The sequence below is a fragment of the Cyclopterus lumpus genome, chromosome 11, assembly GCF_009769545.1.
Source record: "Cyclopterus lumpus isolate fCycLum1 chromosome 11, fCycLum1.pri, whole genome shotgun sequence".
NCBI classification, from domain to species: Eukaryota; Metazoa; Chordata; class Actinopteri; order Perciformes; family Cyclopteridae; genus Cyclopterus; species Cyclopterus lumpus.
In genome coordinates, this window is record NC_046976.1 from 2,100,768 (window position 1) to 2,162,355 (window position 61,588).

Below are 61,588 nucleotides of genomic sequence, written 5' to 3' on the forward strand. Positions count from 1 at the left end.
GCTTGCGTCCCGAGACAAACCTCCGCTTTCGTCTCCTTCGACCTTCTTCTCGCCTCCTCAGTTCCTCTTGAATGCATTCAGTGCTTCACTAGTTTGTCTGCAAATGATATCTTTCTTACTTTTTGTATTTGTATCCACATGGAAGCTTCCCAGTACAACCACAGTCAGATCTGTCGTTCGGGGAAGCAGCTACAGCTGGAGCATCTGCGGGTGGTGGGCCTTGCTCAAAGGCACCTCAGTTGTGTTTGTAATGGTAGGCACTGATGTTGCTCTTTCTTTACCCGGATATATCCCTCCCCCTGTGAGTCTGAGGGTTGAACTGGCCCACTCTCCAGTGTGTGTGTGTGTGTGTGTGTCTGCATGGTGACATAGTGACTAAACTAGAAAAGCCCTATATAAATGCATACATGTTTAACATGTAGCCTGTAACTCCATCAACAACATTAACAGTGTAGGCGAGCACAGTTGGTGATTGGGTGTGTTTTACTACAAAGCTATTTGGGGCCTGTAGTTTGAACACAGTTGCTTTACTAACTAGAAGGGCACTCCAAGGCCCTTCTCTATAGGATTCTATCAGGATGGGTTCGGCCTTGGCCCATGTTACTCCCTTCCACCAAATTTCATGACATTTGGACCAGTTTCTTACCTGCTGGGAATCAAACCGACCGGAAAAGATTTTATTTTATTTATTTATTTATTTTTTGAACTTTTTATTTTGCATTTTCAACTAAACAGAGCAATCCTTGACATTTAAATACATAGACACAACAAAACAAACATCGTACACTCAAAGCAGTAGTATCAGTATCCATAGTCCATCCCACAGCAAGTACAAATGCCAATCTCCACCTACTTGAACATCGACATCCACAAATACCCCCACTCATATACAACCATCCATATCGGCATCCACCCATACATGACCATCCATATCCACCTACCCACACATACACCACACACACACACACACACACACACCCACACACACACACACACAAACACTTAAAAACATTTTAGAGGTAATAATTCTACTTGGATCATTTGAAAGGCTCAAGCGCTCAATCCCCCAACACTGCTTATTGGGAAAAATATATTTGGGGCACTTAATCTAACCCTTTCCTCTTTCACACTCTTACTGCACTCGACCCTCTTTCTACCATCTCCCAGGTGTCTTCTTCTCCCAGCATGCTCTCTGAGCTCTCTTCCCTCCTCGGGGTAGCTTCGTCTCCATCCCCTCAGGCTTCTCTCTGCCCCGCTACTGTACCCAGAGCGGGAGGGCCCCGGTCTCAGCAGCTTCCTGTCTCACAAAAGACCCCTCTGTTTCCCTTCTCTGTGTTTCCTCCGCTGCCACCCCACCCCCTTCCTCAACACCCCTGTGGTACATTCCCTCCCTCTCCCCCGGTGCATTCCTTATTGACCTCGGCCGACTGAGGAGTCCCTCCGGCAGCTCCGGGGTCTCTGAGAGTGGAGCTGAGCCTCCACTGATCTGGAGGGTTCCCGTACAGGAGAAGTCAGTCCATTTGTAGAATACACCAAGTACCACGGGTTCAAGCTCTTTTAAATATTCACTGCATGGTCCCATAAACAAGCTCTTTATTCGCCACATCACCTGCCAGCATGGAGGTCTGTTGGAGAAATAGCTCAGTTGACATCAGGCTTAATGGTTGGAAACTGGCAGCCTGCACACCAGTTAGTGGACGTATATCCAATGTTTGATGTGTCACAGTGAGATGGATTCTGTTCTCTCTTGACCAAGAGGATTCGAGGCTGCTGTTCTCAGTCGCTGTATGTCTGTGTGTCTCTGTGCGTATACAGAAAACAGGCCTATTGCTAGATTAGAAGCAGAATTTATATGCTTTTAAATTGTATTTCTAACCTGAATTTGTTGTACCTATCCCACAGATACAGAGGTATGCTTAATGGTATAAAACTGATTATAATTTTAGAGCACAAATAAAGCTTTCCTGAGTGTATTGACAATAGAATCATTACCACCATGCTAACAACAGGGCAGCCATTGTAATCCTACTGTCACACTGCTGTCCCCCTGATGCCACACACTGCTGACTGCAGCCTCCTCCACCACAATGCATCACGCCGTGGAAAGGGATGACTTCCATCTACTGCTCATGTGTTGTAATGCGGGGCAATTAGTTTTCCTCTCACAATCCTTACCGTTTTTTTTTTTTTGAGAACTTCCACGATACGGTCAGTTCCTTAACATCAGAAATGATTTTCCTTTAGCATCCTTAATTCTTATTCAAGTGGACTTAATAATTAATATCGGTCAGCTGTGTCACTCCAACGGCAAAATGAGCTCTGCCTCGACCTCACAGCGTCCAGCTGACTGGACCGGGTTACGGCCTCTGTCCCTCCACCGTGACACCGGCTGAATACCTTTAATGCTCCACATACCTTCTCCTCTTTCACACTGTTCTCAGACTCCTCTCCCTCTAAAAATCAACGAGGGGCTCCTTCTTAACGACACAATTTATTCTTACAGCTTGTGATGAGTTCAACCTCACCCAGTTGTGTTCTTGAGTCAAGTTCATCCCCATTCATTTGGCACATTGTTTCTTTATGATTTTCACGCGGCTGTAGAGAATGAAGCTGCGCTCTGTCCAAAGATGAGCGGGTCAGGTGGACTCGAGAGTCTGTTGGTATGGATCAACCCAGTGATGGACACGTTATGTCCAAGATACCCACCCCCTAATGACTAATATCTGGTATGATCCCAAGGAAGTCCTAGACAGAGCAGTTCTCGCAGGGCGCTGTACATGAATACCTCCTCAGAAGATACTTGTCTGACCTCTAGTCAGCTACATACTGATGTGTTATTGTCGGTAAAGTTGCATTAAGACTGTTACAAGTGCTGGAGGTGATCAGGGTGGATTTCTCATGGTCAGAGCTGTACACAGAGATGTGAATCCACCTTCCACACGTGCACTGATGTGGTGTGAAGTACCGTTTTAGGACAGTTAAAGGTCCCATGAAGGCAGTTTCCTTCTTAAGTTTGGTGTTCAAACAAGTTAATAAGGCAGGACTCTACATAGTGAGGGACCTTTTGAGCTGAAAAGGCAGTTGGCTGGACCCTGACCTGAGCTGTTGAGGATTCCTCATCGTCATGTAGTGGTGCAGGTGTAGATAAAGATGAAGATATTTGTAATATCTTTGAGCCATTCGTTGACGCTGTCGACCACAACCCAGGTGACCAGGTGCTTTGTCGACACATCTGAGAAGCCGTCGTTGCAACCTGTTGAGGTCCATTCAGGACTCGGCAGATGGATGAACCGTCCGTCAATCAAACTCCAGAGAAGAGCACCAACATCTTTCCCATGGAGAAAAGCCTTCAGGGTCGTTCTTTGCTCTTCTCTCAATGACAGTTGGAGACGCCATTGTTGCTTTGAACCTACAGTCGCCTCTTTGTGTCGTCTCACACACGCCTAAGCCACGCCCCTAGCTGCCCATAGCTCCTCGACACAATTACTTGAGGCCTGACCGGGCGGGTGAACGTCCACAGCTCTGAGGAGCCATCTGGATCAGCATTCACGCTTTGTTTCTCGGTTTTGGATGTGTCGATCATTTTGTCTTGGTCCATAAAAAGGGAAACATGTCACGTATATTCGATCAATATAACCAGGGCGACACGCTAACAACACAGAAAGGGTGTTTTTCATTCAATTAGTGACTTCAGTGCCACCTTTAAACGGTGTGACAGCTGCTGAGCTGACTGCCTTTGTGGAAAAAGCTGCGTCGCCGAGGTCCCGCCCTGAGTTTTAGTCAGTAGGTCAGCCAGCGAGGCTTCTGTCCATCCGCCCGTCCACGTTTCCCTCCCCACCTCGGTTTCTTTTTTTCTTCTTCTGGAATCTCCGTGTGTAAATAGCGTTTGATCCCACCTCCCTCCCTTTTGCTCCCTCTCTCTTTCTCCCTCCCCTCACCTCCGTCCTCTCCCTCCTTCTTTATCAATGGCCCTCATTCATTCCCTCTCACCCTCTGCATGCCTGTGTGCCCCCCACCACCAGCTCTCTGCCCACCCATCCTCCCCTCACCTCTCTCTCTCTCTCTCTCTCTATTCATTCCTGTGATTTTTCCTGCCTGTACCTTTCCACGGACCCCTCCTCCCTCTCCCCCTTCCCTCCCAGGCAGCAGTTTCCTCAAACCTTCATTCGAGTCCTATCTCTCTCTGCCATCTTTGGCTGCCTCATTATTGGGGATCTTGGTATTTAGATGCAGATCTAGATGTGGTTTTTTTTCAGGCTTAAGCAATATTAATTGGCATTTATGAGAAACAAATGTGAATTTCCTGTTCTTGTGGGGATGCCAGGTACAATTTCTATGCTATTTCAGTGTTGGTCAGAAATGGATCTTATCTGATTTTATTGTGGTGAATTTATGTTTTTAACAAATAAATATAGTGTAAATGAAAGCATATTCTCCGCTTTGTGGTTCGTGCTGTATCCCCAGTCTTTCTAGTTCTAATTGCCTTTTAGTAGTCCAGTCATTATGCGCCATCTGGGCAATTACATTCTAACGGTGAGTAATTGTGCTAAATTGAGTGAATCCTGGAGTTCACCTATTGCTATTTTAAACGTCAAAGGGAGAGGAAGCTGTCTTCAAACTCCCCCCCCCCCCCCCCCCCCCGCCCCCCCCACAAAAAAAAAGAGAATTGCTAAGCGCTGAAAGACACTAATGAGGCGCGTACACTAGAACAATGCTGAGAATGAGAGAGTAGGGAACGCACATGCGTTTTTGGTTTTGGTTTTACTTTGTAGGAATATGGAACGACTTTTGTCATCTGCTGCGTGCTCGTGTACAAACTGTCACACAAACACACTGTTGTACATCAGTTGGCAGACAAATGAGCTCACCCCACACAGAAGCACACGCCCACTTAGGTGTGCCCCCCCCCCACTCCATCGCTCTGCCCCTTAGTCAGCCCTTGTCCTCCATCATCCCTCCTCCCTCATCCCTCCTCCCTCCTCTCCTTGCCTATTTCGAGGTATGTGGTTAGCTGGGTGTGTTCGGTGGCTGGATTCAAAATCTCTTTTTAAGTTCCCTTTTTTTCTCTTTTTCATTTTACCTGACTGCACACCTCCAGCGGCGTCAGCTGGCCGGGCCGAGTGTGTATTCATGGCACACACTCTCTGACCCCACTGTTAGTGTCCAGAGCATCAGTCCACTCCCTTTCTCCGTTTCCTCCCAGGCGAGCCCCTGCTCTGATCTATTTCGGGGGGTGTTGTGGCTAGCAGGGTGTGAGTGTGTGTGCGCGTTTGCAGCCCTGCCCAGTAAAATACAGACTTTCCAAGGAAGTCGGCAATATAATATGGCCGCTTTATTGTAATTACAAGCTTCTCTATTTGGAAATAGCACACACCGAGAGGGAGCTGCCCACAGGCACTCGCTGGGTCCGTCTCCATTCTTGCTGTCCTTCTGCAGACGCCCCTCGGCCTCATCCGTCCCTGAAGTCTCTCTGGCTCGCGTTGACCCAGATGTCGCCACACCAGGCGGCTCTGATACAGCTGGACACGAGTCAGCCTTTGACATTGCAGCCAGTGGATGGAGTGCCAGAGATGAGTTTGGTGGGTGGCCACGTCTTATGGAGCTTCCCTGCAGGGAAACCTTGTGGGCTCTTGGTTCTTATAACCCTGAAATTACCGCCCAGCAAATTATAAGGCTTTATTAATTCAAATGTGGCTGACATTGAAGCTTAATGGTGTAATTGAAGGGTTCACATCTGTTCTGACCTGTTCCACCGATTTTCTCCTGGATCAGATGAGTGGAAGCACCTGCCATTTGATGTCAGGATATTTGACCCCCGTTGTAACATTTGAGCAGCCTCAGCTCCTGGTAAAGTGGTCACTTGGTTTGTTTGAGGGTGATGAACTCATACTGCTGGCGGGGGCATACCTGCAATTCCTGTCCTTTTGGAATGTGTGCTACCTCCATTATGCGAATGCTCAGCAGTTTGTGTGGATTGTAGCGTTGCTAAGGCAGGGCTGCTTTTGGTTAAGGGTGTGGGCCCTCGGGACGAAACACGCTGGATACCAAAACTGCACCAGACAAGATTTTGAAGCCAACTTCTTCCATCTTGCTTGCTTTAAAGGTGCATTGTGTAAGATCTGAAAAAGAATTATCAAACATTATCGGCAGAATGTGAAGAGGTCTGTGTTTTGTGTTGCCGAGATATCGACTGAAATTGGTGCGCTAACCAGCTAGCCCCGGGCCGCCCTGTCTTGGGTTAGGGTCCAGTCCGTCCTCAGTCCAACATGAGAGGACGTAGCGCTGCTCCGAGAGCTCGTCGGTCACGTCGAAGGTGTGGGGTCCGTGTACATTTTGATACTTTGTTCATTTGATAAAATCCAAAGTGGCATAAAACGAGAAAGACCTTCAGTTAGCGATTAGACGTAGCAACTCACACCCCAGCGTCGGGAGTCACAGCAGTCTGGTGGGTCACAGCAGTCTGGTCCGTGGGGGGTCAGGGCAGTTCCCTGGGATCAGACCTCCGGCCCGTAGCATTTGAGCTATGGGTTGTGAGAGATGCAGAAAAGGACGAAACGGAAATATTGTTTTACTAATTGTTTTCTTATTTCTGCCACTTTGGACTTACCAACTATCAAAGCAGACACGGACTGTCCAGTGCTTGTTAGTGGCCGTGAAGATTATAACATAGCAGTATTATTTTGAACGGCTCTCGGAATTTCAACAGTTTGGCCAAATGTTGTGTATTCTTGCCCTGCTGTTAGTGCATTGCTCTCCTGCTGTCCCTCCACGTGAAGCCGGTCACCACAGAGATGCTTCCTCCAGGTACAAGTTCGGACTTAACTGGTACTTTGTATAATATTGAGAGCTGCTGTGCAAAAAGCAAGTGCACTTCTTGTAATCAAGTTTGAGCATTGAGCCAACTATTTAATACATTAGTCATTAGACCCGCTCTACCCCCTGAGCCGTAGCATTAGTTTCCTAAGCATGATATAAGCATTATTGCCTCTTTTTAATTTGTTTCCTCCAGCTTGCCCTCCAAACTCCAAACGTCTAGTTGTGGACTGAATCCCCATCAAGTCTGGTCACCAAGAGGGACGCACAACGCACAACGCACAACGCACAACGCACAACACGTCAAAGCAAATGGAGGCAAGCCCCAGCATCAGATTGAGAACTAGCAGGCACCTGCTGTGAACCGGAAAATGTTTTATACACCGAGTTTAGCGTCACTTCTACCCGTGACTGTGTGGTTGTGACATCACATTACCAAAGTCTCTGCGTGGGTTGAGAGTTGTTATACTTTCACAGTATTTACAGAGCACCTAGTAGTCAAAAAACATGGAAATCCCAGGTTCTACAACACGGGACCTTTAAGTGGAGACACGCACACGTTGGCTTGATGAGAGTTGGACACTACAACTTTATATTGACCACACCTCCGCTTGGCTCTTTATATCATGCCTGCCTTAATGATAACAATATACACGCTTTATTTCTATCGCACAATTAATCCTTAAAATGCAACACACAGTCCTCCACATAAGTGATGGTGACAGATGTTGTTGAACCAAAAGAAAGATGCATACAATGAAATAGGGTACAAAAAGATATTAAAAGTTAGGTCAACACAACAAAGGAGACACACACACACTCTCTCTCTCTCTCTCTCTTTCTAACCCTGGTGATTACAGTCCTTGAACATGAATCTTTGATTTTAAGTGGATAAAAACTGTACGTGCACACACATGCGAAGTCGAGCACCAACACAAACCACTGATGTCTCTTTTTACAACATGTGGCGTCTGCTTTCAGAGCACCAGGGGGAATGTTTCTTTTAAAACCCACTGTGTCCACAGTGTCCAGGAAGCGAAAATAAGAAGCCAGCGCCGCCGCAGCGAGGAGCGTTCTGGTGAAAATAAAGAAGCTCCGAGACCGCGTGTAAGGAAGATAGTCCTTCTAGGACAAAGTCTGGGTCTGCATTGTTTGTATTCCATTTTATGGAATGAAATGCTGTGTTACTCTCTGATTTATTATCTGTTCATTCTTGTTGACCTCCTCTCTCCTTTTAGTTTTTTTTTGGGTACTCCATAAAAGTGATTTTGTATGTTTTTTTGATTTTCTATATTCTCTCTGTGGTTTTTTCATATATAGGCATGCAAGCTGCCTAAGCCCTATTCCCCTTCTGATTCCTGATGGGTAATTGCTAGATGCAGCAGCCAACCGCTCCTTCTCATTCTAAGTACATCCAGGCTCACCCTATAGTTTCTTATGAGAGGGCACCACACTTTCCTGCTCTCGGCAGCCTTTTAGACGCAGATGGAACATGGCCGTCCTACTTCAAGCGTCCTCTCTTCTTTATCTGGAGCACACATACACATGTATTCCGTGGATGGAGATGGTGGAGGGCGGCATCTCCTGAGCACACGGGTCCGAACATAAATAAACTACACAACGTATTCAAAGGAAGAAACCTGGAGGCAAAATATGATGCTGATCTCCTTCAATGTGTCCGCCTTTAAATCACAAAACAACTAGTGAATGTAGAATCACTCAAAATATGTTTATAATCAATAAAAAACCTGCAAAACTTACTGAACTTGTTCTGCTCGCACTAGCAGCTCTACAAGATCACTGCACTGTTTCTTTAAATGATGTCTCCATTCAGCCAACACATGATTAAACACTAGAATTATTACTACTATTTTTTTTTATATTACTACAAAGTGGTATACGGGTCGGTCTACTCGTTGTCGTCCTTGAGCTCATTAGCTCAACCTGGTTTTTCTCCCCTGATCGGTTCTCGTCACTGTATTTTATAGCAGCTGGTTATCGTGTTGAAGCCGCTGATTGTTATTATGGGATGCCTGCCAGTCCTTCGCTGTCTGATTAATGCTCCAGGGTCCCAGAGGTCTAGTTCCTAATGTGCACTCGTAGCATGTTTGTGTTTAGTCTGCCCGGCGACAGCGCTGTAAGTGAGGTCCTGCGTCTTCTCCCAGTACGTCTCACATGTTCAGAACTGGCAACCCAAATGCCCCATTACACTATTCATCCATTTCAGGGATGATGCACTTCACAGAAACTTGAATTGTGTATGTAGTGTGATGAGCTGACAGACGTCGGCAGAAACAAGATGTCTGAAACTGTCCAAAGTTTAAACTCCTGGGTTTGTAATGTTGAACGTTTACCACAGTTTTACATTGATGACATTTTTCTTTTCGACCTCTCACATTTTAGTTTTCTGTTACGAATGAAAGAGTGAATCATTTAATGAATGAGTGTTTATTTCCAGGTCCGGTGTCACATGACCCATCCCTCCCTGTAGTTTATCAGAAACATTAACAACATGCATGTTAAGCCGCCACCATCTAGTCTCCGAACAGAAAGGTCCACATAACAGCTGTGTGTCACTACAACCTGCAGCCGGTGTACAAGAGCTGCGACTTAATAACTCAAATATGAATGAAAGGAGACATTGACCGCTTTCACCAGCAGGACGAGTGTCTCCGAACCGTTATGACAATACATGGGAATACATTATCGTTGGTTCAAAAACCCAGATGGGTGTCCATGTTGAGGTAAAGGCTGGCAGAGCTACAGAAGAGAAGTGTTGCATTATGTTTGTCCCTTTAAGCGTCTTCGTCTGTTATCTATCCTTCATCACAATATGTTTTGATTTAATATGCGATAAAGAAAAAACATTCCTTTTTTTTTTAATAGGTTTTCTTGTACTTTTGCTACAAAGCAAGAATGATAGCAAGGGGAGTGATCATGGAAATACCACAGAATGCAAACACATGCCCCTAGGAGGGGGGGGGGGGGGGGGGGGGGGGGGGGGGGGGGGGGGGGGGGGGGGGGGGGGGGGGGGGGGGGGGGGGCAATAGAGCATCAAGGGATAATTACGGTTAATTGCTGTTTTGTGGATGTGGAGTCTGCAATGAAAGAAAGTGACTAACCACGGCCTTTAAGACGATAGGAACCTTTACGAGGCAGACGGCTGGGCTCAGAGGAGAGCTTTGACATCCACGAGATGCTATCGAGTGTTTATGACAGGTGATATGAAAGCCTCTTGGAAACGATGAAAGGAATGTCTACTGCTAGTGTGCACGACTAGTTTAAAGTGTACGTCCCTGTGTTCTGATGTCGCCTTCCGGGATTTGTTTTCCCCCTAAAAGTGAGGCATGCATGTGAGAACTGTACAATGCAATATGAGACCAACTATTGTAATGAACCGAAGCTCGTGGTGTTCAGGTTGTTGGTGGACTTTACTTCATTATCTTGTTGAGCAGCATTTCTTACGGACTTGACTGGTTCCTGGTTGATTTTCCACGTGTTCCTTATCGTCAATAACACCCCAAAGAGCTGATCCGACTAACATGCACTGCCCTGGTGTCCCAACACGGCTAACTTTTAAAGGTGATCAGCTTTTGGCTGCCGAAACTCCAAATATTAAGTCGCCTTACATTTTGAGTAATTATAAATCTACACAGTTACGCTTCAGCTTAATAAATGAACTGTGGCATAAAAGAATAAAAAATGTATTGCCGTAACCAATCAAAACTCTCCATGGTTTGTGTTTTATCTGATACGTTACAGGACTTAAAGTGTCCTCCGTATCTTCCCGGTGGATAAAGAGCGGTGGTGCAGCCGTTGTCACGTTCTTCACAGATCCCTCAGAAACGAGTCCAGCTGTTGTCCATCCGTTCTCTCCTTTTCAAAGGTCTTCTGGACCGAGTCTTGGATTGTGGGTCCCTCAAGGGACACCAGCATCAGCCTGTCCATCATCTCTCCTTTCAGAGACGACCTGCAGTCCGTCTGGATTAATCCTGAGACGGCTGAAGTGCACGTTTTGCTATTTGCTGTCCTTATATTTAATATTCTAAATATTATACAATGAATATATTATATGAATATTATATTATATATTATACTAATATGCCATTGGCAACCTGGCAGTCTTTGCTGTCGAGTCCTGATATATCGAGTCCCTCTGTGCCACAGAGCTTCCAGTGTTGTTCAAAAAGCTGAATCCCATGTGAGTAACACGGTTGGGTCACATGTTGCTTGAATATGAAATACATGCACCATAGTATACATTTTTGTTGTGTCAATCCTACGTGCACCATCCTGCTGCCGTAAATCCACTCCAAGTTGTCTACAGAGCCTGATTTATTAAATATAATATGTTATATTTTATTCCTAAAAACGTGACAAAAAGGGCTGTATATAGCCATTTATGGAGTTATACAAAGAGATATCCAAAATTACCTCTGTAAAAACTTGACCCTCCCCCTGCACCTGAGCTGCCGCTGCAAAACAAGGCCACGTGGGGCTGCCCAATCAGGACCAGAGATGTCCTCCAAGGACGGGGAAAAGGGGCGTGGTGAGTTGTGCGGACCGAAGCCTGATTGGCTGGCCGAACTCTCACTCTTCCCCAACGTGCACAGCGCGGTGAGCCCTGCTGCTGTCTCCAGAGAGCGTTCACCTGGACGGCTCCTCGTGCTTCACAAAGGCTTCTCATTGCCACAAAATCAAAGACAAGAAAGTGTAGAAGAAGAAAAGGTAAAGAACATCTCACTCGCATTGTTTAGAGAGAATCAGACAGAAACACGGTTTCACTCACTCACTCTCTCACTCTCTTTCAATGAAAAACAAAGACGCAATTGTTGTGTGTGAGGTGAACTATTTGTAAAGGTTTATGTGTCATTAAAACAGTCAGCTCACACTCTCAGATGTTGAGGACTTTGTGCGCAATTACGCACGCCCTCCGACTCTCTCTCCCTCTTTTGCCATCCACTCTCTCTCTTTCTCTCTCCACACACACTCTCTCTCTCTCTCTCTCTCTCTCTCTCTCTCTCTCTCTCTCTCCCCCCGTGGGAGTAAGTGTGTAAGTAAAGAAGGGAAGAGGTAAAGAGAGAGAAGGGAGAGAGAGCGTGATTCCAGGTCTCTCTCTGCTGCTCTCTCCACTTTGGGTACTCGAACCCAGTCTGACTAAATGGGGCTCTAGCACTAAGGGGTTAAACGTTAAAATAAAATATATTTATTCACCCCGAAACCCCCTTTAGTGTTTAGGTTGTATGCATTAAGACAGACAGACAGACGTCGGTAACCCATCAAGGAAAGTCTCAGGGAGAGAGGCAGAGACGTCTCCAGAGGCGTGCCTTTTTTTGTGTCTGTTGCCTCGCAGAAGCTTCAGTCGGATCCCTGTCGTCGGCTGGCTCTCTGCAGAGGATAACTTCCACCATATCCTACATTTACAGCTCCACCACGCCGGCAAACTACTGCAACACTATGGATACTGGAGACTGTCCCTTCCGGAAGAAACGGAGACCATGGCGCATGGACTTCTCATCCTTCGCCTGGGTCACCGTGATGCTTGTCGTGTGCCAAGCGACTGTGATTCGGGCAGGTAAGACGGCCCCTCTTATTTGTAGTTGTGATGTTTATTGTGCGTTTGGTCCCCTTTTGGGTCTTTTTCTCAGATTCAAACCTCTTCATCTACGCTGTATGCCTGGAGTCCCCGTGCGTAAAACCTCATCCATTTTTGGACAAGTGCGCACCTGACATGCTTCTCTATGTTTTCGTGGCCAACCATTGCCCCACAATATTCAATTATGTCAATCTTTTGTGGGGGGTTTCTTGTACATTTAGAAGTTGATCTGCTTAATTTCAGTCAAATTCCAAAAGCATCACAGGGCGACTTGTGTGTTGTTTCCTTCGGGCCCGATGTGACCATGGTACCGAACAAATGGACATTGACACGGAAGTGTCCGAAATAAACCTATGATCTAAAGGTCCGTCCCATAAAAACAAACGAAGAAAAATAATGATGCCAACATCCGTTCGTTTGGTTTTTATTTGTGTATTGAAAAAGTAATGTTTCTTATCGGGTAGCCTTAACACCCCCTGTCCGATGATGGATGTCACAGCGAGGGAACAGAGTTCTAAAGTTATATTTATGGATTGTTGCTGTAGAAAAACATACAAGCGTGTTATTGTGTTTTTGAATAAAAGTGTTTTGGTCGCTTCTTTGGACCTCCTTCCCTCAGCTGTCTCCCTGTCCGTGCGTGCGCGCGCCGCCTGCTGACAGGTGTCATCTACTGTGCGAATATGTCAGGCATCCACGTGCTTTTTTTTAACGTGCGTGTCATTCTGAACAATCTGTCCAATGTTGACTTTTCCAGTTTATCTTTCTATGAACTTAATTTCACTCCCAAGACTCCTGCTGACGGTGCCCTTCTGTGGCCCCCTCCCACGCGCATGCAGGGGGCCATGGGTTCGGACGGTGCACACCGCTGCCTCGGCTTTTAAGCGACTAAACGTCCCGTTTTTTAAATGAGAACTATACTATTTAAGTTGTGTTGCTCTGTGTTGCAACTGGACGTCGTCCTGTGGGTGACGTGGGCTGCCAGCCGCGTGAGGTTGGCTGGGTGTGAACCAGTTCAGCCTGTGCACCAGTCCATCCATCACTGCCTCTCGTCCACGGAGTCTGAATTTGTAGGATGGGACAATAAGCCCATGGAAAGTTGATTTTCCGATTTTCAAAAACAATACAAACAATCTAATGTTTGTATTGTTTTTAATAGTGACGACAACGAGAAGTACATTGATAGTAAGAAGAGTTTGGTTGAGAACATCTTCCCAGTAAGAATCCCCGCAGGTGAAGGAGAGCAGTCCGCCGAAAGTAAATGATCTGAATTGGCTGCAGTTCGCTGGCAGGCCGCTAGAGGTCTCGTCTTACTTTGAACACAGAAGATCCATTCATTCATCTGATTGGTTCGGATCTCACTCGATGCGGAATGAACGCGGCACGCCGTGGAAATCAATCAAACGAAAGATGAATATGGTTCGGGAGGTTTTAATCAATCTTTTTTTAAAGATTCATTTGTGATTTGTTTTCGACTTCTGAAGCTAGTTGGAAGATGTTTTTTCTAACGATAATATGAGGATGCACATGTTGACCAGGTTGAGTTGACACACAGTTGACACGCAGTGGGCTTTTGTTTTTATAAACGTGCTTTAGAGCTTTAGTGGACAGATGGCTCTTTATTCCTCATTGGGAGAGCTTGCGGACCGAGGGGGCTCGTGGGCATCAGGTGCCCCCTCCATGTGTTCTTTGGCCCGGTTTCCACTTTCAGATCGCGAGAGGCGATTGCACCTTCCCGCCGTCTCCCGTGTGTATTTTGGAGGCGGAAGACTGAGACATTTTTTGCTTTCTATGAATAGGTTATGAATAGGTTATTATGCGGCGCAGCAGCGCGGGTCTGAAAGCGTCCAGTGTCTCCGTGTATGTGTGCGCTTTGTACAGTTGAGTTTGTGTATATGCGCCTGTAAGCTAAGGATGCCCCCTCCCCCCCCTCTCAGTTCGGGGTGTGGAAATGTATGCCACATGCATTTGAATGTGCCTCTGTGTGCAACACCTCGTGTAGGATAGTTATTACCCTAAAGGATACGCTAGAGGAGTATTCATATCTGATATTGTAAGAGTGACGCCAATTTTAAAAAAGGCCCGAGGCGCTGGCGGACCATTGTGTGCCCCACCCAAGCAGTGAAAGACCGATTTAGAGAAGAGAGTGGTCAGAATCTTTCATGTTTGTTCTCTGTTCCCTGGGAGAATGAAGGAGGAGGAGGAGGCACCCAGAGAGCAGGAGGCCTACAGAAGGGCATGAAAGCTGAGTGTTGTTCAAAGGAGAAGGAAAATCAGAGGGCAATATTTTCTTGACATGGATGTTCCTCAACTTCATTTCAAAGCTGAGCGCTCCTCAAAGGGCAGTCTGTCTGGGTTTGGCTAAACACAACCTCCCCCCCCCCCCCCCCCCCCCCCCCCCTCTACCTCTCTCTGCTGGTGAATAGAGCTCCTATCTGGCTGAGAGGTGGGCTATTGACAGCTCATGGCTGTGACTGCGTGGTGTTTCAGTCGGGCAGCTTTCACCTTGTCCCTTCGATTGTCTTTGTCATCACCACGGGCCCTTGTGGCTCTGGGGATCCACAGACAGTGGCGTGAGGGAGTTACATGCTGCTACGACAGGCCCGCACGGTGCAGTGCAGGCTAGGTCCCATATAAGAAGCACACAGACACAAACCATAAACATACAGCGCTCGTAGCTATTTACCTGTGAAATCATTCATTTGTAACAAACGTTAACATGAAACAGAAAGTATAAAGAAAGCAAAACACCCACATGGGTCTGAAGAGGTGGGGGAGGGGGACATGGATCGGTCAAACTAAATCCATTGTTTCACCCAGAAGACACGCACTTAAGTAACGCCACTCCCGTTTTTATTTGAACCCAAACCTCAAGCCTCCCCTAAACCCAACCAAGGGGCTTCCTGTGAAGTCGGAAGCTTATATTTCAAAAGGACTGTATGAAACGTGCCCCTGGACTTTTGTAGGAAAACGCATGAAATAATGAAATCATATCATATCAATCGTTGAATACGAATGCGTGCCATCGTTAGCTGTATTTACATTTGGCTATGGAATGAGTTATGAAAAGCTCTCTCTCTGTGCACGTGTTTCTGAGCATCAATGAAATGCAGAGAAGTAAGATGAAGAGCTGTGAGCTCTCTCTCTCCCTCTGTGTGTGTGTATGTGTGTGTGTGTGTGTGTGTGTGTATAATGACAGGCTGCCCATGTCGGAGTCACTGGTATTCGGTTGTGTGGGAGGATGCAGCGAACAGCTTTCTAATGTGTAACGTTAATCTGCGTCTCTTTTCCAGACATCCATGAGTCTGTTCTTTGAGAGATGTTTGAGACGGTTGTTTGATCGGGAAAGTACTTGGTTCTCTGTTTCATAACTTTGCTGTGAATATTGGATGTGGCCTGATGCAGCGGTCCCCAATCATGTACTAATATAAGTGACATGCAGTCTTCCCTTATTCTTCCCTGTTCTCTTGTACTCTGGCTAGACTCTAAGAGTTCAGACACCACTGTTTACTTTCATTAAAGATGTTTTATTAAATATCATATGCATTTGCTTGACGTAAAGACTCTTCCTCAAATGACCAAAGTGGGGTTTCTTTTGTGCACGTTTATCACCTATAAATGATGTGTAAAGTGTGTGCATCAGCAGTGACCAGTCTTCAGAGCATTATAATGAGATAGTCAGCAGTAGAATGTAACACCAGCTGAGCCTGAATAACGGTTGAGTCGCTGTGAGTGATGGTGTCGTGTAGCGAGTGCTTTATATTTAAGAGGCCGTGTGCAGACACTGTTGTTGGAGTGCAGTCCGAGCTGAGCCGGGAAGTCTGACTCACGCACAGGCGCCTGATAGTGGGTCCTAGTGTGTCCTGGTCCTGGCTCCGTAGGTCTCGTGGTGTCAGCAGCCACCCCCAGGTCCAAACTAAGAGGCCGCACAACACACGTTGGCCACGTCAGACCAGCACGGACCATGAAGGCTCCCGGGGGAGAGGACTTCTTGGACATGTGCTGGCAGCAGCTCCCCAATGGAGGGAGTAGAGAAACCCCATCAGGCTGATCCGTAGTGACGGATCCATTAGTGCCAATGCGTATTGGTGCTGATGGGAGCAGGTGTTAAACGATAGAAGCACCGGATCTCGTGGATCTTGACCTTCTGGTTCCCCTGTGGTGTTAATAATAATATTTCTGAATGGTTTCCCCTCGTCTGCATGTCCTGCCTTACTGTGTCCACGTTACTACGTTGTAGGACAGGCTGGCAGGGCAGACAGGGAAGACATTTGATATCGTAGAACAAAACCTTCACGTTTCTGAAGAACAACAGGCCTTATTTTAGGCATCTAAGCAAAAACTCATTCAATAAACATATTGACTTCTAAACGAGGGAAGTGGAAAGGCAGCACTCGTAGGTCTCACAATGAACTCCCTCGTCAGGTCTTCTGTTTGGAGAACAGCGTTTATGTTTGAATTGTGTGAGCTCAACTTTCAGATTCATTTTGGATCCCGATCTCATCCTCTTGTTCTTTAACGCTGAACTCCTTGAAGTGTCCTCCTCCCCCCCCCCCCCCCCCCCCCCCCCCCCCCACACACACACACACACACACACACCCACACCCACACACACCCACACACAGGACAGAGGTCTGCAGCGCTCAGAGCAGCTGGCCGCTCACTGGCACATGGCATGATAATCTTCACCACGCTGACAAACCATAACCCTCAATTTATACCATATAAATAATGTAGCCTAATCACCCCTTTTTTTACAGCGTGGGTACTCAGAATGGTTTTTCTGTCTGCGTACAGAAGGCTTTATAAATAAATCCTAACTACAGAGCACCATGTTGAAAATTACTACCTGCAGCAGCTCGTACGCCGAGCCGCCGTGGTCAGCTGGGTGGATGACTAGAGTTTACTTTACGCCTTTTTTGGAGTTTATATTTAACTTTTTGTAATGTATGATGCTTGCTGGATATCTTGGGTTCATTTTTTCCCCTCATCTCAGGCCTCTGAAAAACCTGCCATCTTGGTTTATTATTAGAGACTCAAATATGTGTGCGTGTGTGTGTGTGTGTGTGTGTGTGTGTGTGTGTGTGTGTGAGTGTGTGTGTGTGTGTGTGTGCGCGTGTGTGTGTGTGTGTGGTAATCTAGTCATTCCCACAAGTAGCTAGATTAGCAGACATTCTTCCATAGTCTTTTATTTATTTATATCTGCAGTAAATGTTTTAGCCACAAGAGGGAGCCTGAATGTTCCTATTGTTCTGAGAATTGTATTCTACTTATAACATTGAACCTAATATGAAAGGCTGGCATACGTGTTGCTAGTTTAACTTTTACACACAAATCTTCTCAGGGTTCATAGATAAGGCCCATTGAGAATTGGGTCGCATGGTTGTTGTTGTTTTTCTTAAAGTAAAAAGTCTGTTAACCTGCGGCCTCGTGCTCTGTGTGTCTAACAATGTGGCCGTTGTGTAAAGGGGAGAGGTGAGGGGTCAGCGTGTCAGCTGGAGTGTGTGTCTGGTATTTAGCACAGCTGTACCAAAAGAGGAAACATACACACACACACACACACACACACACACACACATCGTTAAACAGAGCATCGACGACAGAAAGCCCATGAGAGAAAATACAGGTTTTCAGTTGTCCCCTGTCTGCAGAGACCCAGGCTCAGGGAGCTGACTGTGTGTGTGCATGAGTTGTCCCATGTTGTCCCTTAAATATTACATATCTCTACTCCTAATATTTAAAGAACACTTTTTTCACGTTGGCTTCATGAGAAACCCGACAAACTCAGTCCCTAACCGTCTATGAACAGAGATTCTCTCTGATGAGGCGTGTGTGTGTGTGCGTGTGTGTGTGCGTGTGTGTGTGTGTGTGTGTTTGTGTGTGTGTGTGTGTGTGCGTGTGTGTGTGTGCGTGTGTGTGTGTGCGTGTGTGTGTGTGTGTGTGTGTGTGTGTGTGCGTGTGTGTGAGTGTGTTAGTCAAGCCGTTCACCCTGTTAGCTGACAGTGTACAGACAGTCTTCAATAGTTCAGGAAGCATGAGCATTGTTTGTCTGTCACTCCTGTGAGTGTGTGTGTTTGCATAGTGTGTGTACACATAAACACCTGCATGTGAGTGCTTGTGTGTATCCTGTTAACAATGGACTTAATCTGTTCAGCTCCATCTAGTGGCGGTAGAGGAGAACTACAGTCATTCAAACGTCCCTCATCTCATGTCCAACAGGTTGTAAGATGGTCTGCTTGTGTGGTCAGTGGTGGGTAACAGTGAGGGCCCCTGTATTCACCTGCTACAGGACTTTGTACAGCAAACAGCGTGTCTTTACTTACAGGGGAGATATGAGGTGCATATTACCTCAACGAAAGGATTAAACACTTTGAATTTCAATCTGATTGTCTAAGAAATGATGTGGGGTTGAGTAATAAGTCAATGTTTCTAAACGTCTAACATGTTGGTGTTTTGGAGATATGAGGTACAGCATTATCAATATAGTTTAACATTATTCAGCTTCACTGCTTTTAAGCACTGCAGACTAAATAATTCAAAGTATACCGACAAGATTTCAAACTTAAAGTAAACCAATTTAATTTAAATTAGAAGACGTTTCAGAAAGTAAACACCACAGGGATCGTTCAAAAGTGCCCCCAATATCAGAACCATGTGAGATTAAATTAAGACTAATCAGTAACATCGGGGAGATGATGTTTTAATGTTCTGTGAATCCGTCTCCTGTGTTCTGAAAGTGGCCTCTGTCATTGCAGCCAGCCGTCAGTAGGGGGCGCTGTGCAGGCGACTGTCATCTCTAACTTCCAGGGAGCCCTGTTTCCTGTCTTAATGGCAGCCGTGTGATTGGAGTTTGCATCAGAAGGCCGCAGCCATCTGCGAGCGCTTATGGCAAGAAAGAGCGACGGAGTGGGAAGAGGGGGGGCGAAAGAAAGCAAAGAGAGAGAGAGTTTGTTCCTCCTGGCTTTCTGTTTTTCTACCTTGTCTAGTTTCATATGTGCCACCCTTCGTCTCGTGAGCTGTGTGTGAGTGTGTACCTCTGCGGCCCCCGCGTGTTGTTTCTGTGGGTGTGTATTTGTCGTGATTGTGGTCCTCCAGGCAGGAAGGGCCCCGGCTGCAGATGTGGGGGGGGCGACAGAGCGGCACATTGTACTGGATGTACTGGGGGAGCTCGGGCTGCAATCTGATCCAGTATCCTGCCATCACAGAAACACGCTGTCTACTGTCACTGCCTGACCCCCCAAAACACACACACACACACACACACACACACACACACACACACACACACACACACACACACACACACACACACACACTCACACACTCCACCTTTGCCTGAACCTCTCTCTCCCTCCTTTCCTCCCTAGACCTCTTTCTCATTCCCAACATTACTGCAAAAGTCTTGAAAAGTACGAGGAAACAGTTTGGAAATTTCACGCAAAGTCTGTAAATTGATATATTTATAACTTACTTTTGAAAATCAAAAAATTCAAGTTAAAACAGGATTTTTGTTCTGTTGGAGTTTGGATTAATGCAGAAAATGATGTGCAATAATCTGTTTTATTGATCTATTATTTTATATCAGAGCGCAACTTAAAGACTCAATGTCTCATTGGTCTGGTCCTCCTGTGCAGATGTTTGATCATCACCGCTCTCTGCAGATGTTTCGGGCGGTTAACGCAGCATCACAGTTCTTCTCGACCTCCCTACATACTGCTCATACGCCCTTCCCTTCCTCCCACTCCCCCCTCCACTTCCTCCCTCTCTCTCTTGTCTCTGGTGTAGAGTGACGGTAATGGGCCGTGGTCTAGACACTCTGAGGCAATATTAACGCACCATTTGCTCCGTCTGAATAAATATTACCACCTGTGTGACTGACTGTTAAATCCGAGCCACTGGGTCCCACCTCAACACTGTGAGGGTTCAGGACCAACACAAGGACACTTCACAGTGGAGCCGATACAAAGCAGCACCAGTGAATGCTGTTGAGGCGTTACATTGCAGTAGTACACTGTTGTGTGTACATTATAAAGTAGTGTGAGTCTGTGGCTCTACATGTCGGACATTTAGTTTCTGAAAGACAGCTGTGACTCCTGGTGTTGAATAGGAGTGATGCATCCGTCGCTGGCTTCGGCCTTCACAGCTCCTATATCACTATATGGTGGTGGGCCCCCTCTTTGAGTTAACGCCCCGCTGTTACAATTAAAACTGGCTTCGGTGTGCATGATTACATCGTTTCTGCAGATATCTGATGCTTTTTTTTGTTGAGAAGAGCCTAAAATGGAGAGTCCAATAATGGGGCCGTTGAATAAAAAAAAATACAAACAGAGGTTTTGCAGGCTGCATGGCGTTATCGTTCCATCAGAGCTGTAGTTTTGACACAATCCTGCTCCCCATGACAGGTGAACAGATGAAGATGGCTAGCGAACCATACCGGCACGAATCAAGATGTTGTGTCTCAGGGAGACTCTATACTAACATGTGATGACACTCAGCACATTAATGTAGCAAACTATTTGCTATGTCAAAAAAACACACTGGAGTAATGTCATGTTTTGGGGCCGTGTGGAGGCGATGGACATGCTCTGAATGTCCAAGGTACGCGCCCTTTAAAGTGTATTCAAGCCCTCTGTTTCAAAAGCGTGGCAGAATCTGTGTCGCTCATACACGTCACTCCGTCTGGACAGCAGGGGACGCGGCTGCTCGCCATCTCAGCCGTTAGAGGTCGTCTCCCTGGTGAACCAACAGCATGAGCGTTTCACAACTTATCTCAATCAGACTGATTTGGACAGTCATAGAACGACGTGCACCCCGGAACGGCGCAGTACGTGTGTGTGTGTGTGTGTGTGTGTGTGTGTGTGTGTGTGTGTCCTGTGCAACTGAAATGCTCGTCTATCCTCAGATATTCATTTGACTCTATTAAATCAACCGCCACTTGTTTCCTGATACGTGTGAGCAGAATGGAGGGAGCTGTCAGCGGTGCGGTCTCAACTGAGCCCTACTGTACCTGCCTCGCGGCGGGTCACACATGTGGCCTGGACTCTGGCCCATTTGCTCCGACACAGTGCTTCCTTTCTCACGCTGGTGCCTGAACACACAGTGGCAGCCATTGTGGACGTGTAACTGGTGCGGCAAGAACATTTGAGATCTCCTGCGAGGTTCACTTTTAGGGTCCTTTGGGCAAAGTTAGGTCAACGAAGATGAGGGGAGCCTCATCTGAACGGCTTGTTGAATCACATGTTTTCTGATTTCGATATCCCACAAAGGCACTGACTTGGTTGACTTGTGTCACGGTTTGTGGGTTAATAGGAGCTCAAGATACCCAAATGTCTGTGCACTACAGCCCCCTTAAGCCGGCTGTAGTGGAACTGATACATTGTCTCTGTAATCTATTTGAGGTTTTATGCAAAGAAAAACTGCACCTGTCTTCTCCGTTTAGCTCATGAAGCTTCTGTAGGGATCGATTTCCATCGATCTAGACGTCGCAGATACACACCTCCAGATCCAAAAATGTAACGTCATTTCTCTCCTCTTCCCCAGACCCAGTGGATGTTCTGCGGGCTCTGCAGGTCCCCTCGCTCCCCGAGGGCGTGAAGAAAGTCCCCGGCTTCTGCGCGTCCCGCCGCTCCGGCAGCCCCGACCACGCGTACCGCATCACCAAGAAGGCCCAGATCTCTGCCCCCACCAAGCAGCTCTTCTCAGGTAGGCTTCCAGACGGGCCGAGGTGGCTGCGACTTAAACATCTATTTGGTTTCTTTTTGCAATTTCTTGATGTTTGAGGACCCAGAACCACAGAGGACATTATACTACACTAAAAAAAACGGATTGAAGATTACAGAATGATTTCTCAGTAAAGCCACTGATTCGCCAGCTGGGCCCTATGTTGCTCTTGTAAATACAGAACGTCTGATAGTGTATCAAATTTTGTTGTTTTATTTTGTTCCAGGACTTCTTTCGGAACACAAAAGTTACTTAATATTAATAAAGACATTTGTTGTGCATGTATGTATTTCCAGACTTCTTAATGCACCTGCAGGGTGAATTCCCGAGTGCAGAAACCTATAATCAGGGCTCCAGGTTGCTCTGCATGTTTGGATGTATTTTAAACTGAGCTCTCTGCGTTTAGTGAGGCTGTGGTGCCCATAGCTAGATTGCTCCATGGATATAAAGCATAATTATGTGTTGCAGTGGAACTGTGTGGGAGAGCCATAACAAATTCACTTAAGAATACTGTCTGACACCCCGGAGTGAGGGGCGAAAAAGGGAAAGTGGCACTTATGTGGCTGTGAAGAAATCCTTTAAAAGTCAAAGCTGATGTTCAACTCATTTGAGGTTTAGCTGTTATTATGTGTCCTCATCCTCTCTGCCAGCTTTAGGGACCAACTCTGATATTCTGCCTCAGATCCTCACGCTTTGAGTTTCTTACCCACCTCTTTCCTCTATTTTCATCTCCTTGTCCTGCTTCCCTTCTTTTTCGTCAGTCCAGCTAATCTTGTCCCTAAAATACCCGAAGGCCGGTCTAGCAATGACCCATGTTTGTGATCGAACCCTTTGCTTCTCCCATCGTATCTCTCTTCGCATCCCTCATCAATAGGTCGATTCCCAGAGAACTTCTCCATCATGGCTCTAGTCAAGGCCCAGGCTGGTCTCCAGGCCTTCCTCCTCTCCATCTACAGCGAGCAGGGCATCCAGCAGCTGGGCATTGAAATGGGACGCTCCCCTGTTTTCCTGTACGAGGACCAGAACGGCAAGCCGGCCCCTGAGGACTACCCGCTGTTCAGAGGCGTCAACCTGGCTGATGGCAAGTCAGTAACCAGCAACAACCAGTTTGTGACTGGTTGAGACGACCCGCGCACGCGTGCGTGCGTGCGTGCGTGTGTGTATGCGTGTGCGTGTGTGTGTTAGTTGGAACGTGTATGTAATAAATCAGGCCTGTCGTCACAGTACACATTTATTCGCCTCCGCTTCCTCCTTCCCGTCTCTAGGTGGCATCGCATCGCTATCTCCGTTTCGAAGAAGAATGTGACTCTGCTGCTGGACTGCAAGAAGAAGATGACCCGCGCCCTGCCCCGCGGCAACCACGCAGTGGTGGACACCAACGGCATCACGGTGTTCGGAGCCCGTCTGCTTGACGAGGAGGTCTTCCAGGTGAGGTTATTGGTTACGTGGCTGTGAGTACACAGTAGCACGTTCTAGTCACAACAGGAAGCATTCATTGAGGCTAAAAACACATTGATGATTAAAGTTACTGCGAGGAACTTGTTTCAGTTTAATACTGATGCCTCTATATGACCTCCATAAGTAAACAAGAGAAGATTGACTAGTTATATTGAGTTATTCTTAATGCTTGTCATCATGCCACCGGGTCAGATTCAGGCAAAATCAGTCTAAATCATGCAGGGTCAGCAGAAACTCCTTCAGCTCACACTCCAGCTGGGCCTTCGGCAGAGACCAGTCCAGCAGTGGACAGACCCAGATCCGTCTCCTCTCTGCTCCTCCGGTACCCGCTGGGAGCCGACACCAGGAAGTACTGATGGGCCCGCTGGAGGGAAGGGAGGCACAGGAGAACCAGGACCGAGCGGGGCAGGCTGTCAGACCCTGCTGCCCCAGTGAAAAATAATATTTGAGCGTCGTACAGTTACAAGAGGGATATAAATCAAATCCTTTGTATTGTAGATGGACATGTCTGGCTCCACACAATGTGCAGGTTGATTGATGGATGGGTGTCATGAAACTAGTGGTTGAAATTGGTTGGTACTAGCTTACGTAAACGCGAGTGAGTTTTGATAAAAAAATAAGAAGAAATTGTTTTGTTTTGTCAAATTGTAACATATATTGTTATATTTGATCTTAAAGGGTTTAAGGGGCATTTTTCATTTCATCTGGACTTTAAGAAGTTTCCACAGAGTCCAGCAACAGATGTTATAGCTGTCCAGGTTTTTTTTTTTCATCTGTCATTTTTTTCCCCCATAGGGAGACATCCAGCAACTGCTGATCGCCTCCAACCCCCAGGCTGCCTACGACTTCTGTGAACACTACAGCCCTGACTGTGACTCCCCGCTGCCCAAGACCCAGTCTCAGGACCCCAACACATACGTGAGTAACCCCACCACAACACTGGGCCCTCCAACGCATAGGAAACTTGTATCAAACCTTGAACCTCTTTAGTGCATACTTATCTCGAAGAAGCTCCCGACGGGGTGCAGTAACTAGCCTTTACCTTTCACTCTCACTCGTTCACCTCTTATAAAGGTTACTGCGTCATGAGTTCACACAAATCCCATAGCTGTCAGACTGCTGAGGAGCATCTATTACAGAGCGGATCACCTCAGCGCTACGCTCACACAGCGCATTCATGAAATCTGTAGCTCCGATAAAGTTGAATCTGTGGACTTGGTGTTCCTCTTCTGGGGCACTTTTCTAAATGATCGCCGTGTGTATCCTGAAGGAGTTTAGAAGTGGACTGAAGCACCATTTTACATGGATAGAGTTGACAGAGTTCATCCAGCTGTTATCATGACTGACACTTAAACCAGTTGGGAATCTTCCTCAATGAAAAGTCCTCCTGTGAACTGTGGTTAGCATGTCACAGGGTCTGATATGAAATCAACTAATTGAATCGCTGATGCATGAGCATACATTCCTCAGAATAAATTACGCTTTATCTTATCTTTTCATTGATAAAAAAAAGAAGACTGAAAATATGATTTGTGTTAGGAAAGCTTCACTACATGAAAATATGGCCAGATAGTAAAAAATGATCGATCGCACCAGTCCTCCTGAAAACAAAGTCCTCAGATTCAGTTTGGGTCATCTGATGATGTCATCAAAGTGCTGCTCTCCCTCTCTGTCTTCCTCCCGCCTCCCCGTCATCAGCAACCGTTTGTATCCATCCACTTTCCTCCTCGTCACGAAAGGACCAGCAGAGGCCTTCTCCTGTCACACCTTTCCATAGCTGCACCTCTCAAATAACTCATCTCATCTCACAGTGTTTAGTTGTCACGCTGTTTCCTGCTCTACTGCCATGGAAAGGTAGAGGGAAAGAGGATGATACAAACCCCCCCCTCCCCCCTCGTTTCTTCTCCCCTCGTGGATTGAAAGAAAGAGAATAAAAGTACATAAAACATGCTGATGAAGCAACATTTTTCTGGTTAAATTGAGACGTGCAAGCATTGTGCATGAAGATGGCTTTAAGGTGGAGCCTCTTTCCTTACTGAGACTGGTCGTGCACATCACCCACATTATAAGCTTGCCTCCCTCCTTCTGTCAAATGCACACTGATATGTGGGAGCTCGACACCGGCCCCCTTTCCATCCATTTGATTTACAACCTGCATGCCTGATCAGTCAACACTGAGCGTCCCAAACCCCAAACTCATGTGATGCTGTTGAAATGACTGCTTTCTGAATGAATATAAATCAGTGTGGTTTTATTCATTGGCTTCACCCATTGCTCTGTTTTTTTATTTTGCTGTTTTCTCATTCATCGTCTTGTATAATTTTAATATCGACACCTTTCAACCGGCAGCACAGACTCCTTCTGATGAACGGAGAAAAAAAAAAAAATGAAATCATTTTATTATGACCTCCTTTCGTCATGTTTATATTTTGTTGCTGCTTCACCCCACACTCACTCCTCCCTTTATTTACCCCTCTGCTCATCTTATTCGCCTCCCCTTGGAAATGCACTCTCCCCCTCTTCATGCATTCCTCTCCTTGCTTTCATGTCCCCCCTGCCAACCCGTCCATCCCTCCCATCTTTCAATCCTTCCCCATCTCTCCCAGTACTTTGATGAGGAGCAGGATGACCATGAATACCCCTATTATTATGAGGAAACAACGGGCGTTCCCTCCTCCTCTGCGTCCCCCTCTCCCCAACACAGGGCCCCCATGCAACAGGTAAAGCGCGAGAGAGGGAAGACACGAGCGGGGTTTGTGGAAGGGAAGGAGGATGAGAGAGAGAGAGAGATGTATGATAACGGCGATAACGGAGGCATGCTCCATCATATACGCAGATTGAGCTCGCTAAATGAGTGTCATCTAAATTGACATCACAAATTCTTCGCGATATTTGTTTGAAACATTTACATTTTCACTCGTGGCATTCCACACGCCTCTCTCATCCCTCATATCTCCGTGCCTCCCTTTGGTTTATTCACGTTTCACCGTCTCTTAAATCCACATTGACCTCACGCACCTCGTTTCGACCGTATCCGTCACACAGGATTACCGTTGCTCCCCATGATTTATTGTCCTCGTGTCATTTTACATGTTATGTCATATATGTATGTGTGTTCAGATGTGGCCAAGTGTGTGGGGGGGGGGGGGGGGGGGGGGCACTGGGGTTGGTGTAGGTGCAGCTGTGTTGGTCTCTGACACAAAAAGGGAAAAGCAAGAAACCTGACATGGTTCAATGTGTCAATCAAATGATTTGTTTTTTGTTTAGTCTGTAAATTAAGAACGGTTACTTTATATCTGATTTTGATTTGTGGATCTGCCGACATTACCATTTCAAAACAATGGGCTACATGATGATTGGGGGTTTTGTCTATGATGACAAACTGAGCATATGCAAATATAATTTAGCACAAGTAACGTATGTGAGTGTGTCAGAGTGTGTTCTGAAGCAGATCTTGGTCAAATAGTCTTTGTTAATGAGTTTTGTTTGTTGCTAATCACACATTAGCACAATTCAATTGACTTTCAAATGCGATTCTGTGAATTAGTCGTGTCTCCATTCACATATTTTCATGCACATTTCCAAGCGTCGCGTAAAAAAAAAAGAGATATTTTTGTAAACGTCAAAATTCTGTAAAACTTCCCCGGCTGCGCAACAAAAAGTATTTACGCGACTCGTTTTGTTTTCCGGCTCGCAACACTTCTTCTTCTGCTGCTCCGTTAACTGCGGCTTACAGCATGGCGTAAACACGTCTAATTAGCATTTCTGCTTGGCGGCATATCATGAGTTTGATTAAAATGGGCTTAGGGATTGAATGGAAACACGACTATTGTCTTTTATGATGAACTCCACCTGTTTGCTTCACAGCTGATCACAAAAAAAACTCATTTGCGATACTATTGGACCAGGGCATGGATCTGTATTGTGTTCCTTGCATGATTTCTTCATTGTCTTTGAGGATGTCACCGCATGCTTGTACTTGTAGGTCATCAGTTTCCACACCAATTTTCCAGTCAACATGGGGATATCAATGCACATGTTTCTTGTCTTGGTATATGCATTCATGGTTGTACCTTTGTGTGGCATACATGACGTACATGTATGCCACAGTCTGTCTCCTTTCAGTTGTGTTCTGTATTGCATATTTGAGGAGTTTCACGGTGCTGGACGCTTTCTCCTTCACACTTTATTTACCTGGATGACATTTTTGTTTGTTACTTGAAAATGTTAATGTGCATGTAACTTCATCATAGCAGCATGAGAAGTAAGAATGAATTGGGCACTGTTCCGAGGTTTTATGTGACTAACGTGCATTTGCATGCTCGCCTGGCGTCCATGCTCCTTCTTTTGTTTGACTAAACAGCAGCAGCCTTCTCTGTAGTTGGACTGCTCAGTGCATTATAAACTGTGTGTGTGTGTGTGTGTGTGTGTGTGTGTGTTCAGCATCAGCTTCCCCTGACCAATCACACCCTCAGTGCCTCTGCCCAACTACAGGCTCCAGTTAATTTTAGCGCAAAGATGCTGCTTTGTCATTTAATATTGGGAATGGCATTACTGGAGAAATCAGCAAAAACTCGTCATAATTTGTCAAAATATGGATTTGGAATTTGTTTTAGTACTGGTTTTTCAGTTGTATTATTCAAACGTGTCTTAATCCTCTGCTGTATCCAGTAATGCCTGTACAGTCTCAGTAAATCATCCACGCCTTGGCCATCTTTATGTCATTGTTTCTCAAAACATCCACTCTTGTCTTTCTCTCTCCTTCTGTCCATCCCTTGTTTGTGCTTTTCACCCCCCTCCCAACCCTTCTATGTATCTTTGTCTTCCTCCACTCTCTCTTTGTCAATATGCACTTTTACATACTAAACACCATCTCAACCAAACATTAATCGCGGATATTAGAAGAAAGCACCCGTTGGAAAAGCACCCACCAAATCCACCCCTGTCAAACCGAAACCCGCTCCAGCTAAGCCGGCCAAGATTGGATCAAACAAACTAGTAGTTAAGACTCCTATGCCCACCAAAGCTCTCAAATCCTCCACAGCCAAGCCATCCAAAGCAAAGCCCACTGCAGTACAGATCCTCCTGTCGAAGATCAAACCAACAGCAGCAGCTAAAGCTAAGCCCACAGCTGCCCCGGCTAAGAACGGTAATGGTAAAGCAGCTGCGGAGAAGAAAGCAAATGGTGCCGCTAAAGCCAACGGCAATGGCAATGGAAAAGCAGCCGTAACAAAAACGAATGGCAATGGAAAAGCTACAGCTCAGGCCAAGGTGAATGGAAATGGCAATGCCAAGGTTGTAGTTGAGAAGAAAGTCAATGGTAATGGAAATGGAAAATCCTCAGCAGAAAAGAAAGCCAATGGAAATGGAAAATCCCCTGTTGTGTCTAAGACTAATGGTAACGGCAATGGCAAAGCTGCAGCAGAGAAGAAAACCAATGGAAATGGCAAAACTACCATTGAGGTTAAAGAGGTTAAAGTCAAAGTCAATGGCAAAGCTGAGAACAAAGTCAACGGTGAGGCTAAGGCTAATGGCAAAGTGGTTACTGTGGTAGAAAAGAAAGTTGTTCGTAATGGTGCTGCAAATCAGGCAAAAATTGAAACCACTACAAAAGCAAAGACTGTGAGCATTGTAAAAGTAGAAAAGACTGTGGTCACTGCGGCTAAGTCAGCTGCCAAAGTAGACGCTACGAAGGCACCTAAACCCACCAAAGTAGCAAAAGCTGAACCTACAAAAATGGCAAAGGCTGTGGCCACCAAAGCTCCCGCAGCAAAAACTCAAGTAAAGACAGAAGTCAAAGTTAAAACTGTGGTCACCAAAGTCCCTTTGGTCAAATCAACGGTGAGCAAAGTTGTGAAGAATGTGATCGAAAAGGTTTCCATCCAGAAGAAAGTAGCTCCGACATCTGCCCCTGTCCGGCCCACTCCACCCAGACCCACCAAATCCAAGTTGCCGGTGGACATTAATGTCAAATCCGTGCACAAACCGTTCCCTCCCTTTGGCAAGACTGTGCTGAGTGGAACTGCAGTCGCAGCGAAGAAAATGACCAACGGTTATCAACAGGTACAAAAAGAAGGCCCATATTTGGGTGTCCAGAGTCGTATGTCCCATCTGTCCCATCTGGTCAGGCCAGGTCTTTCCACCATTCAGGGGCTGCAACAACATGTTTGTGAAATTCCTACCACTATTGTGGGTCTCCAATCGATTGTCAGCAGATTTTGAGGTAAATCCTTGATGGTGGACTATCTGGTCTCCAGAATGGAAGCTGGTTCATAACAGGCTTGTTGCCTTCTCCTCTGTTTGTATATCATATGATCTTTATGATCACCCCAACTTCTCCATATGATATGATACAGCGGTGCACATGGAAGCATGGCTATTTGTACAGTTTCATTGTTCTTTACTTCATGCTCCTACCTTCAAGCTGAAACTGGATCTCAGAACCTGAATACTCTCCAGCACTCCGCCTCTTTCTTTTCGGGGGAAACCATTAATGTACCGGTGTAATGAATGAGCATGGATTTCTATGGCACAAAAACTAAACCTAAGAAAACACAAATACTATCCCATTGTATACACAAAGAACACAAGAAACCTATTCTGTCACTCTGTCATTCTCTCTCTTTGTTTTTGTATTACCTGTGTTTTCTCTCCGACACCTGACTCTGGTCATATTTTGTATCAAATATGAATAAAGCAGCCTCACAGAAACTAAAAAGCCAAAAGCAAGTATGCTGTCATTAGATGTAAAATGTCATTACTACGAAGCTGGCGTGATTCAATATAGAGTGATATTGAGAGGGTCGTGGTCATTAATGGGTTCTGGGAAATTGAAGTAACTTAATTATGTTCTGTGAGGCTGTTGACCGGGTTGTCTCTCTGTTTTCTGGTCTTGGGTGAAACTGGACATCCCAAAGCATCGCGTTTCGATGTTTTTATCTGAAGGGATGGATAGAGGCTCTCAGTCCTACTTCCAACAAGAGCAGACTTCTCCCTTTCATGAATTTTGAGTTTAAAAAGCAAACGTTGTTCAACAATACAATAAAAAGAAATCTCAGCAAAGTAGTCTCAATAACTCCCTAAATCTTGCGTACGGCAACATTTATAGTTATTGAGATTCTGAAACTACCTGAAATTTCTTTTGTAAAAATGGATCTTTTCAACTTTTAAAGATGTGAGTTGCCAGTAAGAATATTCTTGGTCGCTGGCGACCGCAACTTTATGAAGTGATCCATTTTTTTCCACTTTTAACTCATTATCACTTACAAGCAGACCTTGAACTAACCGCGCTCTCCCATTCAAATCTGCTTACTTCCTCCCTGCTCCCCAATTCCTGTCTTGGAACTTGACCAATCAGGATGTAGACACTGAATATTCCGAGGCTGGCCACACCCCGACAGAGACTGATTATTACTATGAGGAGACGGTGCCAGAGGGTGAGGTGATTGGACAAGAAGAGATCCCTGCACAGGTAAAAAAGAACATTGTACACCGGTCAGTGACACAGAGCAAGAGTAGATATAGAAACCGTATCATACTATGTATATAGATCTCTAGATATATTTGCTTAGTTTGCACATTGACCAGAATTGACCAATTAGCACACCGACAGAAACAAGAATAAATCCTACACCGTCACCACAGGAAGAGGACAGTGTAACACCTGTGTGGTGGTGAGCCCAGTCTTCATTAACGTAACCAATTAGTTTTAGCTCTGTCTCTCTCCACCTTTCTAACCACACATCAATGTTTTGTTGGCACCGACGCCTCGCGACAAGACATAAGAGAAGAGCTTTTTCAAAGAGAATGCACCACATTCATCTGCTCGTATCATCAAACATTGTTACGTGGCTCCCTTTTTCCCCTAACAACAAGCTTCCTGTTCTCATCTGAAGATCCTTCGTTGGTCAGGTGGCGATCTTGACATAAGAACAACAATCTTGTGAAAAAGGCATCCGCATAGGAATATTTGATACGCACTTTTAACCACAGCACAAAGGGAGATGAATATAATGCATTCAGGTTTGAAAGTAAAGAATGGAGCTGAACTACAGAATACAGTCGTGGCTGTGGCTCCCTTTACAGCCATAAACTATCAGAATGTGAGAATGAGTTCCTCACATTTCTGATCTGTTTCTCACAGTTCGCTTCTTTATTTTAATTGGCAATAATTCATATTGTCATCATTACCGTTTTGTCTGTAGTAGCTGACTTTGATGACTTTGTTTTGTTTTTTTCAATTTTGATGCTCAGAATTTTTTTCAATTTTGATGCTCAGAATATTTTGCTAATGTTGTAGAAATGTTTCAATCATATATGGTATATTTTTTATCTCATACACGTTATTCACTATTCATTTTGGTGGTTTAGGTTGTTTTTACATGAGATAATGGTACAGCATAGTTCCACTGGATTCACATTTGTTTTTCAAACATCCATGGTAAGTGAAATAGAAAATAACATAGTGTTGGCTTTGCATAGCGTAGCAGCAGCTCGTTTCCACAAAGTGCTTCATCTCAGCGCTGAGTTTGACCTTCAGATACCAAAAGAATATTTTTGGAGAAATCATGAGGTTACAGGTCATCACACACAAGCTGATGAGGACATGCTTTGGTGGAAACACATATTATTAAATTCTCAACAAAAGACGAGTAACATAAGATTTAAATCGCAGGATAAATTTACTTATCCATAATTGAGCTGAACAAATCAGATGGAAGAACTGACACCACAGTCTGCCAGATGTCTTTTTGTTTTCTGTCCCTATGTCACTGTTTATTTGCAAAAGGTAAGACTCACTTCTTTCTATATATGCCCCTCTCTTCCACTCCCCATCATTCTTTCTCTTTCCTCCTCCACTAACATTTCCCCATCATACACACCTCTTCCTCTTCCTTCCTTCTTCCTCTTGCGTCTCTTTCTTTCCTTTGCTCGATTCACCCTCTCGTGCCCCTCTATCTGTCCCATTGCGGCTCTGATAAACCCAACCCAGCCCCAGGTGGAGACAGTGTTGGTGGGAGAGGAGGTAGATGCCACCAAGGCAGGCGGTGTGGGCGAGGAGGCCTTCACCGAGGAGTATGTGACCGGGGACGTGGGCCTTAAGGAATACGACTATTCCTACAGGGACTACAATGAGCCAATACTGGAGACCGGGGAGGTCGATGCCAACATGGGCCCCGCCCTGTCCGCTGTGACAGACGAGGGAGGCGTAAGTCTTTTTGCATCAGGCAAAAAATATAAAGAAAATCGGTTTCAACCAACTCTGAATCCTAGTCTTTGTCCAATTGTATTCAATGTCCTCTCAATTGACTTGTTTGAGTTTGCCATGACGTAGGTACATCATTTATTTATGTCTTCTGTTCTTCCCTTTGGGACCTTCTTACCCGTAGTTGCTAATTTGAACCCACATGGTACTGTAGAAAAGCTTAACCTGAAAGCCCAGGATAGAACGCCGCTAGCGATAAGGTTGCAGATTGAAACCAACTGAATGCCCCTCCCCTCGCCCCACCCCTTTCCAAGTGTAGAGGAGAACTATGGTGACTTAAGCTAGTGTGTGGTTTGTTCGTTCTGTGCTACTGCAGAAACACAGTGGATTCTGGAAAAGCCATAAGAGTGGACATAAGAGAACCCGCTCCCTATGTCGATATCAAGGGGCTTACCAAAACACAGCAACAAATTCTTACCTTCAAGTGATTATACACTAATAAAAACATTGTTATGAATATTATATTATATTTCTGTCCATACCTCCCCCTTAAATCCCACATCCTTTAACACATAAGTGGGGATAGATCCAGAAGTAAGATATATCCATAGATTCAATTTCATGCCAGGCAAGCTCAATCAGTCACAGAGACCACGGTAATTGAATGCATTTCAAAAACGTACAGGACCTAGACGTGGTCCACACATCAGTGGTTGAAATGGGTTTTATTTTATACGCTGTATAGTGAGGAACTCAGGAACCCAGGAGGAATAGCTGTTACCACGGTAGAAGCTATTAGCGATCCTAATAGACAGAAACAATCATTTGAACTATGACAAACACTGCATAAAGAGGCATTTGGATGGCTGCATCCTTTTCTGGAATGCCCTTTATCGCGGTGTATTGCTTCATTTAGCGCTGCTTAGCCCAGATGATTCTCTGTACAGAGAAGTAATGGACCTACAGTTTGGAGAACCACTGACTCATCAGTATTTGGATGAAAGCTTATGCCTTTATCACAAGCAAATCAGGTTTTTATTTCATCGTTCTATTTTCTAGCATAGTAGTGTTTGATATAATGTAGCAAACTAACCAAATCTGCATTCTGTGGGTGTGTTTGTCTTTTTTCTTTTATTGTGTGTGTGTGTGTCCCTCAATACTGACTACGATGTGTTGTTGGCTACATGTGTGTTTTCCTCAGGCCGCCGTCAGAGGCCAGAAGGGAGAGAAAGGAGACCCGGCTGTCTTGGAGCCTGTGAGTTACTAATTGTCTTTTAGCAGCTTGATGAGCAGGTGTTGTTGTTTTTTTTACACTGTGACAGAAAGGAAAAGCTTCCCCCAGTGACTTTCCCCAGAAGCTCCAGGGGTTTGCACCAGCGACCTTTCAGTCAAACACTTGCTTTTATATCTCTTATTCGAGATAGATGTGTCGCATCGAGTTGAGGGCGTGATTGAACACATCATCACCTTTTAGAACCCGACTTTGGCAGAGGATGCATGCCTATGCTGTCCTAAAGTCACAGGACTTCCCTCTCACTGGTTACTACACTGTTCCATACTTGTTTCAATGGTTGCCAATAAGCCATGATACATGTCAGAAACCTAAAATACTTAGCTGAGACAAGTGGTTCTCAACCTTTTTTCTCAACCCTGTGAAATATGTTTACAGCCAAGTAAGTACCCCTTAACCAGCGCAACCCATTTTTGGTTGGAAAACACATGTATGTAATACACAGCGCTGGGCCATCGGTGTCTGATTTAGAATAGAATATATACAATTAAGTTCATGAACATATTAAATTGAATATTTATTAAATAACTATTTTGAAAGGATTTTTTAATGGATACTAATTTAAAATATATTTAGAAAAGATCTCACGTACCCCCTGGAGTGCCTACACATATCCCCAGGGGTACACTTACCACAATTTGAGAACCACTGGCTTAGACAACCTGTAGTTTATGGCAGATACCATGCCCATCCAAAGACTGAATGATGAGTCCCTGTAGAAACAGCTTTTTCTCTTTTCATCTATATCAATCCCAAAGTTATTTGGCCTTAAATGTAGCTGTTGAAATGAGACAGATCCTTCCAGTAGGATGCAAATGTGTTTCTCACTTAGAACATTGTACCAGTTAAGGTGCATTACAAATGGACACATTGTATCTGATAGAGTCTGATTAATAGAGAAATGTCTTGTATATTTTTATTTTTCTGTTCCTTTTGTCATGGTTTTAAATCATGGTGTAACATGTTTAATTGTATCCTGACTTCTGCAGGGTATGCTGATTGAAGGACCTCCTGGACATGAGGGACCTGCTGTAAGTAAATGATGGGTATTCCCTTGTTTTCTATTCAAAAGACATTTTACTGAAATCTAATTTTATATGAATTCTGTTTGCTCATCTTTATTTTCTCAGCTCTGAATGATCTAAGGTAGTAGTGCAATTAGTTTGTTGCCAGTATCAGATCTTACCCAGAACACTTCTCTATTGCAAGGTGGTGGCTATTAACATTCTTTATTTAATGTTACTTTTAGGATATTCCTATGCAACACTGTTATCAAACTGCAGCTGACACTCATAGAGAAAATGACCGACTCAACAAGTCTGTAATCAGAATACTTAAGCACCCTTTCCTGCTTCTTTCAGGGCCCTACTGGCCCCACCGGCTCCTCTGGACCCCCTGGCTCTGCTGGTGACGCTGGCGAGAGGGTGAGTGTTTCACTTTATCTGAAGAATGACAGGTCTGGAGAAACATCAGTGCCAAATCCGTGCACAGACCATTCTAAGACATAGAGCCGTATTTCCCTTCATCCTCTCCGTCCCGCAGGGCCCTACTGGTAGGGCTGGTCTCCCTGGAGCTGATGGAGTCCCTGGACCTCCTGGAACCTCAGTCATGCTGCCTGTGAGTCACTTATACCTTTTGATCCTTTATTAGAAATGGATGTGGTCGGAGTGATGTTTGCTCCAACATTGGCCTTTATTCAATATCCTGTGAAGTTCAGTATGTTCAGTACAAATTTCTGTTATAATAGAGTGCTGCTAGAATGAGTCCTAAAACCAGGAAATGAGTCAGCTTTTTTCCCTTGCGTCTTGAAGTCAATGGGTTTTTGGTTGGACATCTGAAATAAATCCTGTGGTTAACACAAGCTAAAGAGATTGTAATGTTTGTTCTACCATATGAAATAGTCAGTAAATATATTAAATATTAAAATGTTGAAGCTTTTACGTGTCTGAAAAAAGTGTCTGCTAACGTAAAGTCATGTGAACGTGGTGGAGTTATTTTTAAGGCTAACGTTCCCATCTAATTGGCTCTTTGTTGAGGCCACGCGTGCGATGCTAACTTCAGGCATGGACGACCAAATGAGGTCATCATGGCTTGATGCTGGCTTTTCTTTAAATATTTGTTTTCTTTGGCCACTCAAAGACCAAATAATTGTAATGGTGATCAGCGAGGACCTGGAAGTTACCATCAATAAACTTGCCATCACATTTTTATTTGTTTGTCCTTTTTTTTTTATATATATATATATATAGCTCAAGTAATTGCTCTGCAGCGATTTCTGTTGAATGATTCTTCAATTTCTCCAAAGTTTGCCCCCCACCATTCATCAGGCAAAGCATCCGCTCACAAATGTTTTTCTCTCTCCTTTTTGCAGTTCCGTTTCGGTCAGAGTGGAGGAGATAAGGGTCCTTCCGTTTCGGCACAGGAAGCTCAGGCAGCAGCCATCTTGTCTCAGGCCAGGGTCAGTCATCACTTTGCCTTCACATCCCTACCAAGCGGTTATTTTGCATCAAGAATCAGAACATTAGCCTTTATTTGCTATTTGTGTGAGAAAAAAAACCACTTCTCTTTCTGAAGTCAGTACAAGAATACAGAACAAACTATAATGTTTGAGTGGTGGGAAGACTAGAAAAGCACTATACAAGTACAGGGCCATAATACACATCAACAACAACAACGATAACAACAAAAAACACAGATTTTAGACATTTAACATTTAAAATAACTGTTAAAGGAGATGTTCCTCTTCTTCATGCATCACCATCATTACAATTCAATTTCAATTCAATTAAGTTTATTTTGTGTAACCCAGAATCATAAATTACAAATTTGGGCTTTACAATCTGTACACATACGACATCCCTGACCTTTGACCTCACATCGGATCAGGAAAAACTCCCCAAAAAACTGAAAAAAGCCTTTCACGGGGAAAAAGTGGAGAAACCTTCAGGAGAGCAACAGAGGAGGATTCCTCTTCCCAGATGGACAGAAGCAATAGATGTCATGTGTACAGAATGAACAGCGTTACAGAGTTACAACACATTCAATGAATATGACAGAAATTATGAATAATGAGTAGTAGGCATGGACCACGATCCAGATAACCATGATCCATGTAAACAGAAGGAGAAAGAGAGGGGGGGCATCAGCAGGGCAGCCATGTTCCTCCGTGATCATTGATTTTGAGATATTTCTGTCTGCAGATGGCTCTGAAAGGACCTCCTGGACCAATGGGATTCACTGGGCGCCCCGGACCCCTGGTATGTTTGCTGTCCTTTGGACCCTTACCTGTTCATACCAAACACAAAAAAGGTTTTACCTATGACAGGATTTTGATCTCATAATAGGTATCTTGATGATTGTGTATGTTTCAGGGAAATCCAGGTAGTAATGGTCTGAATGGAGATGGTGGAGACCCCGGTCCTCAGGTAAAAACACAAAATCGAACTCTGACCTCACACCAAATTAAAATAATCAAATTGAATTCAAATCCTGTAATTCGCCCTTCCTTTTACAGTAGGGCATCGTTTATCAAGTAAACTCCGCTCACATCTATGACAAGACATCTCGTTCATTTTTCAGGGCTCCAGGGGACCCCAGGGTATGATGGGTCCTCAAGGCAAATCAGGAAGAAGAGTGAGTATGAAAAATGTCTTGCGCTGTCTTTGCAAAGCACGTCTTGTCCAAAACAAGTGGGACGACTGTGTCTCGTGGACAGAAGCACATCCAAAACACGTTCTTCCTGTGCTCCTAACAGGGCCGTGCTGGAGCTGATGGATCCAGAGGCATGCCAGGAGAGTCTGGAACTAAGGTAAGCTCTCTGGTGCCACTCCTTTATGGGCATCGTCAACATGAACTCTGTTGGCTTGAAAGTCCTGGAACAGATCCCCCTATATAAACAGGGAAATACTGGAGTCATTGAATCATGTGATTTTGCCCCCAAAATTAAACTTGGTCTTGCTGGGACAATAAAGTTCACTTTAGCATCTCAGGCTTTCTCTGGTGTCCGATAACGGCACAAAGCTATGTGCATAACTAAAGTTCAAAGTCAGTATTAATGCTTGAGTGATAATACCTTCCATGTCTGTTTGTCTCTCGCAGGGCGACCGTGGTTTTGACGGCCTTCCTGGTTTACCCGGCGACAAAGGACACAGGGTGAGTACATATATCTATATATATGTACAAATACATACACTTTTTATACATACTCAGTAGATGATTTGAGGGGGGATGAACCTCTCCAGTCCACCGAGTAATCACCTCAGAGAAGGAAACCGGTGCACTCCTGAACCATATTTTAGTCACAGCCTCCTCTCCTTCATGAAATCGATTGTGCGTTTGGTCAGCTCTTATCAAGTATGTATATATCTACTACTCTTTGAGGCTCAATGTAATTGTTGCTGAAGTAGCAGACAGATTTGTATTTGACACTTCACTGAGTCACACCCCTGCAGACTGGCCAGTTAGAGCGTATTGTAACCAGCGCCGACCCGGGTCCACAGACTCTCATGCTGTCTCAGGCTGGTTTAGTGGCGTTGGAGCTCGTCATGGTTAAACGTTGTGTAATAGTGGTCCTCGTTAAGCGGAGAGGTTGGAAGGCTGTACAGACACTGTTGTTGTCTTCTGTCTGGATCTCCAGGTGAAGTGGTGGTTCACTTTCACTCTGTGATCTCCAGCTTCTAACTTTAGCTTTTCAACCTGTTTTTATGCTGAATCACTTCGACATCCTGGATATATCCCTTAAACTCAAATTGTAGACCCTCCTGTCTGCTTCTCTAAAATCAATGTGTTGTTTTAAAAAAAAATTATGTCGTAGTAGTAGTAAAAATAATAATGATAATTCTTTAATATGCATAACAACTGTAATACGTGCTAAATCATTTTGTGATTCCTTGACTCTTTCACTCCCCAGGGTGACTCAGGACCGTTGGGACCCGTAGGGACTCAAGGGGAGGACGGAGAGAGGGTACGAAGATTTGAGAAATATAATTTGAAATGATTCCAGGCACTCAAAAGATCTTGTTTTACGCCATAACGGTTCATAATCAGCATCTTTCCATCCTTGGCATGTTGTTTCTGTGTGTGTTTCCAGGGAGACGATGGAGAAGTTGGACCCAGGGGTGTCCCAGGTGAATCAGTGAGTGTTTCCATGACAACACCATCTGATTTTCATGTCTGTGTCTCTGTAATAAAGAGCATCTCAGAATACACCCCTGCGTACAGGGAGATGCTTTCTGATAGCATCTCCTTTCATCTGCATTGATAGCATCAATACCATGGATCAACAGGAATTAATTAAGAGTAACAAATGAACATTCAAAATGTTACAAAGTTATACAATAAGATGAGTTACGTTTTGCACACAATAATTCTTTTAATTACAGACAGTGGTCATTTTATATTTTAATTCAGAATAAAGACGCATCATTATAAAATTGTAAACACATTTCGTTTATTTAGCCGCTACTTCAAATATTGGTGTTGTTTATCAACAAGCAGTAACAATTATTGCAAGATAATAATCAGTGTGCTACTACATATTCATCCGTCACTTTGTCCTGACGCTATTATTGCTGTTGTTGACCTTTGATCTCCCATTATTGTTTATCTTCATAATGATTTATTCTAAAATCCATTAAAAAGGCTGTTAAAATGATTTAGAACTGTGAGTACGGACTGATCTTGGCCTGTGTGTGTGTGTGTGTGTGTGTGTGTGTGTGTGTGTGTGTGTGTGTGTGATTCTAGGGACCTCGTGGTTTGCTCGGACCCAAAGGTCCTCCTGGAATCTCTGGACCTCCTGTGAGTAAAAACTATTCGTGCTGCATTGTTCTGTCCCGCTGTGGCCACTGTGCTCCCACAGCCCCCCCTGAGACAACACCCTGTGTCCTGATATAAAGACGGGGATGTCCAGGAATCTAAAAATGAATGCGTAATGCTCCCTCCCTCACCTCAAAAGCAAGACCAGGACACCCAGTGTCACCCAGGATTTAGGCAGCCAAGTCCCAAGTATCCATTTGACACTCGTATATTTGTCCTGGAGTTGTTTTTGTACACTGGTTGAGGTCTGCCCTCAAAATATTCCTCCACAGATTTAGCATCGCACTACGTCTGAATCTCAGTTGTATTTTAAAGGATGGAATGCTACGATGCAGCACATATTCTTCCTCCTAGTTAAAACCTAGTGCCCACATTCGTTCCCCACAATGCAACTCAACCGGTGACAGTTTGATCAAATATTCTGGTGTATTATGCAAGTAATTAGCAGCTAATGTAGCTTCTACCTCACTCCACACCTCCAGAGTGTTTCATTTCCAACCGACACTACCATTCCATTGATATTTTTCCGTTTTTTCTCAGGGTGTACGAGGGAATGACGGTCCCCACGGTCCCAAGGGAAACCTGGTCAGTGTCCCTCTCTTATCCACCATGTTATTGTGTAACCTCGTACTTAAGAATCTGCAGATATTTACAGTACCACATAACTTGTGTCTTCATCATCCGTCCTTCTCTTTGTCATCGTGCCATCTTCTTTCTGTCGCTCAGGGTCCCCAAGGAGAGCCAGGACCTCCAGGTCAGCAGGGAACCCCAGGAACTCAGGTGAGCTGCCCACGATCACAGACTCCAGATATCAGCTTCTTTCATTCAGTAATTGTGTGCCGAAGAGCAAAGGCACACAAACTAACAAGAATCAGTGATGTTGAGAATGTGTATTCATGCGTCCATTCATTCATTTTGCAGGGAATGGCAGGACCTCAAGGAGCCCTCGGACCCCCGGGAGAGAAAGTAAGCAAACAAAACGCATATATATATATATTCATTTGACTGATAGCATTATTATAATGCTATCAGTCAAATTAATCATGCATACATAAAATATATAAACGCATATATATTTCAATTAATCTATTGAAGTTGAAGTAACTCTACATTACATTGTAATAACACATCTCTCTCTGTATGACAGAAAGTGACTCTGAATTGGTCGTTTTCTTTAGCACAACTTACTCCTCTCACGGTGTTCTTTATGGCTGTTACCAAACTGGTTCAGGTGCAGCACTTTCTGGACTCTCATTCATGACCACATGTTTTCTCCTCCAGGGTCCCACAGGAAAACCAGGTCTACCAGGAATGCCTGGAGCCGACGGCCCTCCAGTACGTTTGCCTCTTCCTTTCTTTCTTCGTTTATGTCATTAAAACTGAATTGAGCTAAATCCACCGACGCTGGATGTCCTTCCTGAGCTCTCTGTCTTGCCTTCTCAGGGTCACCCAGGAAAGGAGGGGCCTTCTGGCACCAAGGGAAACCAGGTGGGTGTCAATCATACGCACCCTTCCCTTCCATCTAATAGACTACGTTCACCAACTCACCAAGAGTTTGATTTAAATGCACATTTACAGAAAAGTACTTTCTATGGTGTTAACTCGTCCTTCTATCTTTGATCTTCTCCAGGGTCCCAACGGCCCCCAGGGTTCTATCGGCTATCCTGGCCCTCGTGGCATCAAGGTCAGTACAGTATTTTCTTTTTGCACAGTATACATCACTTCCTGCTTTTTGGGGGACTTTGTATCGCATGTGCAAATAAACTGAACCAACACATGGCTTACATATTCCTTAGCATATCATTGTATTGATTATGTGACGCTCTAACTGCAGGGAGGTCAAGGAATCCGTGGACTGAAGGGCCACAAGGGAGAGAAGGTAAGTGATCCAATGCAGTTTAATACTTCCACTCACTCAAGGAATATACCCTCACTTAAATCACAATTTCTTAGTGTTCATTTTTAGCAATATGTAAAAGACCATGTTCACAACTTTGAAAAAGAAAACAAGATTTATATATTATTTTACTGTATATGTATTGTATGTTTTTTGTTTGCTTGCGTTTCTAGGGAGAAGATGGTTTCCCTGGAATCAAGGGAGATTTTGGTGTCAAGGGAGAGAGGGTAAGTTGGATTAATGGAGTTACTGGTTTATCAATTGACTAATAGAATGGTTGATCAATAAAGGGCTGATTGACTTATTAATTGTCACTTTATATCTTTGCTTGGTCTCCTGCTGACAGGGTGAGCTTGGAATGTCAGGGCCCAGAGGAGAGGATGGTCCAGAGGGGCCAAAGGGTCGCTTCGGACCCCCCGGTGAGATCGGACCACTTGGACTGGTTGGAGAGAAGGTACAACTGGTTCAATCAAGACACGATGACATTTGGCCTTGTGAGATAGGTTACTGATTATTTAAGAAGCATTATTTCCTTTTTAAATTATTATTCTGGAGCTCAGGTTTTTTGTTTTGCAAATGCTGATATTTCCCCTCAGATATCCCCATTTTTTTACAAATAGGGTATGGCCTCCTCTTTGACAAGACATTAGGCAGAAATATCGCTGTGCTGTGCTGCCCTCTTGTGGTTGTATGTGCACTTGAGTGAAACGTGACATGTTCACATGGAATTTACAGTATTTGCTATATTTTGATTTATGTGCATTTCCACCTCAGTGGTTTCTTTTTCGTGTGGTAGTTGCTGCGACTAAACTTTTTACATTATTTAAATTGTTGTTTATTAATATGACTGCAGCGCACCTGGGCACCATATTCTCATTTACTCTTCATATTCCGACACATTTCTGAATTCAAGCACAATTTCAGACGTGTTGACGCATTCTAGTTAACGAACAGGATTAATGGGGTCATCGTGTGATTTCAGGGTAAACTTGGTGTTTCTGGACTTCCTGGATATCCCGGAAGACAAGGACCGAAGGTAGGAGGAACACACATCTGGCTTCAGTCGTCCTCACTGACTCATGATTTATTTATCCTGGTGCTGATGCTGAGATGTTGATTTGTTTTTTTAGGGATCTCTTGGATTCCCAGGATTTCCCGGCACAAACGGCGAGAAGGGAACGAGGGTCAGTCAGCGGTTCTGTGGAAGATTTTAGTTATCAAGTGTTCAAGGGAGATGACGGAGTGGATTCCTTATCTCTTCCCAGATACCTTGGACTCATCAATCCTGTAGATTAAGTTATACAGTCAGAAATGCACAGTTTTCTTTTGTCTTTTTTTTCAGGGTCTTGGTGGAAAATCAGGACCGAGAGGACAAAGAGGACCAACGGTACTATTTCATGTTTATTTATTCGTTCTTTTATTCAGTTTGCAAAAAGCTATTCTGTACACCCGGGTGTGTGTACACCTGTACATCACTGCAGGGTGTGTGTACACCTGTGCAGGGTGTGTACACCTGTGCATCACTACAGGGTATGTGTACACCTGTGCATCACTGCAGGGTGTGTGTACACCTGTACATCACTACAGGGTGTGTGTACACCTGTGCATCACTGCAGGGTGTGTGTACACCTGTACATCACTACAGGGTGTGTGTACACCTGTGCATCACTGCAGGGTGTGTGTACACCTGTACATCACTACAGGGTGTGTGTACACATGTGCATCACTGCAGGGTGTGTGTACACCTGTGCATCACTGCAGGGTGTGTGTACACCTGTACATCACTACAGGGTGTGTGTACACCTGTACATCACTGCAGGGTGTGTGTACACCTGTACATCACTGCAGGGTGTGTGTACACCTGTACATCACTACAGGGTGTGTGTACACCTGTACATCACTACAGGGTGTGTGTACACCTGTATATCACTGCAGGGTGTGTGTACACCTGTACATCACTACAGGGTGTGTGTACATCACTACAGGGTGTGTGTACACCTGTGCAGGGTGTGTACATCTGTGCATCACTGCAGGGTGTGTGTACACCTGTGCATCACTACAGGGTGTGTGTACACCTGTGCATCACTGCAGGGTGTGTGTACACCTGTACATCACTGCAGGGTGTGTGTACACCTGTACATCACTACAGGGTGTGTGTACACCTGTATATCACTGCAGGGTGTGTGTACACCTGTGCAGGGTGTGTACATCTGTGCATCACTGCAGGGTGTGTGTACACCTGTGCATCACTACAGGGTGTGTGTACACCTGTGCATCACTGCAGGGTGTATGTACACCTGTACATCACTACAGGGTGTGTGTACACCTGTGCATCACTGCAGGGTGTATGTACACCTGTGCATCACTGCAGGGTGTATGTACACCTGTGCATCACTGCAGGGTGTATGTACACCTGTATATCACTGCAGGGTGTATGTACACCTGTATATCACTGCAGTTGATAAACCAGCGAAGGTCTTCTAAGAGTGTTGAGTTTTTTTTTTTTCAAACTGTCTGGTTTGTTCTGCAATCTTCAATTTTTTGAAGTGCAGACATCAAAACTCTATTACATGTCAGCAAAAGGATATAACTCACCTGGAACATTTCATTCATGCTTCCAAACATAGTTATCAAGTTGAACTGGCCAATGGCACCACAATGAATAGGTGTTTTGTCATAATGTCGGCCAGACTGGTCATCATGTTTGGAGGTTTTTCTAATATACAAATCTTGTTCTACTATTAGTTGACTCTGACTTCCAGCTGTACTATACAATATAGTCAGTGTTGTCTAGCTGCTACTGTCCATCACAATGTGCTTTAAGATTTACATCATAAGTCAAAACTGTACCATACTGTAGTACACAGAAAAAAGGATATGATGTATACATACATGTATTTGTGTAGTCATATACAATCAACTCGTGAAAAGTTGAGCCAAAGCAAATGAGAAACAGTCATTTGAAACAAGGTGATCTCAGAGAGCATCACTTCTGCATTACTGTCCACTAATTCTGCTTCCTGTTGGAACCATCAGGGCCCCAGAGGGCAGAGAGGACCGAGGGGCACAACGGGGAAATCCGGAGCAAAGGTTTGTCTATGCAGTGAATTTACCCAGAGAAACCGTGTCCACATAGGTGCTGCGTGACAGCCAGTATGGTGACGAATACTGAGGGGTATATTTAAATGTATTTCTTTAATAGCTCACAACAATCTCACCATTTGAATTTGACACCAAGCAGTTCCAGTAAAGGCGTCTTTACTCTTGTCACTGCTTTTTGCTCTCAGTTGGAGTGAAGTTCATTTCAACAATCAAAAGACATGAAGGAACAATAATGTGTGATCCAAAACCTTACTTGTTGTTTTGTTGCCTGCCAGGGAACTTCGGGAAGTGACGGCCCTTCTGGTCCTCTTGGAGAGAGGGTGAGCGCTCCATTTACATTACAGTGAAAAAGCATGTCCCACCGTGTAGCTTGCATTCAAATCTGTTGTGTAAGACACTGAATGGCTCTATTGGGAATTGTTATATGTTGTGATTACAACATATGTTGTTGTCTCACCAGGGATTGCCCGGACCTCAGGGAGCTAATGGTTTCCCTGGACCAAAGGGACCTCCGGTAAGAAAATGATTCCATACCAGTTTTATGAATACCAGATTGCATCTACTGTATAGTCAGGGTGGGGAAAATGAGAGAAAGCTCTCTTAAGGTGCAGATTTATTAGATATATGATGGTTGATTGATCCTTACAGGGACCACCAGGAAAGGACGGGCTGCCTGGACACCCTGGGCAGAGAGGAGAAGTTGTAAGTTGTATTTTTGTTTACTACACTTTGTCTATTTGTGTCTGGAGATTCCTCCTAAATTCACCAAAAGTTAACATTGGATAGTGCCCAATGTTTGGGGAAAACTTATTAAAAAAATATAATTGTCTTAATGCGAGTAACTGGTGCAGTGTCTCCTCTTAAAGATGGTGCACCGGTTTAAACTGATGAGTTTAAGACTTCTACTCTTTTTGGACTCTAAAATATACCCAACGAGGATTTGGTGTGAATAAATAAATAAATGAATGAATGAACTAGCATGAGCATTCTTCTTTTTTATTCATGGATGCAGTCACACCACTTCAGATATCTTCAGATAATTTCTCAGAAATGTTTTGGTGACACCGTTGGACTCAAAGAGACATGCCTTGTAGTTTGAGGATGCGCTGTACCCATCAAACCTTCAGATATCAATATTCTGTAGATTTGTTTGCTCACTAAATCGCTCTCCTCCAGGGTTTCCAAGGTAAAATGGGTCCACCTGGACCTCCTGGAGTCGTTGGACCTCAGGTGAGTTTCTCCAATTATGGTGCAGACTTTTCTCTCCACGGATACGCTGGACCTCATCATTTTCAACTCGTCCTCTTGTCTTTCCTCCCAACATCCTCTTCCCCTCTGTGCCCTCTCCATCACCATCTCCATCCTCTCAGGGTCCATCAGGAGAGACCGGCCCCATGGGTGAGCGTGGCCACCCTGGACCCTCAGGTCCACCTGGAGAGCAGGGACTTTCTGGTCCCTCAGGGAAGGAGGGCACCAAGGGAGACCCTGGACCCTCCGGAGGCCCCGGCAAAGATGGGCCCCCAGGACTGAGAGGCTTCCCTGGGGAGAGAGGACTACCTGGAACCCCTGTGAGTATGACCAAGACAAAAACTGTGTTTAGAACTTCATTCTTATATTAATCACTTCGCAGTAGATTGACCTGGTAGAGGTCAAAGATCACTGATTCATCCTTTCTTGTCTTTTGTTTGCAGGGAGGTGGAGGACTGAAGGGAAGTGAAGGACCTGCCGGACCTCCTGGACCAGCTGTACGTATCAAACCCAAACCCTAACTCCAACTTGTGGAATGCAAATATACATTAATATCTAGCCAGCCCTATCAAAATAGTTTGTGATAATAAAATTGTTTCACTTTGTAATAACCGTATCAGTCCATAATGAAGTAATGAATCAATGAATTACTGCATGTAATCAGTCTTTGTGATGCTGTCCCTCTCTAGGGGTCTCCTGGTGAGAGGGGGCTAGCTGGTACTGCTGGACCTGTTGGACCTCCTGGCAGACCAGGCCCTCAGGGGCCTCCTGGGTCATCTGGAGAGAAGGGAGTCCTTGTGAGTATTCTGGAAATGTTTATCCAATGTGCTGTAGTCCATTTGACCCGTCATTTTGAATAAGAGTTAACTATGGATTCTCCTCTTTGTTCTTCTTCTCCCGCGAAGGGTGAGAAAGGTCCTATTGGCCCGGCCGGTCGTGATGGAGTGCAGGGTCCCGTGGGTCTGCCTGGCCCTGCCGGATCACCTGGAGTACCCGGAGAGGACGGAGACAAGGCCAGTAACTCTTCATCCCAACATGTCCTTTGAAGCTTAACCCTATACATCCCGCTCCTATCAGGGGGGATGATCCTTCATTTCAGGGCTTTGTTGAAGTCTTGGCTGTAACGTGATGTTTCTTGCAGGGTGAGGTTGGAGAGCATGGGCAGAAGGGCGGCAAGGGAGGAAAAGGAGAGCATGTGAGTGATGATCAGAAATGATCCGGATGTCATTAGTGACAATGAAACAATGCCATTTGCCTGTGTATCGCATCACTGCAGTTGTGCTTATCATTTGTGTGCTTGTTTTTTGTTTGTTGGTAGGGCCCTCCTGGTCCACCCGGGCCAATGGGGCCTGTCGGTCAGCCTGGTCCTGCTGTAAGTACAAAGTTGAACTCTTTGAAGACAAAACCAGACAGTTTGCTTGCACTTATTCCTGATTGTATGAACTTGTCTTTATTCCTGCTCCTCTTCTGTGGTTCAGGGTGCTGATGGAGAGCTTGGACCAAGGGGCCAGCAGGGGCCATTTGGAGCTAAAGGTGACGAAGGAACCAGAGGATTCCCAGGAGCCCCAGGACCCATCGGACTGCAGGTAAAATAAAAGCCACCATGCTCACTTCAGAGGCAGTGTCACTCAAATCGTTATTTCAGACTTTGTTATGAATATTTAGAGGAAGTTTGAGCTCCCAACTTGTGCTAAGTTGCTCATCTTAACAACACTTTGTCCTCTGCTCTGCAGGGATTGCCAGGACCACCAGGTGAGAAGGGAGAGACAGGAGATGTTGGACCTCTGGTGAGTCTCAAAAATACATGATATCAGTCATAATGACTCAGTGACTTATTTCATCCCAATGAAATCATAAATGATGACTAAAGCGAGAGCCTCTTTGTGTTTCCAGGGTCCTCCAGGTCCCCCAGGACCCCGTGGCCCCGCTGGACCCAACGGTGCTGACGTGAGTGACCGCAGCTCCTATTTGTACTCAGTGGTAGCATGTTAAAGGCCCACAAACCACCACTCTTGGTTTGTTAAGAATATTCTGCAAAATGATTCCATAAAGTTACTTAAAGTTGTGATCTAACAAGTTATTGTTGGGTCGGTAAGTAAAAAAAAGTGAAGGAGCTCTTCTTTTTGATGATAATACCCCAATTTGATGTGAAATATTTTATTGTTTTGCCTCACTTGTTTTTGTGTTGTTTTTTTTTCAGGGTCCTCAAGGTCCTCCCGGTGGTTTGGGTAATCCTGGACTTATTGGAGAGAAGGTGCAGAGATAAATAAATTGATTTTTGCTAACATCATTGCACTTTTTCTGTATGAGTTTGAGGATGTCCGCAGAAATACAGACTTCCTGAAACTAGAAGAAATACTGTTTGCTCCACAGGGAGAACCTGGGGAGGGCGGACCACCTGGAATCGTAGGGGAGTCAGGAAAGAAGGTAAGTGGCTGAGTGAGCGACCCCGACTAACCCTCTACCGGCTGCTTCACGGCATCCATGAGTTCACAATCGTCCTGTGCTCCCGTTGGTAGGGTCCTCGTGGAGAGCGCGGAGAGAAGGGAGAATCCGGACAACCTGGAACTGCTGGACCTGCTGGAGGACGAGGAGGACCTGGAGATGACGGACCCAAAGGAAACCCTGTATGACACCTGCAATGACATGCACACAAACACACACAAAGACTGCAGAAGGAACAAGTCAATGAATCTCTCAATTATTCTAATTGTATTGCCATTTATTCAGACAAGTTTTGTTTTTGTCTCTAACTTCAGGGTCCAGTTGGTTTCCCCGGTGATCCTGGTCCCTCTGGTGAGGTTGGACCCAGAGTGAGTACCCTTTATTGAAAAATACATGTCAGCATTATTACATTGCTGATACTGATGCATACAATATCAATGTGATATTGATCTTGTGATTGTGACATATTGTCTTAGATTTGGGCATATTGTGTTGTCTTTAGCAGTTTTTTTAAAGGCTGCATTACATCTGCTTTCAGGGTCACGATGGCGCCAAGGGAGAGAGAGGAGAAGATGGTGAACAAGGAGAATCCGTAAGTCAACAATGCAGAAATGTGAGTGACGTAAAAGTGCCTCAGTGTTCTCAACCCGCTCCCTCTGGCTCCTACTGCAGGGCTCCCCCGGACCTCCTGGTGAGAACGGACCTCCCGGCCCCCTAGGAAAGAGGGTAAGGTCACCCTCCTCATTGGATATGCATGATGGCAACCTTTGAAAAAAAATTAACTAGAACCACAAAACTATCCAGCATGCTTACGGGAAGCCCAGTCTGCCTCTAGATCTGTACGCATTAAGAAGAGGAAATCTTTAGGACAACAGCAGTACCAAAGTAAAACTTGACATCCTCTTTTTCACCTGATAAAACATGTTCATTCATCAAGCTTTGGAGTAAAATCCAGTTCTGAGTGCCTTATTCAGATTGTATAGAAGTCTATATAAATGACTCTACTTCTCTTGATTTATTCCCTCAGTAAACATTGTAAACATGAGTTTATGGTCTCAATCTCTAGTTTCAAGTCTTCTTCAATACAGCATGATGTTCATTTAGTAAATTATGGTCTCATATGCGATCAAATATACTTTAACTCTGTCACAGTGTGTTTTCACTTCATCAAAGTTAACTATAACATTTTGATCACCTAAAAATGTCTTCATTCAGCGTTCGGTTGTACTTAAGTCCCCCCTCTCGGTTTTAAGAAAAATCAAGATGGCAGTGACCACAAACCAATGGGTGACATCACGGGGACTATTACCACTTCTCCTATACACTTTACCCTCTTTGAGCAAATTCCATTTGTGAAGTATCACACTTCGCTTGTTGTGTAACGTTTGTCTTTGGCTGCTTTTACATCTGGACGACCTAAAGACTGAGTCTCTGAGCACAACCAGTGCAACAAGTACAACCAGAGAAGATAAGCACTTTTATAAAGCACACAACAGCCTTTTGGTTGAAGGCCTCGAAACCATTAAAAAGAACATTCGAGGTGGAGATCGACTGAAATTACTAGATTAATAGAGAGAAACTTTCTACAGATGCCAAATGCAGGCCCCAGCTGGTTTCTGTCCTTGTTGTTCTTATTATATTTTTCTTATTGTCTTTTTCCTCCTTCTATACATGTTGCAGAGCCATCTCATGTGTTCTTTTTTGTTTATTAGCTTCTTGTCCGTGTTACCCAGCTCTATCTTAACACTTTACAAGCATTGTCTATATTAGTAGAACTTGATATGATACAGCCATCTGATTTAATTTATATGTTATGTTTAATTTTCCAGGGCCCTGCTGGAACAAGAGGACCAGAGGGACGTCATGGAGAGAAGGGAACCAAGGTGAGCCCAGAGTCTAAAGACGTGGCAAACCATCCTAAAGTGCTATGAATACACCTAAATTGACATGAGATCACCGTCTCACTTCCTGGTGATGACACTTTCCAGTAACGATCTCAGGATAAAAGACTAACTCTGCCTTTATTCTGAAAAGCATTTACTAAATGTGATTTATTCAAACCAAGTTTTTGCAGATAACTTTTCTTCTTTTTCTTTTGTCCGGAAATTGTGATACATAACTTCTCTGGCTTCGTTGTGGATGGAATCACTTGTATAAACATGTTTAATCATGTTTCTCGCCGTCATCATTTACAGGGAGACTCAGGTGCTGTCGGCCCCCCGGGAAAAACCGGCCCCGTCGGCCTTCAGGGTCAACCAGGAAAACCAGGAACAGAAGGCCTCAGAGGACTCCCGGGATCAGTGGTCAGTAAAGATGTTGATGTATTTGTTAATTTGACAATATTTCATATTTCAGTAGGAACACGTGATATTCATCAGTTTGGCACTCACTGTTTGTTGGATGGTTTACCTGCTAAATGTTTTCCTGGCCGTGTTTCAGGGTGAACAAGGATCTCCAGGACTTGCTGGACAGAAAGGACCACCTGGACCCATCGTAAGATGACAATGACGTTTTACCTGCATGTATACATACTGCAGTCTGTAAATCCTACTGTCATCTCATATCTCTTTCTCTCTCTCACTGTCTCACTCTCTCTCTCACTCTCACTGTCTCTCTCACTCTCTCACTGTCTCACTCACTCTCACCGTCTCTCTCACTGTCTCACTCTCTCGCTCACTCTCTCTCTCTCTCACTCTTTCTCTCACTCTCTCACTCACTCCATTATCATCTCCTGTTCTTCATGTTTCTCGTCTCCACCACCACCTTCTCACTCTCTTCCTCTTCTTTCTCTTCTTCTCCTCCTGCAGGGACCTCCTGGTTTGCTTGGTCTGCGTGGAGACCCCGGTGCTAAAGGAGAGAAGGGACACCCAGGTCTTATCGGTCTCATTGGGCCCCCAGGAGAGCAGGGAGAAAAGGGAGACAGAGGTTTTCCCGGGCCTCAGGGATCCTTTGGATCTAAAGGAGAGTCTGTAAGTCTGACCTCGTCTACTCAACTGCCATTACTCCCATTCATCTGATCATGTGTAATCTGTTCTCATGTATAACATGTATCGTGTTGCATTACAGGGAATGTCTGGAGGCACCGGACCCCTCGGCCCCGCTGGTCCTCCTGGTCTGCCTGTGAGTGCCGTTTGATCCCATCATCGCCACCTCGCTTTCATATTCCTCCTGGCTCAGTTCCAGAGATGTTATTAGGTACCATAATGATGGTCACCATCCTTAAACTAAAGCCTCATATCTTTTACAGGGTCCTCAAGGTATCAAGGGAGCTAAGGGTTCTTCTGTGAGTATACTTTAAGGGTGTTTGTACAAAAAATGAATGAATGAAATGCATCCGTTTGGATCCGATGCAGTAATGCTTCTTGGATGTTTCCTCTTCGTGATGTTCAGGGTGGATCTGGTCCAAAGGGTGAAAAGGGTGTACAAGGACCTCCTGGACCTCCTGTAAGTCCTCAACTGTTTTTGAAGTCCCGCTCACTTCGTGCACTTCACTGTTGATTGTCAGCTCCTTGATTCAAACGTGCACTTGCTCCCCAGGGCCCAGCAGGTGAGGTCATTCAGCCCCTGCCCATCCAGAGGAGTCCCAAGTCCAAGCGCTCCATCGACGCCAGCCAGCTGCTCCCCGACACCGACTTCGACGTGCCACAGTCCGACGCCACTGGCACCGAGTTCCTGATGAGCACTGAAGGCATGGAGGAGATCTTCGGCTCGCTCAACTCACTGCGACAGGAGATCGAGACCATGCGTTTCCCTCTTGGCACCCAGGACAGTCCTGCACGCACCTGCCAAGACCTGCACCTCAGCAAGCCGGAGCTCAAAGACGGTAAGGCAATCGACCTAAATATATGGCTGCCACCTGCTCAGAGTTACGCTCCCTCCATCCGGTGTTCATCTCTCTCTCGCCCTCTGCAGGAGAATACTGGATTGACCCGAACCAGGGCTGCTCCAGAGACTCCTTCAAGGTCTTCTGTAATTTCACCAGCGGAGCAGAAACCTGCCTGTATCCCAGCAAGAGCATCAACACGGTCAGTCCACCAAATCAGCAACAATGATTTAATTCTCCCAACACTAACTCCTAAAAGTCTTTGTGCGAGTTAAGAAAAAGTCTTGGAAATGATGCACATGGGTATCGGTGGAGGTTTGCAGTATCTGGCTGCCCACCTTCTAGAAACTAATTTCCCAATTGCATTGGCATATTTGGGTCTCGGGAGCTGATTTCGGTTATTTGTTGAATGCCTGAAACTTTCTTAATGTGCTTCTGCTGTCTTGGCCAAGACACTCTTGAAAAAGATGCTTCATCTAAAAAAATTAAAAAAAATTGAATATATATATATATATATATGTATGTATGTAATTAATGTATATATGTATTTAATGTAATGCAATGTGCTGTAACGGTTCAGAAGAAAACCCAGGTTGGTGTTTTCCCACACAATCTGTGTTTAATTATTTGTCCAAACGTGAACATGGAACTAATACGTGTCGTGGACAATTCTTGTGGCAGGTGAAGATGAGTTCCTGGGACAGCGAGACTCCAGGATCCTGGTACAGCCAGTTCACCACTGGTAGTAAGGTTAGTAATCCTCTGTTTACTAAATGACCCTTTATTTAGTTTTGATCTATTTCCTCTTTCTGACTCCACTCATTGTCGCTTCTCGCCCCCTTGTTCATCATCCCTTTCCCCTCTATGTGCATTCCCTCCATTTCATCCTCCACCTTTTCTCCTCTATTACCTTCGGCTCCTTCCTTTCAAATCCCATTGTATTACCTCCTCCTCCTCCCAGTTCTCCTACGTGGACTCTACCGGTGAGCCTGTGGGCGTGGTCCAGCTGGGTTTCCTGCGTCTCCTCAGCATCCAGGCCCGTCAGAACCTCACCTACCACTGCCACCGCTCAGTGGCCTGGGCCGACCGCAGCGCCAAGAACAACTACAACAGGGCGCTGCACCTCCAGGGAGCCAACAACGAGAAGCTGAGCTACGAGACCAACCCTTACATCAAGGCCTTGGTCGACGGCTGCTCTGTGAGTTTGAGATATTGATAATAATAATGATAAACCTAATGTCTGCTTTACATAACCCATCCGACATCCAGCCAGTGAAGCCAGCCCCTCAATGTTATGCCGCACCTCAACCATCCGTTTCAACAGGAAATACATCACATTAAGAACAAAATGATGCCCTTAAAGTAGAACTAGAGGGTTCCTCGCCTTCCTCTACAACCAGTCAACCTGCTCTAGATATTCACTGACTCACATTTCAGAGTGAATATGTTCTCTGCACACACTCTGACATCACATGTTACAAAGTACACAGGAGAAACCACACCACTGTAACTTTAAAATGCCCACTGTGCTTCCAGAGCTACGATGGTGTCACTGAAAGCTGCCTTGTCACTCCCAGCATTGTCGTTGGCATGTAAAGGATGAAATGAAGTATTTAGCGCAAGACTCTTGAGAATAGTCATTCGGACCAATCATCTTCAAATACACAGGAAGATCTGTTTTCACTGGTTTAAAAGGGGGAAAGGTGAATGATAATTAAGGTGGCCTGATGCTTAGTTGATCATTCTCGCTCTTTGTGTTTTTAATTTTCCATGTTGAGATGCAGAGTTTAAAGATATGAACATGAAGCTGGCTGACATGTCTCTCTCTCTCTCTCTCTCTCTCTCTCTCTCTCTCTCTCTCTCTCTCTCTCTCTCTCCAGTATCGTAAGGGCTTTGACAGAACAGTCCTGGAGATCAACACACCACAGGTGGAGCATCTCCCTCTGCTGGATATCAAGGTGTCAGACTTTGGGGAGAGCAACCAGCAGTTTGGCTTTGAAGTGGGACCTGTCTGTTTCCAAGGCTAAAATACACACACACACACACACACGCACACACACTCACACACACTCACACATCCACGCATCATGCAAAGAAACAACATGTGCAAATACTCACACGCACACACATGCACTTAGAGACACACCTATATATATATATATATATATAAGAAACATACACGCCCAGTAATTTGTAAATGAACTTGTAAATGATATGAAACACACACCCACACAAACCCAAGGACACACACACACACACACACATTTACACACGCAGATGTTTTTTGTGAGACAAACACTCACTCTCAAGCACGTGCCTGGGGAAAGCGACATCCTCCCAACAATTAATGGACGTCAAAAAAAAAGCAAAAAGAAAAGCAAAGAGGAGAGAAATGACGAAAAGGAACCACCGTTTGGGCGGAAAAAGAAAGAAACCCAGGAGAGAGAGTTCTTTGGAATAAAACAGTGTTTTCTTGACCAGCAGCGAAAGGGGCCGGCCTGGGAAAGAGGGCACGCCGCACCCCGTCTCTGATCCACCCCTCTCACTCGTCTCTCCTCCCCACAGTCTCTCTTGTATTTTCCACTCATCTCGCCTGCTCTACCTCCCCCCACCTCTTCTCAAACATCGGTCACACTTGGACACTCTTTCCATTTCTTGTTCACACTGCGAGCAACATGGCCGACAGTCACCCTCTCATGGCCGACAGGAGGTGAGCTGGTGGGCTTTGGGCCACCGTCGTCACATGAAACGCGGTTCAGAATGGACTTTCGACCTGTTTTGCACTTGCCAGAAGTCCTCACATCAAACCAAACGAGTAGTCAGCGAGTTCTGTAAGAAATGACTTGTCAGTCATGTTGTTCCCGTTTCCTTCTCGCCATGTTTCACTCTTTTTCTACTCTAGATAATCTCTCCTCAGCCCCGAGAGCAGCAGACTGTCTCTCTTTGAATTGTTCATTCGTCACCGCTGAACAAAACCTGCAGCCAGGCGGGATGGCAGATCCTGGATCAGTGAATTAAAAGCCATTCCTTTTTGTGAACTGTGCTGAACTTGACGCAATCATTGCTCGCGTGTTACTGGAGTCTTTTTTTTAAAGGGGCTGAAGCTTCTTCTTCAGATCACAGACCGAGCCACCGGGGTCGCTTCCACGCACCAGTCCAGTATTTGCTGAGTCACTTTCTGGGTACTTTGATTGTTGATTTCCATCCAGAATACATTTTCAGATTTTGCATCCTGGCGCCGAACATCGTCAGGGTTTAAATATGTATTTGAGATTCAAAGTTCCCTCCTCCCTTTTCCATACAGCAGTGAATAAAACGCATGCTTTATGAAAGAAACTGTGTGGCAAGGTGCTAATTATAACAAAGTATAACACTTTTAGTAGCCACTTTGAGTCCTTCATTTTCTTTAGTCTCTTTTACAATTTCATGAAGCTTTTTACTGGGGAAAATGTGCATTACATTCCATTTGTACAGAAATAGTGATATTCTATTGTATTTATTTAAAACAAACAGGGTGCTTTGAGATTGAATAATACACGGACCACAAAATATTCCAGTCAAATGTGGTATGTTCCATTTGTATTTATTTCCTGACCCTTGGCGGTCAAGTGAAGCGAGTGACTCGCAGGTTAAACTCAGTGACGGTGCTTCTTTTCACGCCCTGTCCAAACTCCTTTTGTAGACCCAAAGAATCTGTGGCCATATCTTATTGTAACATCCCCTCTTAGTGTTTTCAACAACTGTACTGTGCTGTTAAATGTTGCTTCCTCTGTCATGATTAAATGGTGACTCTCCAGTTCTGTCACATTTCCTTGTCGTCGCTACTGTTTGACCTTTTGAGGCTCGGGTTAACCGGAACACAGTCTACCGGGTCCGCCCCTGCATTGCTCTCTAACTTGTGACACACAAGCCTCTTCTGAATTTCTATCCGAGACCACGGCGGGTAAGAGCACAGTTGTGAGAGGGAGGAGACGGCCCCGTCAGCCACCATGGGGTTAAAAGGGATGAATATTATTGTTTGTAAGTACACCGTGGCTGTGGGGTGAGGTCGTTCTGGTTTTATTTTTAATTTTTTTTTAATGTTTGTCTTTTTTATTTTTATGATTACAATAGCAGGGAAACGGGGGCAGCATGATTAAATCTAAAAAAGAAAATCACAAATCTGACCGTGAGATTCTCCAGAGTGAATGACCTCAAATATTTGTCTGTTTTTTTGGTGCTGACAGCAAACGTTTCAACACAAAACACAAACATGGTGCTGAAAAGAGAAAAAAAGTATTATTTTATAATGTGTGTAAGTAATTTTATTTTATTTTTTAATTGTCTCTGTAATATATAATCTTTTAAAAAGAGCTGCTTGACTCTTGTTTTTCTTCCAAACGCCATCAGTAGTTCCTCATTGGTACAGTTAATAATGCTTTTTGAGAGGCCCTTTGGGAAAAAAACACTTTAATGTGGGAGGGCTGTTTATTTATTGGGAATCTTCTTTTGGGAATCATGCTTCTAGTCGGAAGATATTATAGTAATTGTTTTTGTCATTCATCTCAAATTCTAATGTCATAATGTGTCTAGTTATTGCAGCTGCTAACCTGTTGCTGCTACTTCCTACAGTGAGGCAGTGTTAGCTGCTAATATGCTAGCAATTCAATTTCAAGTTTATTTTGTATAGCCCAGAATCACCAATTACAAATTCAGTTTGCTTTACAATCTGTACACATACGACATCCCTGACCTTTGACCTCACATCGGATCAGGAAAAACTCCCCAAAAATAACCTTTGACAGGGAAAAAAGTGAAGAAACCTTCAGGAGAGCAACAGAGGATGGACAGAAGCAATAGATGTCATGTGACCAGATGAACAGTGTTACAGAGTTACTACACAGTCAATGAATATGACAGAAATGTTGAATAATGAGAAGTAGGCATGGACCACAATCCAGATTTCCACGATCCATGTAAACAGAAGGAGAAAGAGAGGAGGGGCATCAGCAGGGCCCTGGCAGGAGTCAGGGCCCATGAGGCAGGAGGCCAGGCCATGGCCAAGGGGAATTAGGCAGGAGGCAGGGTGCAGGGCCCAGGAGAACAGGACCGGCTTCAGACACAGCCACGATCTATGGAAACCTGTGAGGCGAGAAGGGACAAAGACTCCGGCGATGAAGTATAGTTAGTAATGTGCATTGAAGAGACATGAATTTGCCCCGAATGAGAGAGAGACGAGGAGAGAGGAGCTCAGTGTATCCTAAGATGTCCCCCAGCAGTCTGGACTATAGCAGCATATCGGATGGACAGAAGCAATAGATGTCATGTGTACAGATGAACAGTGTTACAGAGTTACAACACATTCTAGAGAGGAGGCGCATCAGCAGGGCCAAGGCAGGAGGCCGGCCCACCAGGCAGGAGGCATCAGACACCTCCAGGTCCAATGGCCCCGATGAGACGTGAAGTCACAACGACTCCGGGGAGGAAGCAGAGTTAATAAGGTGCAATGGAGAGATGTAAATTCATCCATAAGTAGAGAGAGAAGAGGAGATAGGTGCTCAGTGTATCCTAAAACATCCCCAGCAGCCTATAAGCCTATAGCAGCATATCTAGGGGTTCCAATCAATTTCAGCAAACATCCCAGTATGATTCAATGCAAAATAAGTATCAAACACGCATTTCTACTTTGTAGTTAAATATTTAACATTTAGTCCAACACTGACATAATAAGGACATCTTATTCATATAATTCAGTATATTAATATATATATATATATATATATATATATATATATATATATATATATATAATACAATATGATACCATTTTAATTTAGGTTTAGGATTTATTATTCATTATTAATAGGCTTGAGCCAAAGATGGCTGCTACTCCACCTCCTCGGCCGGTGCCTCGAGGAATGTGAGTATTAATATGACTTGGAGGAGTTGATTCATTTAGGCTGACATATTCTTCATGGCTTAGCCAAGTTTCAGTAAGACACAATAAATCAATGTGATTGTCTGATATTAAATCATTTACTAATACAGCTTTAGATGACAGAGATCTAATATTTAGGAGTCCACATTTAATTATCCTGTTTTGTTGCACTGTGGCAGTAGTGATGTTAACCTGTATGAGGTTATTTTGTATGACTCCTCTTCTGGTTACTTTTGATTTAATTAATTTAAGTGGCCGTGGGACAGACACAGTCTCTATAGAGTTAAGGTTAAGGGTGGGTAACTACTCGGATGGAAGTGCAGAGAAGGGTGGAAGACTACAACTCTGCTTCTGCTTCCTGATCTGAACTCTGGGTCATGGATTAAGTCTGTTAATCAACTTGGCCATGTTCGCAGAAATGAGACGCGCTCCATCCCAAGTGGGATGAATGCCGTCTCGACTCATCAGATCAGGCTTTCCCCAGAAAGTCTGCCAGTTATCTATGTAGCCCACATTGTTTGCTGGGCACCACCTGGACAACCAGCGGTTGAATGACGACATGCGGCTATACCTGTCATCATTGATCAGATTGGGGAGAGGGCCAGAGAAAACTACGGTGGATGCATTGGCGGCTGGCCAATAGAGGGCCCCGGGGCCTGGCCCCACCCACCTTGAGCCACACAAAAACAAAAGTTTCAAAAAAAAGTAGAACAATATTATTATAATAATATTAATATTAATTAAGTATTTTGGAGATATGGAATATACACAGTAATATTTGTAAAATAGGATATCTGCGCAAAATAGCAGCTTCCTAAAATAGATTCAGCTATAACAATATTAATTTGGACATTACATGAAATAATATTATAATAACATATGAAGTTACACTACTGTACTGTTTTTAATTGAAAGTCACCTCCAATTCAATGATTCTATTCATAATTTCATAATTTCACAATATCATATATGTTATTAAAGCAGATCCTTAAAAGGTTATATAAAAATGATATATTTTTTTAATTTAAGAGGACCCATACTTTGTCCATAGTTATTTTCAAAGGTTATGTCAAACTTTCAATCAATTTCAAGTTGATCCAGTTACTCTCCAGTTTTGAGTACATTTTAGTGTGCTAGTGTTATTAAATTGTCACACTATGATGAAGGGAAGGACTTGATGCATACTTGGATAGCATGGCACAGGGACCTCAGAGGGTTCCTTCCTCTTCTGTCTCCGTTTAATACTGGGATAGTTTCTGTCTCAGTTGGTCCTTGGACAAACGGAGAACATTATTAAATCAGAGATGTTTAGTCTCTTCATTTATTGAAAACATCCAGGAAGCTGAATGAGAAAGAATCTTGAAGAAAATGCTCCCTCTGTGGCTCGTTATGTTCTTCTTTGTGAATGCTGGTAAAGTTCTTGCCATATGGCTACTTCATGAATAGATTTTGTTCATTATAACTAAATCGTTTGTGTGTTGGAATATTGTTGTATATGCTGTGTTTTTTTTAACTTAACGGCTTACTTAAAATGATAATTAATAAACATGATAATTGATCAAACTTAATATCAATTGCAATAACTTTGTTTGTTTTCTGTACAATATATTTTACCCTTTGTCACTTATGTGCAGTACTTAAATACAGTAAATGCAGCCTAATTTGTTTAATTCAACACATACAAACAAAATAACAGAGTTTACACTAAAAAAAAAAAGATATCAGGAAAAAAACATCTAGAAAAAAGCCAAGACTAGGATGTTCCTTCTGCTCCTACCAGCTGTTTTAAAACACCTTTATTTATGGGTGTGTACATACTGTATATTGTGAGAGGTTCAAAAACAGACTACAATTCCATATAGGTGAATGGATACATGCCCTATACAGCTGATACTGTCCCCCTCCAAAAACGTTATGAACATTGAAGGTGCAGAAAGGTGAAGGTTTTCTCATTACATAACAATACTCAGACCCTTTAACAGTCGTGGGCTCACTTGCTCACTTTAGACACTCGGCGTCACATTTCTGCAGGCTGTGGGGGAAGGTGTGCTTAAAAAAAGTCAAAAAGAGAGAGAAACAGCATGCTCTCATTGATAGGTAGATATTTACATTATTAATCTCACAACAGCAGCATTTAGATAGATACATAATTTAAGCACATTCGCAAATTAGATAAAGGAATGACAGTTATTCTGTCATTCCTTTATTTATATGCCTGTACTGAATAATCACTTAATATTTTTATTTTTATTCAAAATAAAATAAAAAAGATAAACCTTTTATCATTTAAATAAAATAACTCATATATGGGGCCATTACAGTTCTCAATATGGGTCTTATCTTGTAAATTGTGTATTTTTTTTGTTTGTTTTTCAATTTAGAATTTATTTGAGTTTGATGTTGTATGAGGGAGGACGGAAAGGCCCATTTGTCATGTGACCATCTTTCGAAGACAGCAATTGGCTTTGACTTTCTGTCAATCTTTCTTTCAAGGGTTCGTGCTGTTTTCATCATTCCAATGGCCCAGTGGCCCGCATCGCACGCAGGTAATTACTGAACAACTACATATATTTGTACATGTTGTTCTTCCCCTACCGGCCTACATAATTCCTACTGTCAAAAAAGCTTTCATCAAGACACTGAAATAATGAGTAATCCAATGGACAGGTAAGCATCTAATTGGTCTTAAATCGTTCATCGTAGACTTGAAAGGAAATAAATAGCACAATGTGTTTTTTTCTTCTTTACTTAAATTCAGTATTTTATGGCCGCTAAATATCTATTAATGTTTTCAGGCATGCTTCTTGTTGTAAGAATTAATAAAACATGAGAACACCGGGACACACATGATAACTCCTCAAGCAGCCATATTGAGCAAAGTGAACGTCACTACCAGCTGGACCACGGACACAGGTTGAGGTGAAGAAACACAAAGAGGAGGTGGATCAAAACAGGCTCACTTTAACCCTACAAGGTTCATAGGGCCATCTTAATATATAAGCATGTTCTATCAGATTTTATATATATATATGTGATTTATACTATACAATATTTATATGTTATTATAATATATTTATGATATGTATATTGTATATTTACATTAGATGGTATTTATATATCATATTATACTGAATATTATCACATGACATGTATTAATATACTGAATTGTATGAATAAGATGTCCCTATTATGTCAGTGTTGGTAGAATGCGTGTTTGATATTTTTTTTGCATTGAATCACACTGGGATATTTAATGAAATTG

At 44.3% G+C, this 61,588-nt stretch overlaps 1 protein-coding gene across 1 annotated transcript; it reads left to right on the forward strand.

The window, feature by feature from the left end:
* Window positions 1-12,351: 12,351 nt before the first annotated feature.
* On the forward strand, window positions 12,352-56,673 carry col11a2 (collagen, type XI, alpha 2). The gene is made up of 65 exons (XM_034545919.1): window positions 12,352-12,388; window positions 21,947-22,108; window positions 23,001-23,211; window positions 23,392-23,554; window positions 24,380-24,502; window positions 26,191-26,272; window positions 30,907-31,055; window positions 32,583-32,792; window positions 33,991-34,044; window positions 35,070-35,111; window positions 35,442-35,504; window positions 35,623-35,697; window positions 36,452-36,538; window positions 37,281-37,337; window positions 37,452-37,505; window positions 37,660-37,713; window positions 37,835-37,888; window positions 38,179-38,232; window positions 38,990-39,043; window positions 39,170-39,214; window positions 39,823-39,876; window positions 40,435-40,479; window positions 40,621-40,674; window positions 40,816-40,860; window positions 41,176-41,229; window positions 41,338-41,382; window positions 41,525-41,578; window positions 41,729-41,773; window positions 41,965-42,018; window positions 42,138-42,245; window positions 42,774-42,827; window positions 42,922-42,975; window positions 43,134-43,178; window positions 44,828-44,881; window positions 45,169-45,213; window positions 45,354-45,407; window positions 45,542-45,595; window positions 46,070-46,123; window positions 46,264-46,461; window positions 46,585-46,638; window positions 46,831-46,938; window positions 47,047-47,154; window positions 47,283-47,336; window positions 47,460-47,513; window positions 47,620-47,727; window positions 47,875-47,928; window positions 48,035-48,088; window positions 48,342-48,395; window positions 48,515-48,568; window positions 48,661-48,768; window positions 48,901-48,954; window positions 49,125-49,178; window positions 49,259-49,312; window positions 50,416-50,469; window positions 50,782-50,889; window positions 51,026-51,079; window positions 51,394-51,555; window positions 51,653-51,706; window positions 51,834-51,869; window positions 51,977-52,030; window positions 52,124-52,409; window positions 52,499-52,611; window positions 53,091-53,159; window positions 53,371-53,607; window positions 54,290-56,673. Exons 1-65 carry the CDS (start codon window positions 12,352-12,354, stop codon window positions 54,434-54,436), a joined length of 5,346 nt encoding a protein of 1,781 aa, XP_034401810.1. The 3' UTR covers window positions 54,437-56,673.
* Window positions 56,674-61,588: the final 4,915 nt, after the last annotated feature.

Bases quoted from the DNA above. Each gene is read 5' to 3' on its own strand.
- col11a2 (XM_034545919.1), top strand. From the start codon at position 12,352: ATGCTTGTCGTGTGCCAAGCGACTGTGATTCGGGCAG. The intron at 34,045-35,069 runs GTGAGTTACTAA...TGACTTCTGCAG, and splicing joins ACCCGGCTGTCTTGGAGCCT to GGTATGCTGATTGAAGGACC. The intron at 53,608-54,289 runs GTGAGTTTGAGA...CTCTCTCTCCAG, and splicing joins CCTTGGTCGACGGCTGCTCT to TATCGTAAGGGCTTTGACAG.